This window comes from Pistacia vera, unplaced genomic scaffold (genome assembly GCF_008641045.1).
Source record: "Pistacia vera cultivar Batoury unplaced genomic scaffold, PisVer_v2 Contig592, whole genome shotgun sequence".
NCBI lineage: Eukaryota > Viridiplantae > Streptophyta > Magnoliopsida > Sapindales > Anacardiaceae > Pistacia > Pistacia vera.
In genome coordinates, this window is record NW_022196437.1 from 615947 (window position 1) to 687763 (window position 71817).

At 34.6% G+C, this 71817-nt stretch overlaps 6 protein-coding genes and 1 pseudogene across 7 annotated transcripts; 5 read left to right on the plus strand and 2 right to left on the minus strand.

Moving 5' to 3' along the window:
- The first annotated feature begins 4755 nt into the window (after positions 1-4755).
- LOC116110020 lies at positions 4756-7369 on the plus strand (annotated as a pseudogene).
- Positions 7370-9086: 1717 nt separating this feature from the next.
- On the minus strand, positions 9087-12907 carry LOC116110022 (cyclic nucleotide-gated ion channel 1-like). The gene is made up of 8 exons (XM_031396264.1): positions 12847-12907; positions 12300-12687; positions 12008-12196; positions 10966-11231; positions 10136-10250; positions 9806-10048; positions 9463-9697; positions 9087-9361 (listed from the first exon to the last, which is right to left on the minus strand). Coding segments are annotated over exons 1-8 (1599 nt in total). The 5' UTR covers positions 12849-12907; the 3' UTR covers positions 9087-9200.
- Positions 12908-18725: 5818 nt separating this feature from the next.
- LOC116109989 lies at positions 18726-19862 on the plus strand. Its single transcript, XM_031396235.1, has 2 exons — positions 18726-19530; positions 19652-19862. The coding sequence occupies exons 1-2, from the start codon at positions 18868-18870 to the stop codon at positions 19745-19747; spliced, it is 759 nt and encodes a 252-aa protein (XP_031252095.1). The 5' UTR covers positions 18726-18867; the 3' UTR covers positions 19748-19862.
- A 4323-nt stretch (positions 19863-24185) lies between these two features.
- LOC116110034 (NEDD8-specific protease 1-like) lies at positions 24186-25658 on the minus strand. 2 transcript variants are annotated; one of them, XM_031396279.1, is made up of 2 exons: positions 25635-25658; positions 24186-24901 (listed from the first exon to the last, which is right to left on the minus strand). In XM_031396279.1, the coding sequence occupies exon 2, from the start codon at positions 24864-24866 to the stop codon at positions 24186-24188; it is 681 nt and encodes a 226-aa protein (XP_031252139.1). In that variant the 5' UTR covers positions 24867-24901; positions 25635-25658. The 2 variants fall into 2 exon arrangements, with proteins under 2 accessions (XP_031252139.1, XP_031252138.1); XM_031396278.1 differs by having other exon boundaries at positions 24186-24924.
- An 8270-nt stretch (positions 25659-33928) lies between these two features.
- On the plus strand, positions 33929-43508 carry LOC116110035 (V-type proton ATPase subunit a1-like). The gene is made up of 18 exons (XM_031396280.1): positions 33929-34137; positions 34644-34688; positions 35343-35465; positions 35654-35761; positions 36612-36725; positions 36813-36986; positions 37156-37293; positions 37671-37778; positions 37929-38036; positions 38156-38304; positions 38879-39032; positions 39554-39714; positions 40058-40264; positions 40377-40560; positions 40661-40744; positions 41558-41751; positions 41834-41893; positions 42715-43508. Exons 1-18 carry the CDS (start codon positions 33994-33996, stop codon positions 42917-42919), a joined length of 2460 nt encoding a protein of 819 aa, XP_031252140.1. The 5' UTR covers positions 33929-33993; the 3' UTR covers positions 42920-43508.
- A 2215-nt stretch (positions 43509-45723) lies between these two features.
- On the plus strand, positions 45724-48624 carry LOC116109986 (DDB1- and CUL4-associated factor 8-like). The gene is made up of 5 exons (XM_031396230.1): positions 45724-45971; positions 46470-46721; positions 47180-47323; positions 47410-48099; positions 48192-48624. The coding sequence occupies exons 1-5, from the start codon at positions 45864-45866 to the stop codon at positions 48432-48434; spliced, it is 1437 nt and encodes a 478-aa protein (XP_031252090.1). The 5' UTR covers positions 45724-45863; the 3' UTR covers positions 48435-48624.
- A 7500-nt stretch (positions 48625-56124) lies between these two features.
- Positions 56125-57719, plus strand: LOC116109987. Its single transcript, XM_031396231.1, has 4 exons — positions 56125-56706; positions 56821-56929; positions 57387-57467; positions 57557-57719. Exons 1-4 carry the CDS (start codon positions 56153-56155, stop codon positions 57635-57637), a joined length of 825 nt encoding a protein of 274 aa, XP_031252091.1. The 5' UTR covers positions 56125-56152; the 3' UTR covers positions 57638-57719.
- The last annotated feature ends 14098 nt before the right edge of the window (positions 57720-71817 follow it).

Below are 71817 nucleotides of genomic sequence, written 5' to 3' on the forward strand. Positions count from 1 at the left end.
ACCCTTCAATCTATGAACACGGTTCACAGCTATCATGGTATTATATTATGTAGGATTGTAAAAAAATTATATAGATTACTGTATCAAGTACTTTGGTAAGAAAAAGATATCATGAAAAATTCTAGTTGATATTTACAATTAATGCATTTATACTATTTCCAAACTGGGATTGAATATATTTCGGGTCAATCAAAGTTTACAAGTAAAAAAAATTAGATAAAAAAGTGATGGACAATGGATTGATTGACAATGAGTTAATTCTCATCCAATGCTTCATACTTCTCTGTATTAATACTTCCTTATATCATATAATGATTATTTAACTAGCTAATATGAAACACACCTCGATCCACAACTAGATATTGTTTGCTTTAAACACACAGTCTCACATTTTGCCTTCGGCCTTTGTAACCCAGAATGCATAAGAAACAATTTAGGAGCTGACAGGGTATATAACTAGCATTCACTTCTCCTTCTCAAACTATTTAGAATCTCACATATATTCAGTGCAATAAGGAGAGATTGCTCATGTTTGGCGCGGCCCATAAAAAAAAAAAAAAAATCGATGGTATTCTTAGTGGTAGTGAAATAATCATATATATTAATATGTATGCAAGTCTCGGTCATGTTCAAGTGTATTGATTTAATGTATATTGAGCCCTCACCTACTAGATTAAGCTTTTAGGTGGGATAACAATTTAACATGATATCAGAGTCAAAGATCTCAAGTTCGAATCCCCACATACAAATTGGATAAAGAAAAAACAATCAAGTTTGATGTGAGGGGCCCTATTGGTCTAATATTTGTTGAACCCTCACCTACTAACTTAACCTTTTAAGTGAGCTGATAACTTAATATAGTGCAAAGTGTAGCTTGGTAATGCTTTTCTTATTAAAATTCATTTAAATTAAATTGATCCTATGGTTTCTTTGAAAGTGTTTTATATATGCTTTATAATGGTTTAATCTACGGAAGAATTTTTTAAGTTTGAGCTTATGCTTAGAATAGATTTCAGAAAGAAGATTACGCCAGGTCAAAATTCCTTTAACATAAGACTCAAGTTCTGATACAATAAAAGAAACAGATAAGATAGAATAGAAATTTTGAATCCAAAACCTTGAATCTTAGAGGTTCTGATAAGTTCTTTATATATATATAAGCATAATCAAGTGCATGACTGAAGGGATTGTAATCACATAATTCACATCTATAAACAAACACCTTTATAGAATGAGAAAGTAAAAAATATACAACTAAGAACCAACACTCAAAAATCTGTTAGAAATAAATACAGCTTCAATCAAGGGATATTTTGTCAAGTCTTGATCTCATATGGAGAAGATTTGGTTTGGTAGCTGAAATGACATATCTGCAAGCTGTTCGTTTCATCTATTACATTTTTCAGATAATTTGAATTTCAATTAATTAAACATGGCATTATTAACAATGCTTTGACTCATTATTGAGTTTTAGTTGTGGGACCTTTATCTAGTAGTTAAAACGTGGATTGAACAGTTTTATTTTTTTTATAGGTTTCTTATTTTTCATTTTAGCAGTAGGCAAAACTGAACCTTGAAATCGAGCCCCATTTCTCACATGATAGATTTCTGTTTGAATAATAGTACTGTTCCTTGCTTATATATGTATATTTGATGTTCTGTAGTTTTATTTTGGAGTAGACAGGACAGTGTAGAGAAATGGTGTTACAACATACAGAGAGTTTCAAGTGTTCATAATATCCAACTTTAATGGAAAATGGATTCAAAACTTCTCTTTCATTTGCAGTTTACTGGTCTTATATCGAACTCTCTTAAATTGCATATAAGGGTGTGTTATTTGTTTTCTACAATTCATGTGGATGATGGCCCATTTATGGATCCTGAAGAGAGACTTGAATGGAGAGAAAGATCAGAGAAGTGATTGATCGGTGTCCTGATGTTAAGGAGGAGATAGAACCTCTTGAAAGGAAGAAGAAGATGAAGAAACCGCGGAAGATTACCCACTTGTTGTGGAGGAGGATGATCCTGGTTGGCCCGAAGATGCTTGCTGATGGATGGGGTTTCAGTCTGGATCAATTTTCCCACGAGATTACTATCAAGAATGTGAAGAATGATCCAGTCAACGATCCAGTCAATTATCTCACGGCTGCCGTTTCAACAACCGAGAAACGGTCGTTCCTCTCAAAAGCTACCTGGGTTCCAATTGCAAAGCCTAAAACTCAGTGAAACAAGTCGGTGAAAAAAAGCCTTGACCCAGAAAGCCACAAGGAGAAAAAAAAAATGAAGAGAAGTGAAACCTGGGAGAGAAGCAGAGTGTGGGAAGGAGATTGAAGAGGGTTTTGAAGAAAACCCATGAAGGTATTGAGGAGATGAAGCCAAAGAGGGAGAGTGGTGGATTGAAGTCTTGAGATTTAAAGCCATTTTTGTTGAAGTTTGGGAGGGAGAGGCTGATGAGTTTGATAAAGTTTTGATTTTTTAGTAGAATTGAACTGATAATGCCTGGGTGAAATACGAAAGGAAATTAGTAGGGCTTAAATGTAGGCCTAGATTAGGGAAATTTGAAATGAAGAAACTTTGAGGGGGTTAACTGATCTTTTCAATTTCTTAAATTATATGGAGCCCTTCGCAGTTCTTATTATATTTGTGAAACTTTTGTGATCTTTCTTAATAATGGATCCTTCTGCTCATGGAGCAATTTAGGCATGTGTTTTATGTTTGCTGCAAAGAGAAAATCACTTTGCTCCCAACAGTTTTGTTAAATTTTGTGAGAAACTGTCCAAGTTTCTGTCACAATGCCCCCTATAGTTTTGGAAACGTATTGAAAAGCCCAAAAATCGTGATGCATTTCCAATTTGCCATCTGGGCTCAGTAATTGTTCATGCAGAAATGGAGCAAAAAAAAAAGTTACCTTTTCTTGTTATTATTTGAAGGAGCTTAAAGTACACCTGTGTAACTTTAAAATTTAACACTTTGTCACCCATAACTCGCCGAAATGTCAAATACATCCCTCCCTTTGACTTTTTTGACCAAGAAATTACTAGTATATCCATGCTTATCTTTTAAATTTAACGATTTTACCCTGATGAGTTTCTCTTAATTTTTTTAATTCTTTGTTTTTGAAAAATAAAAAAAAGTAATGCAAAATTTAGGTAAAATCCTTAAACAAAATATTGTTAATTTATAAGAAGTATCTGTACGAAAAAGTATATATTGAAAAATATATTTGTTTAACTTTTAATTTCAAAAAGTTAAAATAATTGAAAATAATGCCAAAAATTGAAAACAATTTCGAAAATATTTATTTATCAATTAAAAAATTAAAAAATAAACTATGTATATTCTGAATAATTACAAATATATATACTTTATAAAATATTATACTGAAAATTATCAAAAAAATATAAAATAAAAAATAATTAAAAAATAAAGACCTCAACTCGCAAAATTGGATCGCGGGCCAAGATCTCAAACGAAAGATTGAATCGTGAACCCAACGAATAGTGATCTCAAATTGTTGACTGCAGTTCTTTTTTTTTTTTTAATTTGTTTTAAATTTAAAATCCTCATATATATTGAATGACTAATTTAACCTTTAATAAGTCAATTTTATCAAAAAAAAAATCTAATGATGGCATGGTCTTAGGCCTCTTTTGACGCATTTCTAAAAACTATGGGGGACATTTTAACAAAAACTTAAATATTTTCCCACAAATTAGATTTAACACAACTATGAAGGGTAAAGTGATTTTCTTTTGTTTGCTATATCAGAAATACTATGCTTACTCACGAGTTTTACTAACCGTCTTATTACCTTTGTTAAAATTACACATAGTACTCGTACTATGCGTTATATTTACAAAGGATAGTAAGATGGTGAGTAAGCATAACATTACTCTTGCTATATTATATATTCATGTGTCAAATCATATTAACCTAACATATTTGGTACATCTTAACAAAATCACTACCAAACTTTATCAAACATTTAAACTTGATATGGTATAAAAACAAGAGTATGAATTTATTTATGTTAACCAATTCAAGAAATTGGAAAGCTAGAATATATATGAGGGTGTTATGGTCATTACACTATTTATTATTGGTTCAATATAGAATATTAAAAAAAAAAAAAAGAGTAAACAACTTTTTCCCACCCAAGGTTTGCCTTAATGACACTTTCCCACCCAAAAAGTTTTAAAATATCACTTTTCCATCCAAAGTTTGTATTCCGCTAATACTTAAAATATACTTCACTTTCTCGACAGATTTTCGGCGAGTTACTAGGAGCTAAAATAAGAGGGATTTTGTATAATGGAGGCCAGTGGATCGAACGTGATGACTGATTGAATATTTGCTATTGAAATCAATCAAAAATCATGTAAGAATAAGAAAACCTAACCTTACAGTGGCCAATAATCGGCAAGAAATCAGGTACTGAAGTGAGAAGAGTTTTGTAGAGAAGAAATTAAAGGTTCAAATGGTGGTGGTGAAGAGACTGTTTGCCACCGGAATCGGCCAGAATCGGCTTTGGGTGTTAACAAAATATAAATTTTGGGTGAGAAAGTAATATTTTGAAACTTTTTGGGTGGAAAAGTCATGGCAAACCTTGGGTAGGAAAAAGTTGTTAACTCTTATATGTAACTAAACGGAGATAGTAAATATCTCATCAATAACCACTCACGACCCGCCAACTACTGGTAATTATATGCAACTAAACGAAGACAGTGCCTGCGAAGCATCAAAACGAAGAAGAAAATGGAGAAAAGAGAAGACTTGAAGTTGGTTTTACCCTACCTGCCATTATTGGTTCGTTCATCAACTTTGTTTTGGCCATCGAAAGTAGTGGAAGCTCTTAGATCAACGGCGAAAGGTCCCGAACACAGCCGGGTCAACTTAAGAGAAGTGTTTTCTATGGCCATTTGTGACATCAGAAGGTCGCTCTCTCTCTTTGAACCTCTCGCGCCTTTTGCCCTCAATGGTTACGTGCTTTTCTTCGATAATGTAATTCTTTCTCTCCTGAAAAAAGGTCAGTATTTTTCATTTGGGTTTGTAGTTTAAATTTGAGTGAGTTTTATGAATTTTGTGTTGATGGGTATGTTTTTACTTGATTATTTGGGGTTATAGTTTGAATTTGAGTTGACTTTTATGAACTTTTTGTTGATGGATTATTTATTTATTTTTTTGGCTGGATGAAAGTTGTGTTGTTGAAGTATCAATGTGAAGCGAATTTGTGTCAATGGGTATGTTTTTTCGCTTGAGTTTTGTTGGTTTATTGCGATTGTTGTGATGTGAAATTTATGAGTTTTGTGTTGAAGGTTATGTTTAATATTTTGAATTTGAATTGAAATTTATGAGTTTTGGGTTGATGGGTCTCGTTATGCCATACAATCATGAAGAAATTGTTGGCTTGGATGTCAAAAGCTCTCTTTTGAAGATAATTTGGATAAGCATAAGATATTAGTGAATTGATTAACGAATAGCTAATTACATAAAGACATTATTATAACTGAAGCTGAATAAGGAGGATTTGTGCAGCTTATATCGCGGGCGGAATCAACAAAGTGGTTTGGAGAGGTTGTTCTGGCACTAGCAAATTTTCTCTTGCAGTTGCCCTGTCTATTAGAAAGTCACTATCAAAATGCAGATGATTTTCTTGGAAAATATGGCATCAAAACAGGTCTCCGCATATTGGGTCCACAAGAAGCAGGCATAGTGTTCCTCAGCCAGGTATCTTTATATTTGGGCTATCAATTGTTAGGCACACAATTTAGTGCTCTGGCCACGGCTTAAATATATGGGGTTTTTAGGTCTACTGAAAGATGTATATAAGTTGCAGAAGTTCTGCAAAATTGATATTGCTTGTGTCATATAATCTATTAGATAAGACAACACCCTTATCATCTTAAAAATTGTTTCTTGGCCTTTTCTAGTAGTTTCATTGTTTATTCTTCTTCGCTTTCGGTTGTTTTTCTAATATATGGCGTAATCATTGATAGTTTAAATGTTGCTTTTCAAGAATTGATTGGTACTCTTCTTGCATGCCCTTTCTTTTGTTTGTTCCCAGTCACCGAATAGAGGTGCAAACCATCTTCCGGCCATCAACTTTGATGAATTGTTTGCTTATGTAACCTTAAGCTATTTTTATTTATTTATTTATTTTTATAGTGGACCATTTGAACTATACCATAAACCTGTATTAGAGATATCATAGTGAAATATGGATATTCTAACATGTGTGATACTTAGGCTTGTGGATATTTGCATAGTGTGATGGATAAAGTGTTTTGCACCAATGGCTAAAATTTGAAAGTAATTACGATTTGGGTAAAGATTATTATCATTTGTTGTAGAAAACAAACATTAGGAATTTCCATGTTCACCTGATAGTTTTAATGTCTCACTATGAGCAGGTGTTATTATTTTTAACATAAAGTTTTACTTCATGAGTTAGCTATTTAGCTTTATGGTTGATTTGATTTTCACGCGTTCGGGTGTATCCCATGAAATCAATTGATTTTTTCTTTAGTTTTTATTTTTTTGATTCTCAAAGCTAGTAACTGAATAGTGTAAAACTTTCATCTTTTTCAAGAGTCTATATGAAAGTGCGAGTGAAAATAAGGAAAATAAAATAAAGCACTATTGATTTTTTTATTCTTAAATGATCGTACATTATTTTGAAAGGATATCCTCATGTATGCCCATTGGCTGTGTCTCATTTGAGCAGAAGGTTCCTCCTTTAGACCATCGTCCTTTATTCATCTCTTATCCTGATGCTGATGCATGGAGTAAATCCGTCATACCCCTCTGCCCTTTTGAGGTAATTCAAAATACTTATATAATCTATTGTGTTCAATTTTATTTGTTTAGTTTCACACTTTTTAGCCGTTGATGAGGCAATTTTATACTTTGTAGACTTACAGTTTAGGCTTAATAGAAGATCACTCCACCGATACTCTTCAAGTGGATTTTGCAAACAAGTATTTTGGAGGTGGTGCACTTCATAGGGGCTGTGTGCAGGTAAAGTTTTCTTGTTAAATATTAAGATTGTAGAGTTCTTTATGGTTCGTGCCTATTTAGGTATTTTTCGTCACCTATATCTTAATTTATTTTCCAAGAATTTGTTCCTTTGGCATGCATGCCTTCTCTTTTAAGTTGCTCTCCTGCAATGTTTGCCTTCTCATGTATCACACGAGCCATTATCTTCTTGCATTCAACTCAATTGTAAAATCAATGATTTCTTAATATTGGTTATTATCATCACGATCTTACGTAGGAAGAGATCCGTTTCATGATCAATCCAGAATTAATTGCTGGGATGCTTTTCTTGCCTTCCATGGCTGACAATGAGGCTATAGAAATTAGACTATAATGGGTAAGTCCAAGATTTGATTCAATGGAGATACAGACACATAATAGGATGCTTAATTGTCCTTCAATAAGAGCTTAAAATTAGATTGTTGTCGAGTGAACTACTTTGCTGTATAACTTCAATTTTGTGATGATTTACAGAATTTATCCAATAATATAAAAGATTAGTGGCAAGACCATCTACACACTTGAAGGATTACGTTCCTAAATACCGGGTATCTCATTGTAATTTCATTGAATGATAATTTTAACCAAAGTTTATTTTTCCAATCGTCCAACTCTTATCTTCTCAGAGGCCTTTCTCTTCCTCGAATTAGAGAGCCAACACATAACCCCACCACTGTTGACCAAGGTTGACTTTTCATTTTAAGAATAAAATTGTAAAAAAGGAGGAAACGACGTCGTTTCTCTCTTTACTATTCTTCTCTCTCTTTCACTCACTTTTTCATATAAAAGTGAGCTGAATCTTTTTGTACTTTATCAATTGAGCAATAACAAAGAATTCTCTCTCAAATTTCTTCCGAAATTCCAGTCTTCTAAGTTTCACAACCACCTTCATTGACCAAATTTTTGGATTTGGTATTTTGTGCTTTTAAGTCTCATCTGTTCTTGATTCTTTCCTTGCAATTTCATTATAAATTTTGGCAATGTAAATTTAGCACAAAAACATATCTAATGCAAGCCTCTTAAATAATAACAATAATAAAAATTATAGTTAATTTTGTTTATTGTTACCAAGATTCAACAAGTTGCTGGTACAATCTACCTTAGCCTAAATTAAAATCCATATCCCTCATGAACATATGTAATGCAAGTTTAATAATCATTTTCAGAAAATAATATTCTGAAAATAAAAATAATGTACTCTTCTGAGTTAAGAATCATAAAAACGAGAAGAATAACTTTGATTAACAGTTAAAAAATATCTTATTAATATATAGTCTCGATAATTTTTTTTATCAAATACTTAACTAAAAAGTGCTTAATGATTTATTGTTTTTAACTGAAGCTCTAGATAAATATATCTAGAGATAAATTTTATTCCATGTAAAGAAAAAGTACAAAAGGATAGTAAATCAGAAACTCACAGCAAGTGAAGAGTTAACAAAGCGGTAAATTCCGCCATATGAGGCTACTTTGTTGAAGCCCAATGTTAGCAAAGCCATCTGCTGCCGGGTTCCCATCACCAAAAACATGAGAAAGTTGATATATTTTGTTTTAGAAATGCAATTCGCCCACCGGATTCGAAAATTCGAAAATTGGCCGAGGAGGAAGAAAGAACAGCTGAAAAAGAAAAGCCAAACTGCTTTATGATTTTGATAATTATGTTTTTTTCTTGTTTTCTCTCCTCTTTACGAAGGGATGAAAACAAATTAAATTATTTAATTCCTCTAAATGAAAAATGAAAGTACATGGGGAACAAGTTTTACTGGCTTTCCAAGAATAACAAAAACAGAAAAATGAAAACGTAATATAACACGGCCAGTTCTCAATTTCTCAGCTCCCTGGAAATTAAAGTTGCCTGCAGATTGTTCTTCTCGTAGCAGCAACAGGTTGATTTCTCTTCGAAGTTAAGGCAAATCAAACTTGGGACATGGAATCCAGATAGTCTGAATATAGTTTCTACATTAAATTTAAATGCAAAAGTTTCTAGAAAATGCAGATTGTTTTCTATAATTTGTTTATAGAACACAATAAACATAATTCCATAGGTCTCAGATATATCTCTGGCCTATAGCACGAACCACGATTATATTATAAACCAAACAACGAAACTATCTGACCAATCCATTGTGTTGCTTGTGTTCACTCCCTGAGCAGCCATTCATTGCTCACGATCGACGATTAATCAATATATTTTTCAAGTCATAGGCCATAAGAGCAAAGGCATCAACGTTTGTCAGCGCTTGAATAGTTCGTTTTGAGACGGGGAGCTTTGATGTGGACGGGTTAGTCCGAAGCCGATTCAGAAGTTCTTCTCCACAGAAGACCACTACAAAAATATTTTTAATATATATAAGAGGTAATGGATTTATGTAATTTAAGCTATTTTAAAAGCATCATCAGTAGTTTTTTTCTGGTAGTGGAAGTAACCTTCCTTAAGAGGATCATTTCTTTGTCTGTCAAGCACTGTGTTCGAAGAGTCATTTGTTGAATCCTCATTGGAATCGGAGGTGTAGATCCACAGCTTGCCTTGAACCACAAAGATCATCTTATGAATTGGGTCGTTCTCCCGGATAATGCAAGTCTGCTCACTAAAGAAAACTGGCTTCAGATAAGCACAAAGGTCATCCAATGAAGCATCATTCCAATTCTGGAACTCTTCCACCTTGACATACATACAAGAATGAGAATGAGTCATTTGTAATTTGTAATCTAAATGTCTAGAAGTTTGTAAGAAATAGTAAAAGATATAAGAACTCTTGAAGAAACTCACTTGTTTTAGCAGTTCTACGCAGAATTCTTTAGTCATGTCATTTCTAAGATCCTCGGAAAGATCATCGAACAAATTTTCTATATTAGCACCTTCAGTGTCCCCTGTTTCACTTTCCTTGCGCTTTTCACTTATCACTTCAGTTTGGAGATCCTTAGACAGCTTTTTGAAGTGCGTCGATTGCTTTGTCTCTCGCAACTTCTCTTCTCCCTTCTTTAATTTTTTCGTGTTCGACTGCAGATATACCTGTTTCACAGATGAGGAGATGGTGTATATTTTAGCATTTACAATTAAATTCCGAAATAAGAAGTTAACAGAGTAAAATATACGAACCTGCATTTGTCCGAGAAGAAAGTAAAACAAAATCACTGCCGTGTAAATTATGATAAGTACAAAGAAGTTTCCAAGTACATCAGTACCCACAGCTTCAATGTTCGAACCAAAACCACTGCAAAAATTGAAATCAAATGTATAAATATCATGTCCAAAAATTGAAATGGAAAATTTGTCATAGAAATTTGAGATACCAAACATGCATTACTGTTAGATTTCACATCTACCTGAAGCGAGGAAATATGATAATTCTGTCATGAATTATTAATATTAGAAAATAATTCATCCGATTGTCATTTTAGTGAGAAGCTAATTGTGACAATGAAATTCAGTTATAAAAAATAAGTGCAGAAGCTATATTGGAGGTTGCAGAGTTAAATTCATTTTTGTGTTTTCTTTAGAATGTGCGTTTGTTTGTGTTGAGGTGGCAGATCAGAAGGATTGCCAACCTGGAATAGAAATTGTATAAAAAGATCTTCTTGTATAATGTTTTAGTTAATGAAAAATCAGTTCAGTCATAAATTGCTTCTTCTCTCAAATTCTCCAGATCTCTCTCTTTTCTCTTAAGTTCCTGTTATTTTCTCACTAATAGTGGAAATGGAGAGGAAAGAATATCATACTACAAATTTATGGATGGATCCAGCAAGAAATAATAGTGTGTGTTTATTTTTACCACTTTTAATTTATAGATCGACTAGCAAGGGTCTTCCTTTTTTAAATGTAAATGATTTACTATTACCCAAAGAAGTATATCAATTTCAGAACAGTTATTCCTTAGTAAAACCACTTCACAAGAAGAAGAAAGTATATGATATTAATAGTGCACAAACCTGATATTTTGCATGGCCCATTGAAAACAATATAAAATCTTGATCGCAAAACCTCTCATCTCCAGAATTCCAGACTGATGGGCATCACGGAATACTCCAAAATCATACTCGGTTGTATTTCTTGAACAAAAATCATTCATAATTTTGTACGCTTCTAAACTTTCATTACAACGTAAGAAGCGGTCATAATTGTGAGTCCCGCACGCTTTCGCCCAACATCTGGTCTCTGTGTCTATGGCTAGGAGATACCACAAGGCTCCAATCCCCTAAAACATCAGCAACTCCTAAGTGGATAAAAAATCTTGGAAAAAAGGGTCAAATATTTATACAAAGTACATCAGTCTCTCTCTCTCTCTTTTTTTTTTTTTTAAAATAAACAAATTACGACTTATTTTAAGATAAAATTACTAGATAGAGAAAGTTAAATTCTGTATAACTTATTTCTAAACACTGAAAATCTTAAAAATAAATAAATAAATAAGATTACCTAATATACCATTATTCATAATAGATATAAACTATCATATAAGTTCTAAATCTTATTTATTTTTAAAAAAATTAAATATGTTGACGATTATTGATTAATACAGTAGTCGGAATGGGCAGCCTGCTATCAAACTTTCTCTATCAGATCCCGAAAACAATAAACCTTTTTGTCTCTAAAATTTATATATATAAATATATATAGAACCTTTGAATATGATCATTTTCAAACTAATATTAATTCTTGAGCACATTGAAAATTTTTCCAGTCACCAAATTCCAGCGGCTGGTGTCCGGTTCACTACTTTCAAGTTTTTAAGATATTTAAATTATTTGATTATAAAATAGTGAGATATAATTTAATAATGTAATTAATATAAGGATAAATTTGTAAAATATAAATATAATAACTTTTATTTAGAATCTCTAATTTAAAAAAAAAAAGAGGCACGTCACATGTTTTAATAAAGTATAAGGTGACACTGAATGTTAAAGTAAAAAGGTAAAACAAAAAAACTAACTTTTGCATCCAATAAACCCTTTGTGTTACTGAACTTACTTGACCCGAACACACGTATAAATAAAAGAACTTAAGCAGCCATAGGCCTAAGGTTGCTGATGGAGGAATCGCTTCTGCAGACAATATAAACAATCGAACTACTCTTGGAAGAGTTTGCAATAGAAAAGTCATTATTACTCCGTGCAAAACTACGCGGGTTTTTGTTATAGGAATGAGAATAAGCATCACCTGAACAGGTAGAAGTCCACAAGGGAAAATGTTTAGTTTGATTCAGCCCTAGTCATATCTAAAAGAAAGAAGATTAAATTAGCTGTAAGAGTGTCTACCATACCACTGAGAACGGAAACATGCATACTATAGACCAACATGTGTGATGTATCCCTGCACCTTTTGCTTTTTGTAAATCATCACGCAGCTCTAATTTCATGTAAAGTATTACATTAATGATATCAACTACTGTGTGAACAACAAAAATTGTCATCCCAAATTTTTTGTCCACTAGAACCCACTTTCTATCATCACCCACAAAAAAAGTATAGAGCACTAATGGATCCAATAAAATTCCAATTGCCCAAAATGTAAGCCTCCAAATGCCCTTAGCTCCATGATTTTCATATTTTGAATGCTGTGGACTTCTTTGGGAATTTCCGGTGCCTGAATTTGTTTGGTTTCCCTGGCCTATATTCAAACGCACAGAAGGATAAGGAGCCTGATCCGCCCTGATAAAAGAAAATCTAATCAGTATAAATATGCTCTATACAAAATATGCCAATGAAACTGTTAAGAAACTGGGGAAAAAGCTCAAGTTAATTCGGCTGCTCAACTAAATGCTTACTAGAAGTTTTGAGCTCATCAATTAGCACAAAAAAATCACTTACATGGTCGACAACTAATAGTTACCAAGCAGAAGAAGAAAAGACTTTTTGAGTGAAGAATCTTCTTTATTGTGCTCGATCCTTCATAAAGCAGCACTTTTATAGGAGGGAAATTTTGTCTTTTTCAGATGGGGAACGTGTGACACATTTAGGGACAAAAATGTTATTTTTCCTAACAAAATTACGTGTCTTCTGGTTGGCACTTGGCATGACACTTCATATCACATCTTATGTTCTTATAGTACAAAGCTAATATGAGATGGCAGTCCGTGTGACAACTATTTCCCTTGACGCAGAGCGAAGAAGAAAGGAAAAAATTATACATGTTTTGTTTTTGGTTTTGCTCAACATAAAAAGTAAGTTTTACTTAATCTTTTGTAATTATCTTAAAAATATTAATAAATATATCTTTAAATAAGTGTTTTTTTTTTTTTTGTTCCCCTCTTTTGAAGTTATAGTTATGGCTTAGTTAATGAAGATAGATTTTTCAACTAATTTTGTGATACTGGGATTTTTCTAACCTTATTATGATTAACATCTATAATGAGGTTTTCAATCCCGTCAAGATTGAGTTTCTTTCAACAACTTGACATCAGCCTGATATCAGAGCCTTAGTTTCTTTTCCTGGTATTTTTCCTCCTTTCTCACTTTTACTTGCAGGTAGCTATTATTTTAGCTTTCCCTTGCCTAGCCATTACTTTCAACATTTTAGCTGTACCGTAAAATCATGTGATCCTGCAATAATGGAGTCTTTTTTCGATCCTGTGGACTCCATCAGTCCTTAGTGATGATCAATTGATGTTACTATAAAATCACCTGAAACGATTTTAAATAAATTTAATTAGCGGGAGAAAATACTTTAGATAGTGATAATCAATTGATGTTACTATAAAATCACCTGAAACGATTTTAAAATAAATTTAATTACCGGGAGAAATACTTTAGATAGTTACAGCTGCAAATCAAGTTTTAATAGATCAGAGAAGACAAAGAGATGACATTATGGGGGCGTTTGATTTAGGGAATGTTAAATTACTGAAAATATTGGATTACTAGAAAGATAGACTACCTTAAAGATTACTGAGAAAAATATATTATCTTAAAGATTATTGAGAATCTTTAGGAAAATGTGTTTGGTTAGTTTGTGGGTATGTTATATTAATATGTTTGATTATCGGGAATAAATTGGTGGGTATCTTATTTAAATTACTAAATTGTCCCATTTTTAAATATTAATATAATATTATTTTTATTATTAATTTTTGAATAATTTCATTTAGCCTCCAATATTTCAGATTTAGCTAAAACACCCAGGCTTATATAAAACTTTAATTTATGACGAAATCAACCCCACCTCCTGCCGCCACCACCAACCACCACAGGCAGTCTCCGAAAGTCCCCCTAAACCCTAAACCGTGACCAAGAGGCTCCGATATGGCTGTTTCTGGCCATATTGATGGTCGAAAGAGGCCATAGCAGGCCGGTTCTAGCCGCTAACGGCCAGATCCCTGGCTGTTAATGGCTAGGGATTTGGTCTTTAACTACCAGCTCCATCGATCTGGCCTGATATGGCCGTTTTCAACCAAATCTGGCCTGATATGGTCGTTCTCGACAATCAATATGGCCAGAAACGGCCATATCGAAGCCTCCCAGAGCCTCCCACTGTGTCTCGTTCTTTTTTAGGGACTCCGGCTATTTTTCGACCGCGATCTGTGGTGGTTGACAGGCTGTCGACGGTGGTGGCTGGGTGGTAGTGGTGGTAGTGGCTGAGTGACAGTGGTGGTCTATAAAATGTTTTAAATATAAGGGTATTATTGTCCAAAATTTTAATTAAATAAGGGTAAAATTGAAATAGAATATTAATGTAAGTTTATTTTAAGATAGGAGTATTATTGTCCAAAACTTTTATTAATAAGAGATAAAATTGTAAGAAAAAAAAGATAACTCTGATAATCTTAGAATATCAAAAAAATAGAGATAATTAAATTACCTCTAATATTACTAATAATAATCACTATTAATATTTGAAGATTACCGATATATTATATTACTTGACAACCAAATATAGTAATCAACTAACATAAGGTTACTAAACCCCCAATAATTTTATATAACTCCAACCAAACGCTTCGATTGTATATCGAAAGTAACGTAATTTAAAATAATAAAAATATTAATTAGAAGGGCCCGTCATTCATTATGCAAGTATTTATGGAGGAACAGAAAGAATTAGACAAGTGAATCCCAGCTGGGAATCAATTCCTTTAGAATTGAATGGACATGACGTAGGTCCTCTTAAATTATTTTGGAAGTAATAAATAAATATTGGAAATATCGAAGAAGCATGCAACATTGACTAACCTCCAAATTCAAAAAGAAAAAATTTGGTGCAACGATATATATGCATAATTCATCCAGGCAGCTTCAAATATCAGCAAGGATTCAAGGAATTGGGACAGGGTAAAAAGGAAAACGTGGACCCCTGCCCCTATCTGTCGCCTGTCGGTCATCGCCTCGAATTGCTCGCCTACCCTAAAGGTGACACGCCTCCTTTACTTTGGTTCCTTTTTCATTCATTACAAAATTTAACGTTTTCCTTTTTATGATTTACATACTACAATCTTTCTAATGCTGCGGTCCCCAATGAGTGTTCATGTCAAGGCTACAGACAACTGACACTAATCCATCAACCATCATACTCAAAATCTAATAAAGGAGATTTTCAACTTTTTATATAGAATTTGAATCCCATGTACGAGGTGTTAACATCAGAAGGATCTGGTAAATCTAACGGTGGATATTAGAGTTCAAAATTTGATTACGTACATACATATTTGATAACATAATACATACATACACAATTAGCTATGAGATGATCTTAATTAAGGCTTAATTACTTTGATTGACAAGGAGTTAATTCTCATCGATTGTTTCATACTGTCTCACTCTCATCCAGAACTATTTCAAAAAGCATAATGAAAAGTGTTATCAAATTGTGAAAACATAAAATTTAATTATTGATTTAACGTTTACAAAATAATGATTCAAATTATTAGAATTTAATTATTGAAAGTGAATTTGATAAATAACAATACAAAACACATGAGGCTGTTACTTATAAGCTGCAAGGAAATATCAACGTTTGAAGCATGTTACACATATATTAGTCACTAACAAGTCACGAATCATATCTATGCACATGACATATAATTGCTTTCAGATTGATGCATACATCAAAGATTATCCGATCAATAAGGAGATATTTGTTTAGTGTGATCAACCACTAGGTACCTCATATATGTCAACACCAAAGAAATAAAATAATTTTTTGTTTTCCTTATTATTATTTTTTTTATAATCGGAAGATGAGTTTAATCAAAATAAAAATTATTGCATGTAGTACTATTATTTCCAACAAAGATATTGATTATCAAGTGTGCTTTCTATAACATCTTACTATTCTAGATTGTATGTAGTATGGTCTACAACATTATTATTAGCTTGAAATGATACATATGCTTTACTACTCATATAATATCATATCAATACATATTAGGTAAAGATGATGAGCGGTGACATAACCTTAATTAATTAGTTAAGCAATGTTACTTTAATCAGTGGATCAAAGATTTGTGAAATTAATTAAGTGTGAGTGAGGGCGTCCTCGTTGGAAGTGGACCCTAATTTGCAAGTCTTGGTCAAGTTAATCATAACTTGAAGTTTGTCCAATTTGATTAGTGAATGAATGTGATCAAATATAATTAAGTTTTAATCACGGTAAGTAAAATTATAATTTGTTCCACAAGTAATTTGATTTAAGCCTCAAAACATTACTAATTAACTAGTTAGTTAGAAACAATGGCATAAGAATCTATCATGTAATCTGTTTATATTTTGTCTTTAACCAAATTAATGTAGCAAGAAAAGGATGAGACACCTGCCTTCCCTTTAGTTTAGTTTTGTTTTGTTTTTCCTTTGACACTTGCTCATTTGTGTCATTCTGAGAACCATTTCAAAAAGACATAATAAAAAGTGTCACTCAATTGTTAAATCATAGAATTTAATTGTTGATTTAATATTTTATAAAATAATAATTCAAATTAATAGAATTTAATTGTTGAAAGTGAATTTATCACATAACAATATAAAACACACAAGGCTGTTACATATGTATTAGTCACTAGTAAATCACAAGTCATAACAACGCAAATGACATATAATTATTTCTTGATTGATGTATGCACTAAAGATTATTCGATTAATTAGGAGATATTTGTTAATTGGATCACCACTAGGTACCATCATATAATCCTGAAAAGTAGAATTCAACATACAAGAAGTATGGGATTAATAATTCTAAACTTATTGACAAAGGGAAAAAGAAGTGGATGATACATTAAAAGCAAATAAAGCTAGAAATTAAAAGCAAGTAAAGTTGGAAATTAAAGCAGAAATAAGAATCTTAAGAAAAGGATGAGACACAATGATTTTGCGGTGAGAAGAAAGTGAAATTTCTCAGAATAATTCATTCAATTGAAGAAAATACTTTTGGTTTTATGTTTTTAATAAAAGAACCACGTGGACTCTACAATACATATATGCCAGCCATTAACGGGTACTTCAAAGCGAACTATTAACTGTTCTTGAAACTGTAAATAACATGATCGATTTTGGAATAAAATGACCTATTATATTTGTTAACAAAATTTAGTAGCAAATAAGCTTTAACGCAAAAGGAAAATAAAAATAAACTTGTGATGAATAAAATTATGCATTATTTGTAACTAATGGAGATATTTTAAAATAATTATGATTATATTAATTAATGAAATATACTAATATAGAATTAATGAGTTTTGAAAACGTTGTTTTCATGTCTTTTATTTATTAATTCATGACTATTTAAATTCTAAGTTTTTTGAAAAACGAGAAAAAGAAATGGAGGGTTAGATAAAAAAAGTGATGGACAATGGATTGATAGTAAATAAAGCAAGAAATTAAAGCTATGTTGAGAGGTCGAAAATCCTTTACATTTGGAATAGATCTATGAGTTAGATAAAGAAGATGAGTAGTTACATAACCTTAATTAATAAATTAAAGTAATACAATATCAAGAATGTTTGTTACTTTAAGTATTTTAAGATATATGGTTTCTTTAGTCCACCAGTGGGGTGTCAATAGCTCCACTTATTTTATAATTATAGCATGGGCTAATTTTTTTGAATATCCATAAGTTTCTTTATACTATGTCAACAATAATAAATAAAGGATGACTGAGAACAATAATAAAACACTACATTATCTTCACTTAAAAATACAAAAATTACTTTGGATAAATAAAGACCTTGCTTGAGCAGACAATATTTACTTTTATTCTTCAGCATTTTGAGATAAAGAACGGACAATATTTCAAGATCATCAATTTTTAGTTGTAGGATTGTGAAGTCTAAAGTACTGGTTAATCATTAATATGTAGTTTTATTTTTTCTCTTTTTCCTTACCCATTTTGCTTTCTTCATCCTTATGACTCCTTTGCTATTAAAATTTAGTATTTCCTAGATGATAGAAACAGCTTTGAGACTTAGTAAGTTTACTTTATTTCTTCAACTTAGTAATAGAGTGTAGATGAATACTTATCTCAAAGATTGAAGGCAAAGAACCCAACTTTACTTTATTTTATTGGGTGCTTGAATCATATTCTTTTTCGGGAATGCTTTGATTTTCTTTATTCTTTAAGAGCTATTTACATCTCATTCCTTTAAAAAAAGATAAAGATTATTGTCCTTGACTGGTATATTAATTGCTTATGAGGTTTTCACATTTCTATGATCAATTATTTATTGAACTGGATAGCACAGTTGATGGACCAAATTGTAAGATTTCTGTTCCAAAAGGTGGAGGGATTATTCTACAACTTTGAAACCAGGCATAATAAGATCTTCATTACAAATTAACTGCTCACGATTACTGTTCCTGTTTAGTGAATCCTGATCAACTTTACTTCCCTATAAATTTAGCTTTACAATGTGTGTAAACCATTACCTTGTTTTAAACACTCCAGAATTAACCATGGCAGATACCAAAGTAAAGTTGAAGCTTCTTGTTGACAAAGAAGCTAAAATAGTCCTATTTGCTGAAGCAGGCAAAGAGTTTGCAGATTTTCTCTTCTACCTACTTTCTTTGCCTGCTGGAACTATTGTCAGGCTCTTAGAAAAGAAAAACATGGTGGGTTGTTTAGGTAATCTTTATGAGAGTATTGAACATCTCAACGAAACATATATTCAGCCAAACCAAAACAAGAGCTCTCTTCTCAATCCCAAATCTCCAGTCTATTCTACTGATATGCCCCTTTTGTTGTCTGATCATGAATTGAAAGCTCGAAATGTTTACAGGTGTCCATACCACGATTCGTATGTGGCTGAAACTCCAAACGTGGTTTGTCCGCAGTGCGAGAGGAAAATGGCCACTGAGGTTCCTTATGTAAACACTAGTAGTAATCCAGCGGGCAAAAGCACCACCGTCGCGGCTGAAAGAGGGTTCGTTAAAGCGGTGGTGACATATATGGTAATGGACAACTTGGAATTGAAGCCAATGTCTACTATTTCTAGCATCACCATGCTAAACAGGTTTCATGTTAAGGATGTGCGTTCACTTGAAGAGAAGGTTGTTGATTTTGGCGTTGAAGAGGTATGTCAAACACAACTAATTTTTCTGCAATTGATTATTGAATGTATATATGGTATTTATAAATAATATTACTCTTGAGCAAAGTTGAGCTGAGATGGGATTTATTCTATATTTTTGTTAGGGTCTGAAGCTGCTGAAGGCATCTTTGGAATGCAAGAATGTATTAACAAGTATTTTCCTTGGAAATAATGGGCCACAAAAAGGAAGCTGTACCTGAATTTCTGTATCAGCTGCTGGGACTTGAAACTTATCTTCTGGACATGTTAAATCGCTTTGTGTTTTCAAGCGTTTCAGATATTAATTAAGCAATAAGATTGGTGTGTTTAATTTAATTAGCATGAAATTTTTTCCATAATAATTAAATTTGGATATTAATTTATATCACAATATGGCAAATGGCAGGATAATTTGAAATGGAATGAATCCTGGTCAATAAAATACCAAGATGAATGTTCAACGTAGCTCGGAACATTGAAATTGCATAAAATTGTTATGAAATTCTGGATCTAGTCTAACTACGGATGCTAATTTTTATACATTTGATAATTCTCGTTTAAACTTTTGTAAGGCCTCAAATTCATCATTTTTTTATGAAATTGATCAGAAATATAAGAAAAATAACAAGTCCTTTCAAAATATTTTGGTAGTTTGGTATTTGCTCCCTCCAATCTAAAACTGATTTCTCCGAAAATTGATTGAGCTAGATCATGGACGAGTTCATACAGTATATATATATTTAAAGTTATTATTCCTTGAATGTTTAAATAGTGACCTTGAATATAAATCATGAAAGTGCTAACCTGCAACTTCCAGTTGCTCAATTGATTGTTGAATAATACCGTCTGCCATCCACAAACGGCCAAGTTCCTTCTCATTGAATATATAAGCAAAATTGCACAATAGGCCACCTTTTTAGATCTCTATCTCCAAATGCAATGCTCTTAAACAATTCCAAACAATTGACATGAGGTAATTGCTTTAATTCATAAATTTCGTGTAGTCACAATTATTTTACTTCCCATTGCATGATCACGGAATGGAGATTTCAAGGTTTCCCACAAGTTACAGTTCTCGTTCCAAACATCATCTAACACCACTAATACCCTTTTCCTTTGATTGCATTTTTTAATCGAACCAGCACGTTATCACCTTCAACCTTTTTTTTTTTTTTTTTTTTTGTTTTGGTTGACCCGGCATTTCAGATGATTCATTAATTAACTGAGAATTGTATTTGATATTCTCAGAACATCAAAATCGTCAGAGACACAAACCCAAATCTTTGTCATGAATTTGCTGTTCAACGCTTTGTCATTATACACCTCACGAGCAGTTATTTGCTTCATCACTTAACACCATTTCAAATATTCTCCTTTTGTCTTCATCTCTCCCACAAACAGTTCTGTGGGGACGCTTGAACTAGCTATTCTTTGCTGCGAAGAAGCGCTTGATGTCCCTCCAGAAGTCTCATGCATTAATCAAAAGAAGAAAACAATAGATGAGTATGAAAGCAAAGCAAAGCAAAAGCAAACAAGAAAGCTGTTTAGTTTTTGTGGAAGAATTAATGCTGAAGTTTGGAGTCGAGATACAATATTTTACTATTTTTGATTAAATAAAGGAACACGAAAGGAGTTCATCAAAATTTCTTTCTCACTAATAAATTGCGATTTATTAATAATATAGTGCGAGCAAAAATCTTGATTTTATATTAATAAAAAAAATCAATAATGATAATAAAATAATAACATTTATGGATCACCTTAATTTATGTGAAGAGGTTTTATTTCTAATATGGATCACATTATGATGATTAATAACATAAGAAAATACATTTTTTATCAAATAAGAGTTTGGAGGGTAAGTAGAAACATTTTTATCTGAGAATAATACGTTTTGATGCTCTGATAATTTCAAATAAGAGTTTCATTAATTTCTTACTAAGAGGATAGATGGTGTGGCCGGGACCCCACCAGCCTACAGATAATGCTCCAAAGGACACACTGTCGGCCAGAAGACTGAGATTTTTATATATTGTCTTGATTTTTCTGAAATCCTGACCTGGATTCCTCATGTAAATATGCAGTGATGTTTGAGTTGCAGTCTGAAATTAACCACATGATCCTGCAATAATGGACTCTTTTTTTCCACCTTGTGGACTCCACCTTGATGTTACAATACATCTGACTAAATTTTTACCTTTACGGATCACTTGCCCCATATATATATGAAATTTTTTCGACTAAACAACATATTCCCACCCAAGGTTGAGCGAAATCCCAAGCTAATACGCTTGGTTTAATTTATTCCTAACACCCACCCTTAAATTAACACCATTTCCTTTATTTTAACAGTAAAGGGGCAGATTGGTCTTTCTCTTTTTTTTTTTTTTTTTTTTTTTCCTCATCCCTTCCCATTTCTTTCCCCAGTACGCCTCCTCCTCCCATCTTCTTCTTTTTCCCTCTACACCTCCTCCTCCCTGGCGCCTCACCATCCCAACCCACTACCCCCCCGACCACCTTGACTCCCCTTTTCGCCGTCACCCTTCACCTCAACTGTCGCACTCCGCCAACCACTTTCCGGCAGCCTCATCACCAAAAATCTTAATCGAGCCCACCATTTAACTCATCAAAGAGCCCTCTCCAATAACCCCATGTTTTCCGTCCCCGATTTCTCACCTTTCAACACCGATTTAAGCCCCCTCTCCCTAGGGTTTCTATTTTCTTTTTTTTGTTTTTTTTTTTTTTTTTTTTTTTTTTGCTTTTGCTTTTGTTTTTTGTTTTATGCTTTTTTGTTTTTCTTATTGAAATGGTGATTTTTGGTGGTTGCTATTGGGTTTGGAATGGGGTGATTTGGCTGACTGTGGTGGTGGTTTGGACGCTATGGTGGTTTTGGGATGGGGTGGTTTGGAATGGGATGTGGTGGTGGTGGTTTGGCCGGCTGTGGGATTTGGAATGGGTATAGTTTGGATGGCTATGGTAGTGGTTTGGGATGGGTTGGTTTGGAATGGGTTGTGGTGGTGGTTTGGCTAGCTCGGGTGGTGCTGTGGTGGTTTGAAATGGGGTAAAGGGCAGTTTGGTAATAGCATCCATCCAAACCCAACCGTTACTAACTGTGTTAATTTAAGGGTAGATATTTGGAATAAATGAAACCAGTAGTATTAACTTACGATTTAGCTAAACCTTGGGTGGGAATATGTCGTTTACTCAATTTTTTCATTTGTCTGACCCCTTTATTCATTGAACAATATTTTGGCCCCCAGAAAACATTTTCTGGCTCCTCCGTGACTGGCGCCACCACATGCAATTTACTTTGTTTGCTATGACCTATCCTTTATTGTTATCTCCGTGATTCAACCACCACTAACTATAGCTATAGCACCCTCATTCTCTCTCTCTCTCTTGGATTTATAAAAATAAAGTAAAAAATATTTTTAATTTAAAATTTTTAAAGACGAAAAATAATATGTCACATCTTACATCATTAGCGAATAGAGCTGGGCATTTGGGACCGGGCCCAAAAGCTCAGCTCTAAAACCCGGTCCTAGGATCGGTCCTTGAGAGGACCGGACCTAGGAGGCCTGGTCCCAAAACGGGACCAGGCCTAAGGAGGAGGGCCCGGGCCCTCCTCCGGTCCCAGGCCCGGGCCCAAAAAAATTTGTATTTTTTCAATGTAGTCCCCTGCCAAATTACATAAAACCCCTTGTTAATTTTGAATAGATATAAATTACGAGGGCTAAAATAAAATTTTACAAAATTTATTAAAAAAAAAATCTTACAGGTCTAAAAAATTTATAAATTTTACCCCTAAAAAATACTAAAAACCCCCTATAAAATTTCGTTTTGCCCCCAAAATATAAAAAAATTGAGGGGGGAAAATGAAATTGTCTAAGGCCCATGGGACCGGTCCTAGGACCGGTCCTGGGCCCATGGGACCAGTCCTGACCAGGCCTAAGGCCTGGTCCGGGTCCTGGTTTTTCTCATGGGCCTGGGACCGGTCCTAGGCCCATGAGTGACTGGTCCCATTTGGGACCAGTCCCAAACGGGCCCAGGCTTGGGCCCGCAAGGGACCGGTCCCTTGCCCAGCTCTATTAGTGAACGAGATTAAGATTAATTTATAAGTTTAGTTTCATATTGTCGCATATCCCCTTTAACTGCCACGTAAACATCTTTGGCCTTTGATTTTTTCAAAACATGAACCCGCTTTTTTGCAAGGATTGCTTGATGGTGGAGCTTCTGTCCCAAAAGAAAGACGCAAGTGTAGTTGTTAGACCGATCGTCACAGTCTAAAAATTAAACCTAAATACCGTTGTTAGCGGTAAGCAGGATCGAATCCACAGGGAGCAAGACTAACAACCTAATGTATTTTAAGTAGCGGAAATGAAATTGGCAATGGATTAATGAAACTAAATAGACTAAATGCAAATAATGAAATAGTGCAATTAAAACTAATAAAAACTTTATAATAAAAAATGTTGCCGTTACGNTACCATGGGCCTCAACAAAAATATTGACTTCACCAGGCTACTGAATTTGCGAAGGAAACAACCAATTGCTGATGAATGTTAACATCTGTATGATCCTTTCAAGTCCCAATTCAAGAGTTCGACGAGTATTGTGGGTGTTTATTATTAATTTGCCTTCATTTATAGCAGACAAGCCTTATTTCCTTGCCATAAGGTCTTTAATCAACTGTAGAATCTCTTTTCGAGTCTCAGCAACAGCAGATGGAGTGATCCGCTCCTTCACAGAAGAAAACCACATATCATCTTTATCTTTGTGTTCGCTACTGTCATACCAGCAACATAAAACTCTTGCAATGGCAGTAACATATACACCACAGTCAAAACCATTTGTTTGCTGCGGCGAATCACTGCATTCCAGATACTTGGCAGTAGATACTGAAGTGGAATCGCCAATGAATCCAACAACAGCCTTAAAAAGTTGCTTCCCTCGCATTTTATTCATCCCATGATTGCTATCATGATGCACAAACACATTAGCATTTCTCTCGTATGCTAGTAAGCTCCAGTGACTTCCACCTTCAGCAATGCTCACATCATCATTGTCGTTAACCGGAAAAATCACAAGTTTCTTCTCATGCAATTTAAGGGGCTCTATGAAATCCTTGAGACTTGTAGCATCTGGACAGTTCATCAACCAAAAAGCAATTGAAGGTGGAACCAGTAGAATGTCCTGTGAATGGCAAGAAGAAAGATAACTGAAATAAAACTCGATGATTCGATCATTCAGAAAGTGAGGACCACTTAGAATGCCCAGGTCTGATTGCCTAAGTACAACATCATTGTAGCTTAAAATCTTCTCATCATCTGACTTCCGCATGCTGCCAATCAATGTGTATTCCTAATCAAATGAACCTGAGAATAGAGAATCACTATTCCTTTTCAAAAGAAGCAGAAGAGAAAACACAAAATTGGATTTACAAAGATCATCAGTATCAAACACTTCCATTTACTAAGCATGAAAAAGAGGTTGTACATCAAACAAGGGGACTCTTTAACATTCAACTATATTTTCTTTTCACATTTAATTAACCTCTTAAACAAAATGCAATATAGAAGAAAAAGTGAACGGGCAATCACAGGGATTAGGCCAATGCAAAGTTCTAACCAGTCAAGCACAATCTAACAGAGGTTTTACACTAATTTTTGTAGCATGATAATAAATCATCAATGTATTCTATCAATACTATCTCTGCAGATTCTTGCTCTTTAACTTAAACTCCTAATCAACTCATTAAATTTCAGAATGATATAACCTACCAACTAATTAAAAAAAAAATCCAATTCTTTGTTTTATTTTGGAAACATAATCTACTTATTGAAAATTACAAGAAAAAATAGTATTTGCCAAGGCTCTGAAACAACCAAGAAATCTAACCAAGCACAAAAGCACGTTAAAAAAAAAAAAATTAATAATAATAAGTATAAACACAAATACGCAATTACTGTGAGGAAAACGAAAACCTAACTTGTTCTCCGTGGTTTTCTGTTTCGTTTACGAGTATATAAAATATCAAATGAACAGCTAAATCAGACGGAATTATCAAACACAAAAAAAGATAGATTTACGTGAGGAACAAAGACTTACCGAATGAGAAAGACTGCAAGAAATCAACTGATCTGAATCTTGCTTCTTTGATGTTGTACGGATACTGGTAGTTATTAGGGATGCAAGGTGATGGGCTTTTCTTTAATTCCTTTCAAGTTTCGACTGGAAACTTTAAAGTTATCACTGCGTTCAATTAGGGGTGATTTGGTAAACCTACAGACGTCTGTTCTGTTTGTTGTCATCTCAAGAAGTGATGTTGTACGGATACAGGGTGAATTTGGTTTCCAACTTTCCGTGGCTATACTTACTTATATTATAATATATAATGAATTTTATGCTGTAACTATAATCATTTATTTCATAGTATATAATTTAAAAATACATTGATAAAATAATTTAGAGTTAGTTTGATGGACTATTTGAAAAATGTTATTATGAAAAAGTGATTTAACTTAAATTAGATTAAATTTAGTAGGATAAGACTTTGAAAATGTGTTTGATATAATATGTGAAAATCATATCATAGTTAAATAAAATGTTGAATAGTTGTTTTGTATATTTTTTAAAATATTTTATCAAAATATTTAGATTTTTTTTAACCTCCTATATTTATTAATTTAGCTAAACATCCCCTCAATAAAAGTTTAAAAATTAACCAAAGCACCACAACCATCCAAGAGGACAGCTGACCATCAGCCACTACCACCGAACGACAGTCAACAGTAGCTAAAACGACGCACAATCAGCTAGATTTGGCTGGTTGTGCACCGTTATGGCCGTTTGCGGCTAGATCTACCACGGATCTAGATCTACGGCTAGAATTTGGTCATCATCAACAACTAGATCTATCTAGTTGTTAACAGCTGAATCTAGCCAAAATATGGTCGTCAACGGCTATAGTTTTGGCTGTTTTCATCCATATCTAGTAAAAAATAGTCAGATCAGTGCACAACCAGTTAGTTTCGGTCGGTTGTGCGTTATTTTGACCACGGCTGTCGATAAGGATCATGGCCAACAACCGACAGTGGTGGCCTTGGGTGGATTAATTTTCAGATTGAAAATAGTGAAAGGTAATTGTTTTTAGTTGAATAGAGTTGGAAAAATGTTTTGAGTGGAATAGAATAGGATAATACAAAACAAGTACCCCTCTTTTCAATTTCAAACAAAAAATTCTTATTTGATTCAGATTAATTTTCATAACAATGATCCCAATAAATAAACAAATACATATTTTATTTTTTTAATCTAAATCAATTATGAAATAATTGATTACTTTTCAAACATTTTTGCTCGTGCTAGTGCCCCTAGAAATTCTTGGATTTCTTGCAATATGAGATTGAATGCCATAACTCTTATTTGTATTTTACTTCTTATTGGTGCTGTTGGGAAATCTGCACAGATAGGATCGCATACTTGGTCACCCGATGCTATGGAGGGTCCCACTCCAGTATCCGCTTCGATTCATGCAGCTACTATGGTAACAGCTGGCGTTTTCATGATAGCAAGTTGCTCCCCTTTATTTGAATACCCACCTACGACTTTGATTGTTATTACTTCTGCAGGAGCTACGACGTCATTCCTTGCGGCAACCACTGGAATATTACAGAACGATCTAAAGAGGGTCATAGCTTATTCAACTTGCAGTCAATTAGGCTATATGATCTTTGCTTGCGGCATCTCTAACTATTCGGTTAGCGTCTTTCACTTAATGAATCACGCGTTTTTCAAAGCATTACTATTCCTGAGTGCAGGTTCGGTGATTCATGCCATGTCGGATGAGCAAGATATGCGGAAGATGGGGGGGCTTGCCTCCCCCTTCCCTTTTACCTATGCCATGATGCTCATGGGCAGCTTATCTCTAATTGGATTTCCTTTTCTAACTGGATTTTATTCCAAAGATGTGATCTTAGAGCTCGCTTACACTAAGTATACCATCAGTGGGAACTTTGCTTTCTGGTTGGGAAGTGTTTCTGTCCTTTTCACTTCTTATTACTCTTCAATTTAAGGGAATATGAAGAAAGGTATTGTGAACCACTTAAGTCATAAAGTCGGACCCAATCGTAGAGGAATGAGTCATCAATCAAATGCTCGAAGTCATACCGGTGAAAATAGAACAAAATGATCGTGGTTTCCTTTTCACATGGGTAGTATGGTAATCGAAGAGACCTCTGTATCATTTGATAAGCACCCTACCGCAACTGTCCCAACTGCAACGCCTGAATGCTCGGCTATAGGATTTAACACCCAGAATCTACGCCTTCATTTTTGGTGTTAAGCTCTACGAGATGCAGCTCTGTAAGCGTAGCTAGGAAAGCGTAGTGCCAGTGTCAGCTCTACGACTTCTTTCTTTTTATTGAGAACAAGTATATCGAACCTAGCTTCTATCAGACTTTATCAGAACGTGTTCTTTCTGTCTATTTGCAGCTAGGAAGTTAAGTCAGTGGTGTGGGGTCTAGACTAGATGGGAGCTCCCCTCTCTGACCTGTTTGCCCGCTTGGATAACCTATCGCCTATCGGAAAACAATTCGTTTAAAAGGCCCTTTCTGCTTGAGTAGATAAGCGGGAGAAGATGAACTCAGTCTTGGTGAGCCGATAGGCGAAGACGAACTTGGCCACCCTAAGGTCTCGATCTTCCCACCTTTGGCCAAAACTATCTTTGTGCAAGAGATTCTACGAACCCACTAGTAGATGGGATTGAACCCTTCGATGAGAAGAGATTGTCGCATTTGCATTTTCGGTACGCTGCTGTCATATTTTTGGTACATTCGAATTCACCCTCCCCGACGTAGGCTAGGCCTATAGTTGGTAGACCGATCCCCTGGCTTCACTTCAGGGACATTGGTTAGCGTAACGAGTGAATCAGGTGCTTTACTGTCAGCCAGTCGGTCAAGCCAGTCAAGTTTCCACACCATCAAACTAACCCGAGTAACCCTGACAACCAGTAAGCTAGCAGGTCAAAGATAAAAGGCAAATCCAGTCTGCTACAGCCGGTCTAATGAAAGTGGTAAGCCTCTCAAGTTCCATCAACAGCAAAGAGGTTTGAAGACAAGTTAGCTTAAAGCCTTTTCAAAACGTTTAAAAGAAGGTTATCGGTAAAGCTAGCGAGACAGCCAGTGTGGGTGCCTTATCCCCCATAGAGAGTTTATCTTGGGAGTTCCCTGCCAGCAATTGATCCAGCCGAGTCAGTTGCAGCTTTTCTGCCTTGGATCGAGTTTCTCTCTGTGTTCAATTAAGTATGCCTTATGCCCTTGATTCTTCCTTTCTGGAAGTGAAGTATGAGAGGTGATAAAAGACAGAGGTTAAGCTTGACCTACGGATAGGGTTAACCCTTGCAGTCTGTAGTTTCTAGGGCCACTCCTTATCCTTCTGTCACAGCGCCCGTAGCATGGTGTCTAGTAGTAGTCGTGGTAGGCGCTTTAGCGGTTAGCTAGCGAGGAGCAAATGAAAGGAGCTGTCGCAGTAGGTATCTGCGCGAGGATTGTTGAAAGACTTTGGTCCAGTCAAACTGCGCTGGTTCCTCAAGCCGCTAGTGCACTTGAAGCGATATGTTATTTCAAATAGTGCCTTACAAAATTATTATACAACAAATCAATTATGAAATAATCTGTTATATAAAATAATTTAAAAAATAGATGTTTGTAGCTTTTAGAATTCAAAAGCCGTTTCTGAAAGGCTTAGTTATCAAAAACACCCTGAAGTTAACTTAAGTTTAATTTCCAATTAACAATTTTTTAAATAAATAATAAAAAAAAAAAACTTTGAAAGTGGCAGCAAGGTGTTTGTTGAGCATTAGCTACCGATGATGTTCAGACCACCATAGCTTTCAGCCGCTCTAACCGCTCCATTACGTTAATCGGCTGGTAATCTGTCCAATGGAGTGGGTAGTGTTGATGGACGCGCCTCTGGCGTGAACGCTTTGCCGGCTAAATTTTAATTTTTTATATTCATATTTCAAAAAATTATTTATAATATATCTTAATAATAAAAAAAACTTATTAAGAAAAAGGAATTCTTAACATTTTAAATATATCACAAATCGTTTTCTAAAAGTAAAAATAATTTAAATTTAAAAAAAAAAAAAAAAAAAACTTAAAAACTTATAACAAAAAAGTTTATTATTCATTAAGTTGGATTAAAAGTAATTAAGGGAGAAGTTAAAGCAATCTTAAGCTAAGCGGAGGTTCTAATTACCTTTTTTACAAAATATAACAATTTTTTTTTTCATAATTTTAATTTACATGTAAAAGTAATATTCAGATTTGTATTTATTAGAATTTAAAGACTCTATAACAAATGATCATCAAAAGAGTAACCTAAGCAACATGAATATGCTACTTTAATTGGCTAAGTAGTGGTGTTTATGAGAGAAGTAAGAAGTTGGTCTTACAATTCTTTGATTTAACGGCATTTGGAGATTTGACGAAATGTAGAGAGTATATATGTTTCCTTTCCTTCCATTCTTTTTTTTTTTTTTGGGGTAATCGAGATGTCTGGACCAGTTTATACGCACCTCAACTAATCTCCGAAATCTATTAAACACCTTACAAGAATCAGGTAAATCACAATATGATAGGTGACCCCAAAGTTTGAACCTATAAACTCAATGAATGAAGCAAATCTTTTTTACTGTCGAACCAACCTCTTGAGATTAAACTTATCGTTGTAATACCAGTTCTACATTCAAGGCCAAATTATAAATATTCAACATTAGATTTATTTTATTTTTTTTATATGTAAGATTATGGTTTAATGCAGCTTGAAGAAATGGCACCATCACATGAAAACTTAGTTATTTTGACCAAATATGTTTAGGTTTGTGACAAAGGGAGTTGTGAAATATACACTATGTTGCTTATGAAAATAATTAGAATTTTGAGAATAGCAATATGAATTTAGGATATGTTTGCACTATCTTTATACTAGTTGTAACGTGCAAGATTCTCTTTATCACATCTCTTTTGATAAATGAGAAAAATAAATATCTTTCCACAAAGCTGAGAAGACTTTGGTGGTATAAATAAAATATCCCACATTCATGTTTTTTTTTATTTTTTATACGGACGTGCAATAATATTCTTTAGTTAATCATACTTAAAATTAATTATCATGCTTCAAAAATTAGCTTAAGTTTTCATTAATTGCTTTAATGACAATTAGCTCTAGTAGACCACGATTGGGTGGTCCAATGGTAAAAGAGTAAAGGGGTCCGATATGAGTTTCTAAGTCCAAGTCCCCACAAACCTTAATAGGGGTGGTACTGAGAGGATTTACTCGATCATCAATTTTAAGGCCTCAAAAGATTAGTTGAGTGCGCGTAATCTAACCCAGAAAAAAAAAAATTAGCTTTAGTTTTATTCTTTTATTTATTCATCTTTAGATGATTTGATTAATTATTAAACCACATTCCCATTATCTTAGAGGGGGTGTTTGGATTATATAATATTTTATTATAGAAGTATATTATATTAACGGAAAGAAAGATCACCTTGAAGATTATTGAGAATGTTTAGAAAATATGTTTGGTTGATTCGAATAAATTAGTGAATAATATGTTTAGTTGGGAGGATAAATTGGTGGGTATGTTATATAAATTACTAAATTGCCATCTTTTTTAAATATTAATATAATATTATTTTTTGAATGATTTCTTTTAACCCCCCATATTTGAAATTTTGCTAAAACACCCCAACTATACAAAACTTTAGTTTATAGCAAAATTACCTTCACCCACCCCAAGACATTACCCATAGCCAACTACCACCGTCGACCGCCACCGACAGTCGACGGAATGACACACGATTGGCTGTATATGGCTAACTGTGCGCCGGTAAAGTCGAAAACAACCAAATCTATGGCCATTTCACGGCCAATGATGTGGCCGTGAAACTGCCACAGATCATTTGACGACCAAAGCCGTTTCCAGAGATCCATGGTCTGAGAAGGCCTTATCGGCGCATAACCAGTCAGATCCCGCTGGTTGTGAACCATTACGGCGACTGAAGCGGTGGCTGGTGGTGGTGAGTCATGGCCGGTGGTGGTCTTGGGTGGCTGGGGGTATTTTGTTAACTTTTAAATTTTTTTTGTGGCTGGGCTGTTTTAGCTAATTTCTCAAATATAGAGGGGTTGAGTAACTGTTATTTGGTAGACATTTGAGGGCAATTGTGTCTGAAATGATTTTTAATTAAGGGCAAACTGGGTAGAAAAATCAGATTACCTCGATAATGTTTTAATAACACCCCCAAATAAGGTAATAAGATTACCTCTTACATTACCAACAGTAAACAATATTTGCAATAAAAGATTACTGTAATATTTTATTACTTGCAAGCCAAACACAGGAATTTTGCAAAATAAACTAAGATTACCCCTGTTATTTTATTTACCCCCTATCCAAACGGCCCCAATCATATAATATTTTATTATAGGGGTATATTATATTAACAGAAATAAAGATTATCTTAAAGATTACTAAGAATGTTAGAAAATGTGTTTGGTTGGTTCGAATAAATTTGTGAATAATATATTTGGTTGGGAGGATAAATGGATGGATATATTATATAGATTATTAAATTGCCCTTCTTTTTAAATATTAATATAATAGTATTTTTTATTATTATTTGTTAAATAATTTCTTTTAACCTTCTACATTTGAAATTTTACTAAAACACCCCAGCCATATAAAATTTTAATTTATAGCAAAATCACCCCCACCCACCCCAAGCCACTGACGGCAGCCAGCCACCATCGCTAGCCGCTGCCGGCAGTCGACAGAATGGTGCACAATTGGCTGTATATGGCCGACCGTGCGCTGGCAAAGCCGAAAATGGGCATGGATCACAAATCCATGGCCTTTTCATGGCCAGATCTATGGCCATTTCACAGCCAAAGATGTGGTTGTGAAACAGCCACAGATTTCGCAGTGAAAAAGCTAGATCTTTGGCCATGAAATGTCACAGCCAAAGATCTAGCCTTTTCATGGCCAAACCTATGGTTGTTTCACAGCCAAAGGTTTGGCCTTTTCATGGCCAGATTTGTGGTTGTGAACTTGGCCGTGAAGCGACCATAGAAACGCGAGATCTGGCCATTTTCGGCCATGATCCACGGTCGGAAAAGGCCTTATCGATGCATGACCGGCCAGATCCCGTCGGTCATGCACTATTATACTGACGGTCGACGGTGGTGAGTCACGACCAGCGGTGGTTTTGGGTGGCTGGGGGTATTTTGTTAACTTTTAAACTTTTTTATGGTTGGAATGTTTTAGCTAATTTCTCAAATGTAGAGGGGCTGGGTAATTGTTATTTAGTAGACATTTGAGGACAATTATATCCAAAATGGTTTTTAATTAAGGATAAAATGGAAAGAAAAATCATATTACCTAGTAATGTTTTAATAACAGCCTCTAGCAAGATAATAAAATTATCCTCTATATTATCAACAGTAACAACTTTTTATTACTTACAAATAAAATATAAAAATATTATAAAATAAACGAATATTACCCGCTACCTTATTTACCCTTTATCCAAACCGCCCTAAAAGGTTAAAAAAAGGTACACCACACGTAACGTAAACCAATTCCCTGTTTCAATAAAATTGTAGTACCAATGGCATTTGTCCAAATGTTGACTGAAGACACGGCAAACAAAATTGTACTTCAAACAATGTACTAATTTATTTTACTGAGTTGACTTGTACTAATAATATATTATATTTAAACCATGGATTTCATTCATCAAAATAAACAAATTTAGGAAGGAGAATGATAATGAATTGAACTAATAATTAAAAGGGTAAAATTCAAGAGAAGGCAAAATTAAAACTAGCCCAATGATAACAACTAATAGTTTCTATTATACAATTTGCAAAAGAAAAAAAATATTCAATTTTGTATTAACTTCAACTAATTATCCGAAATTAGAAAGAATTGATTAATTAATGAGTAATTAAGAAAAGTCATTTATTTCTGATCTATTTTGTAAGACCAAACAGCTAATGCTGGGTCTCTTTATACCATCTAAAGGACTTTGACCATTATTTACCCTCCAGAAGAATTAATAATCCCTCATTAATTTTAACGTGGAGTGGACTATGACCCTAGTTTACCGTTGGAATGGATCCTTAGATAAAAAATGAAAAGACAACAATGTCCTCCAGGTAACTCCACTTTTCTAACTCCCATTAAAAATGATGCCGAAATTGCCGATTCAAGTGACGGTTGCGAATGGCAAAACCAAAACCAAAAAAATACTAACACACCAAACGCACTCAGTCTCAAAGACCAATTGGTTTCTGATTCAGATCTGAAACTCCCTCACTTAGATCCATACAATAACAACTGTTTTATACTTTTACCGGTCAACCATTTCATTTCCTATTTTGGTCTTCGGAAATTGGAGCAATGGAGCGGTTCATAGAAAACTTGCCGCCAATGGATCTGATGCGGTCGGAGAAGATGACCTTTGTACAGCTCATCATTCCCGTCGAGTCCGCTCATCGAGCCGTCTCGTATCTCGGCGAACTCGGTCTCGTGCAGTTTCGTGACGTAAGTGTGTCGTCTCAGATCCGATTTACTCTTTTTTCTTTATTTAATTCTCCTTTTTTTTTTTTTTTTTTTCCGTGTTTGGTTGCTGAGAAATTAGAAAACAAAAGGAAAATTAGGATTTAAAGGTTTGTACAGTGATGGTTGGCTATATGAATTGTTATGCCAAACTTAGTGGAGCTCTTATTTTTTTGGTTGTTTATTGTTTAATTGTCTTTATCATGTTGTTCTTATCAGTTTTAGCTCAGATCGCACTAGTTTGTATTGAATTACTTGGAGGTAAAATTGTATTTTTTTACCCCTGTTTGTTTGCTGAGAAAATGGAGGTAAAGAAAGGATATGGATTTGAGGTTTGTTTTGGTTCATGATGACAGTTATGTTAAACTCAACTATGTACGTATTAAATACTTAATTTATGGAATTTTAAGTTAAAATGTTAAACTGAATACGTGCTTACTGTCGTAGTTAACAGCCATAATATCTAAAGGTGATTTTGTTTCCCTTGACAGTTAAATGCTGATAAAAGCCCTTTCCAGCGAACATTTGTTAATCAGGTATATAGCTTACATATATCAGAGCTATTACTGTGATATGAACACTTTAGATTTTCATTTTTTTTCTCCAGAGTAATGCTGTACATATGTTGTAATCTAAACAAACTAATGCAGCATAAATGCATGATTGCCTCATCATCTATCTTCATTGTTGAGGTGACTTTGGAAACTCTTTCATTAATTTTGTGCTACATGAGCTTGGATAACAAAGTTTGTGTTTGTAGCATCATTCTTTTCTCATTTTGCGATATAAAGTTTGACTTTAAATTTTATTTTAGTTATGCTACTCTGTCTTGTATTCTAGAAACTTAGATGCTACTTGCTATTTGTTTATGCATATCCATCTATCATTGCATTTGCAGCTTTTTATATTTCCAGTATTTTAATCTTATCATGTCTTCCTGTTTTTTTTTTTTTTTTTTTTTTTTCCTTTTATTGATGCTAAATTAATGATATATGGACTTTTAAAGCAGCATATAAAATTTTGATCTTTTATGCTCTCCTTTGTCAGTAATTACCAAAAGATATAGGATAGAATATGAAGTATAAAATTTTCATTTCTAATTTTATATTTTTAAGTTTACAACATGGGTAAATGCAATTTTGCATTACCATGTATTATTGTTATTTGAATGTTTTGGAGTCTTTTTACAGGTAAAGCGATGCGGAGAGATGTCAAGAAAACTGCGATTTGTCAAGGAACAAATCAATAAAGCTGGTCTTCTATCTTCTGTCCATCCTGTTTCAGGACCTGATGTTGAGTTGGAGGAATTAGAGGTCGATATTTAAATTACCCTTTTTGTTCAACTAATGAGTTTTTTTTTTATCCATTGGCTGGGTTTTTCTTGTCTTTATCCTAGATTTTCAATTTATTTAATGTTGGAACACAGTATATACTAAATGTAAAGACTACTTGCTTCTGAAATCTGACAATGTATTATTTGTTGTATTTTTCCTAATTTCAGCTGCAACTTGCTGAGCATGAACATGAGCTAATTGAAATGAACTCTAACAGTGAGAAACTTCGACAAACATATAATGAGCTCCTTGAGTTCAAAATGGTCTTGCAAAAGGTACTCATTTTGGCTTTCTTTTGGGGGTAACATTGGTGTAGTGTGAATAAATCTGTTGACTTTTACCTTGGTGGTTAAATTTGGTATTGTCTTTGTGTGTGTTTAGTTCCCTCTGAGCTTTGCTTGGCCCACGGTACTCCTAACCCCATGTTTATTGCTGCATATGCAATTAAGCATTTATAAGTGACACAATCTGTGATGGAGGATATTAGTTGCAGTACCAATAATCTACTTGCTGGTGGACTATCTGTTGCTTCTAGCATACTACTCTGCCAGAAAACAAAGTGATTAAGGGTTTCCTACCAAATATATATGTTCCCTTTCCCGTTCAAGTTTGACTGACAAGCAATTTTTGAATATTTTCTTTTATGTTGGATGGGTAAAGATGTTCCAGTGTTCCTTTAGCAAGTATTTTCAATGGTTAAGTCCAATTCATTCAATTATAAGAAATGTTCTTTGTTGGAGGGCATAATTTTTACTATTCTTGTCTTCACGAAACCAGTACGGCACAGGAAGGGTGGAAGTTTATAATTCGTTTTGTGTTCTAATGGATGCATATTGGACAATTGCTTAGTATCTATGGTTTTTGCATTTATTTGATATCGAGAAATTATTTACAAGTCATCAAATACCTAGGTGATCTAGAATTGGTGGTTTACTTGTTTGTGAGTGGGATTCATCTTCCTGGTCCTGATATATCCTTCTTTAAACCTGGAGTTGAAAATGCTTCTCACTGAATGGTAATTAATTGTGAAAGGAATTTAAATCTTGAAATTTCGCTCCAAACTACTAATAACTAATGCCTTTTTTCTATGCCCTTACCCTCCTATATTTTATTGGGCATTTCCAGGCTGGTGGCTTTCTTGTATCAAGTAATGGTCATGCAGTTACTGAGGAACTGGAGTTAAGTGAGAGTGTGTACTCAAACAATGGTTATGCTGACAAAGCTTCATTACTTGAACGGGTATATGTTTAGTGAACTTTGAATTGTTTTTCTTGAGAAAAAACATAACATCCCGTGGGTTTTTTATTTAGATTGTTCATTTTACAGGAGATAAATTCGGGGCCATCAAATCAGTCTGGTCTAAGATTTATCAGTGGGATTATTTGCAAGTCGAAAATTCTAAGATTTGAGAGAATGTTATTTCGTGCTACTAGGGGCAATATGCTTTTCAATCAGGCACCAGCTGATGAAGAGATTGTGGATCCTCTAACAGCTGAAATGGTTTTTTTCTTTCTCATTACTGTCTCTGTTAATGTTATCATCTAGAATATTCAATGTTTGCTTCTTTTAATTTGCTGGTATTGCCATTTTTGCTCAGAGGGTTTATTTGTTGCCTTTTTTAGAACTAGTATATGTTATCTGATATTGACTTCTATTGTTCACCTTGCAGGTTGAGAAGACCATATTCGTAGTATTTTTCTCTGGGGAGCAGGCAAGAACGAAGATTTTGAAAATTTGTGAAGCTTTTGGGGCAAATTGTTATCCTGTTCCTGAAGACATTACTAAACAGAGCCAAATAATTAGAGAAGTAAGTGTCTTGTTGTGGAGGTTTGTTATATTTCATCTTATGCATGGAAGAAAAATTCCATTCACATATTTATTTTGTGTCTTTGATGGTATTATGTATTCTTGTTTAATCTTCACAACTGTTATATGAGATGCTCTTAATGTCTCTGAATAACAAACAGAAAATTCTAAAATTCTTAAAAGTTCTATTTGGAAAGATATACAGACTATGATTTACCTTACTTTAGTGTTCCTCATTTGTCACCAAAAAATGTTTATATGCCTAATCATTGATTAGAGTTCCCAATACTCTGTAATTTTGTTGATTAGAAAATATAAAAAAGAGTCACAGTAAATGTTTATTCAAATTTTTGCTAAGTTAAGGCTTTTTTTGGGCAGGTTTTATCACGTCTTTCTGAGCTTGAAGCCACGCTGGAGGCAGGCATTCGCCACCGAAATAAAGCCCTTACTTCCATTGGATTCCATCTTACAAAATGGATGAATCTGGTAAGATTTAGCTGTTTCACTGTCTCCCCTTTTTTCTTTAGTGTCCTTGCTGTAGCTTTCAACATATCAGATTTAAACTATTTGAACTCCATGCCATGTTCACGATACTGTAACTTAATCTTCTTGCTTCTGTTGACCACCTTTTACTAGGTAAGAAGGGAGAAGGCTGTATATGATACATTGAATATGCTGAATTTTGATGTTACTAAAAAATGTCTTGTTGGAGAGGGCTGGTGTCCTATATTTGCGAAAGACCAGGTAAGTTTGTCAGGCCTCATCTACCGTTGTTGAATAGATTTAAACTTGTTAGTTACTATATTACTGTCTTGTACTTCTGCTGAAGAGCTATTGCCTATGGGGTTATTATGTTTTAACAGATTCAGGAGGTGCTCCAACGTGCAACGTTTGATAGCAGTTCTCAAGTGGGCATAATATTTCATGCTATGGATGCTTTTGAATCACCTCCGACATATTTTAGGACAAACCGTTTCACAAATGCATTTCAAGAAATTGTTGATGCCTATGGGTGAGCTCCCATGCTGCTATCATTGTGTGTCATCTTCTTTAAGCAAAATTGTCTCTTCCGTATTAAAGCAACATTCACCTTGTGAATCGTGATTTTGGTTATGAGATTTTTGAGGGATATTTTTCTATGACATCATCATTATCTTTGATACAATTTCATCTGATGCTTTCTTGTTAGATTAATTTCATGAGTATAAGAGGTTTACATCGTGAACAAGAGACTCAATAGAGGTTGATGCATTTTCTTTCTTTAGTACTGTCATCAATTTTCACCATATGGCGGCTATTTGTTCCAATCATGTATTTAATCTGTCGTACCTACTAGAATTGATTCAAGCTCTAGCATAGTTCAGTTTCTGTTTAAGATGAGGCCCAGCTGCTTGATGTTAAATTTGAATTATATACTTAATGTTCAATCTTGCATGTAATTTTGCATATTGGTTAATTGAATCATTGATAATAATTATACCAATTTTCAGAGTGAGCTAATTGGCAGGAGCTCTGTCATTTATTTTTATTAGTTTGTAAAATTTATAGAAATGATTACAGTACTAACGGAACAATCTGTTTGGCAGTGTTGCTAGATATCAAGAGGCAAATCCTGCAGTATACACTGTGGTTACATTTCCTTTTCTTTTTGCTGTTATGTTTGGGGATTGGGGTCATGGAATATGTTTATTGTTGGGAGCATTAGTCCTCTTAGCTCAGGAAAGGAGGCTCAAGTCTCAGGTATACTTGACGTCAAGCTCTTTTTTTTTTTTTTTTTAAACGATTTGTTGTATTAGAAGAAACTATACTTGTCTAGTATTATGAATTATAGTCCTCCTCGGTGAATATAAACTTATCAAAATGTTTGTGTTATTTTCCAGAATACAAGTCATTGAATGTATCAGTGGCTAAGTTTAATTATTCTCATCTGTTATTTCTTCACTGTTTTTATTTATATATTTTTTAATGCTTTGGAGTGTATCATTGTGCTTTTAGTTTTGATTATAGATGTTCCTTTTCTGTAACTATGTTGCAATGCTTATTTTGTTTCATTTTATATATCTCTGAGAGAGGATTATTTGAACGAACTGCAAGATGCTTGATTGGACCCTTAAGGACTTCAATCTGTCTTTGACTTAAGATTTTGCATTTTTAATATGGTTATACTGACTTGACATTGTGCTTATGTAATATGTTTAAATTCCCCTGCCATGAGATTTCATGTAGTTCCAATAAGTTGATTTTGAAAAGTTTATATGTAGAAACTTGGAAGCTTTATGGAGATGCTATTTGGTGGGCGCTATGTACTCCTTTTGATGTCGCTTTTCTCAATTTACTGTGGACTGATTTACAATGAATTCTTCTCTGTTCCTTTTCACATATTTGGTGGGTCTGCTTACAGATGCCGAGATAAAACTTGCAGGTAATTGTTATTTATATCTTTTAGATTAATTTTGAGCAGAATCCTTAGATGCTATAAGGAGCAGGCTTGGTTTTTACTTCATTTGATGCCCTTATTGATTGATAACTTGATAGAAGTTTTACATTTATGGATAGAGTGGTTCTAAATAGCCCCCACTATTTTTCCAACACCCATTTTTAACATTTTTACTATAATATCCTTAAGAACAAATCCTTAATGCACCCATGATTACCGCCCTTAAAAAAAAAATCAATTGGCAGAACGCAAAATGTTTCTTCTTTCATTTTTTAAACCTGAACACAGAATGAGTAAAATCCTGAGATGTTATGTTTGCTCTTATCAGTGATGCGCACTCAGCTGGTTTATTCAAATATCGAGATCCATATCCATTTGGCGTTGATCCCAGTTGGCGTGGAAGTCGTTCAGAACTGCCTTTTCTAAACTCTCTTAAAATGAAGATGTCTATCTTGTTGGGTGTGGCCCAGATGAACCTTGGAATTATATTGAGTTACTTTGATGCACGCTTCTTTCGAAGCTCACTGGACATAAGGTGTGTCCTCACTCTTTTCACCTCTGACTATATCCGCTTCTTCACCTACTTTAAATTGCCTTTTGCATTTAGAGTGAAGAGACTGAAGTTGTTTTTGCATCTTGGTGTCTAGGTATCAGTTTGTGCCACAGGTGATCTTTCTTAACAGCCTTTTTGGGTATCTTTCGCTTCTTATCGTTATCAAGTGGTGCACTGGTTCTCAGGCAGACCTTTATCATGTAATGATATACATGTTTTTGAGTCCCACTGATGACCTTGGTGAGAATCAATTGTTTTGGGGCCAGAGACCACTTCAGGCATGATCTTCCCTCTTTTATCTATTGTGGAGATGCTTAAAATGTTATATTATTTTGTCTGTAGTAAATATTGAAATAAATTGATGTTTGACTTTCGCAGATACTATTGTTGCTTTTGGCTTTAGTTGCAGTTCCATGGATGCTCTTTCCAAAACCTTTTATTTTAAGAAAGCAACATTTGGAGGTAATTTGGTGGTTGAGTTGTCTTGCATTTAATTTTTTCGTAGAAAGCGTCTCTTAATATTTTGACATCTCTGACTATATTTTCAGAAATAGTGCTTATGTTTGTGGGTGGTACTTTTAGGCTCTCTTAAATTTCTCTGACTTCTTTTAAAATGGACAGTTTTGCCATGTTTTGAATAAACTGAAACATAAGTTTGTCCGGCTGAGTGTGTGATATATATTTTTTCATCCTATCTGTATCTAATTTGATGGATCTTGTCCTTCTTGTTAAACCATATTTTTGATACTCTAAGTAGCATACTTGTCCCAGCCCTAGCTTATAAATTGTTACACATCTAACCATTTGTCGAAGGGAAGAGTACACATACACATCTAATTTCTCTTGTTCATCTAAGTAAATATTGAAGGTACCTCTTTCTAGTGTGAAATGTGCGTAATACCATGCATGTCTATATGCTGTGTGTATACAAGTCTCATGTTCAAATTTCATTCTGTAACATATTCTTAACCCCTTAATTTATCCCTGGTGATTTCAAGGAACCCTGTGGGTGCCATACTCTTCTTATGCATGCCCAATAATTTGTAGAGGCAATAATGATTGCTGTGCAAGCTCTGTAGAAAATCTGTATTAGGGGCACCATACAGAAGGAACTTTTATGATCAGTGCCTTCTCTCTCACAGCATGACCCATTCTTGGTCAATCCTCTCCATCTTTTCCAACCTTTTGGACTAGCCCCTTTTAGCTTTTTGACATTGATATTTATTTCCTAGAAAATTTTAGAACTTGATATTTTTTCCTTGGGATATTTTCTAGAGATTTCAAGGTCGTGCTTACGGGATACTTGGCACCTCTGAGATGGATCTTGAGGTGGAACCTGATTCTGCACGACAACATCATGAGGAATTCAATTTTAGTGAGATATTTGTGCACCAAATGATACACTCAATTGAGTTTGTTCTCGGTGCAGTCTCAAACACGGCATCATACCTTCGATTGTGGGCTTTGAGGTACTGCCATGAATTTTTGTTGAATTTAACAAATGTCTGTTGTATTATGTGTTTACCTGATAACTGTCAACTGATATTGCAGCTTGGCGCACTCTGAACTATCTACTGTTTTCTATGAGAAAGTCCTCCTTCTTGCCTGGGGGTGAGTTTTTTATATTTTATCTTGTGGCATCTGTTTCTCTGCCTTGTGAATTTTTGCTATTTCATCTTCTCTTTATTTCTTGCTGTTTATATATCTTCATATTCCTTCGTCATTGTTTGCATGCAGTATGAACCATGGCATTATATTCCTTCATTTCTTTGTGCCCACTACAAATGTAAAGTGATAGCTTGATTGGACGCCACTTACTACTCATGTTAACATATTCACATTGTATTGCATACAGTGCAAAGTGAGCAGGGGGTATTAATAGATCTATTTCTTTGATCGTAGAATTAGGCAATAATTATGCTTTCATTTCGGCAACTGAACATCCTTGCACTGCATGTGGAAATGTGTTAAGTTATCTATCTTTCGTGAAATTATCACATATTTATAGAACTCTGTTAAAGACTTGTATGGTGCAAGAAAACGCAGGCTAAAATATTAAACGGCTAAAATATTAAACTGGATCCTTGATAGATCAATTTTCAATACTGTTTGCCAAGTCTTCAACACCATGCTCTTTTCCGGCACACACAGTGATTATGTTTATAAATCTATGACATCTTTTTATGGAGTGCATTTATTAGTGTAATTGTGCAAAAGCTTGTGTAAGTGGGCCCTACTTACTGATGTGTGAGAAAGTTTGACTTGGGAAAAAGGGAAATAGATATGCAGTCAACTTAAACAAGCACTAAACTTAATAAATTAGATCCTTGTCGTGAATATTGGTAATGGAAGTGGGAATGTGCTAAACATGTATTACTCAGTAGTATGTTCTTTTATTATCAGTAATGATATGCAAGTGACAATTATTACAGGTACGACAACCTTGTTATCCGGTTAATAGGTCTGGTGGTTTTTGCCTTTGCCACTGCCTTCATATTGCTCATGATGGAGACTCTCAGTGCTTTTCTACATGCACTGCGTCTTCATTGGGTGGAATTTCAAAACAAGTTCTACCATGGGGATGGCTACAAGTTCAAACCCTTCTCTTTTGCCGCAATAAATGATGATGAGGATTAGTTTTATCATATATATCCTTCCGTTTTGGATTTATTTTTGGGAGAAAGAAGAGTATGAATGGGGGCGGGAGTATTTTCAACTATAGAAGCTGCATAAAATGGACATCTATATAATACCTTTTTGGCTGGCAAGAGGATTTCTGCTTATTTTACTCTAACATTATGCTGCACGACATTGACGTAGAATAGAAACATGAAATCATGGCTCATATTCTCTGGAGTCTGGAGGTTTAAGTATACATGGGTTTCTGCTTACGGTCAGTCGTGTTTAACTTCCTTCGGAGAAGTTTGTATTTTAATTTTCATTATTATTCTTTTACACAAAGGAGAAAAAGTAAAGAGGGCAAGGCAGGGTTGGGAACTTACTGTAAAGAGGAGTTGGGGAATCTTTATACTGTACCATGTAGCTTTTGCATTTTTTTTTTTTTTTTTTAACAGAATCACACTAGTTAGTGTGGACATTTCGGGGAATTGGGCCTATTTTTAAAATTTTGTGTTATCCTAATGTAATGATTAGTTACCCAATTATACGGTTATCCTATAGAGAGTTTCAAGTTGAATAATTTCAATTGCCCCTCGTTTAAGTCGTATGATTGGTAAATAAGGAAGCTTCGGTGTAGGACCAAGTGATTGTTCTTTCGTTTTAAGAGGGAAGTTTCTTCTCGTTATGAAATTGTTCTGTCTTCGATGACAAAGTTTGGTCCAAAATCCAAATTATGTGTATAAAACTGTGATTTCAACTAATATGGTTGTTTATCTGTCGTTTATATGTCAACATAATATCGATTATATGAAAGTAACATACTCATCCCATGGCTGCATTCATTAGAGAGATAATAGGTGTTTGGTTTGGGGTTATGTGAGATTACTGGGTTTAAGTTATCTTATATTATTTGATTACCATGTTTGATTGTTAAGTAATATAAGATACCGGTAATCTTTAAATACCAATAGTGGTTACTATTGATAATATTGTAGGTAATCTGATTACCTCTATTTTCTTAGGTATTCTAAGATTATTGGGGTTATCTTTTTTTATTATAATTTTATCCTTTATTAATAAAATTTTAGGACAATAATGACCTTATTTTTAAATTTATTTACATGAATATGACTTTTACTATTTCACCTAAATTAATTAACTTTTTGGACAAAATTACCCTTGAATTCAAAACAAATTGCAGTCCACCCAAGTCACCACCCCCACCCACCTGCCGTCGGCAACTATCGTTGCAGCTGTCGGAACAACGCACGGAAGGCTCAAAATGGTCGTTGTGCACCGATATGGCCATTTTTGGCTAGATCCGTCGATCTGGTCGTCAATGGCCAGATCTAATTTGATTGTCAATAAATTTGTGGCCGTTAACTGCCATCGATCTGGCCGTTGACGGCCATATTAGATATGGCTGTCGATGACCAGATTAGATATGGCTGTCGATGACTAGATCTGTCACGTTTGGCCATTTTCGGCCAGAGATCTGGCTGGAAAACAGAGGTCATATCCTTCCTTCCGTGCGTCATTAGGTTGCCGATTGCCAACGGCCTGCGGTGGTTTCCGGCGGCCGACAGTGGTTGGGTTGGTGGGGGTGCTTTGTTGATTTTTCAAACTTTTATTATGAGGTTGTTTTTGCTAAGTTTTTAAATGCAGGGAGATTATAATAATCCAAATAATAATTAATATTAAAAAATAATATAATAATAATATTTAATTTGAGGACAATTCAGTAATTTAAATAACATATCCATCAATTTATTCCTCCCAACCAAACATATTAATGTAACATACCTACCAATTAACCGAACACATTTTCTTAAAGATTCTTAGTAATCTTCAAGGTAATCTAATTTTCTAGTAATCCAACGTTTCTTAAACCAAACACACTCTTAAAGTTTACCTTTGTTAACTTGAATTCAATTTTGGCAGTAGTTTTGTTCGGTATAGGAGAGTGTAAAAAGATCTGAATTCAAGTAGAACGGGAAATACTCTTATGCTTTGGTAAGCTGTAAATTGTTAGGTAAACAGTTGAGCATTATTGGTATAATGATTTTCAGGTAAAAGACGGAAAATTCAATTAAATGTGTTGGATGTTTAAAGCCCAAACAGACTGCCTTGCCCCATGGCCATGGGATTCAAACAACATGCTTTTTACATGCCTTGCGTGGAGGGAGCCACATTGACATTGGAAGTCTTAAAGAATGAAGACACGAGTAGAATGGAGACACCAAGCCACCAATAAAATCGTATCAAAATTCAAAATCACTTTTCCTTTATAATATTCAATTCAACACTCTCCAATTACGCATTGTATGATGTAAAAATTGGTCCCAGCAAACATAAAGCTTTTGTTTCATACTCCGTAGATATAAATTCCATGGTTATCTTGTCCACATGGATGATTCTTTTTTGGACAGTATTACATTTATAATCTAATCTCATAAATATTCTTTCATAATTTTGATGTGATAATTTATAATTAATCAGTTAATAATAAATTCTATCTGCCTAATAATGAATACTATCTATCTAATTGTGAACTGATCAATTACGAATTATCACATCGAGATTATGAGAAAAAATTTATAAAATTAGGTTGTGTGTTAATTTTTATTGATTTTTTTTAACCAATTACATGTTACCTACTCATCTCTCTTTCCTACGTTAAAAGATAAATAAGAACCCAAATACGTATAATCAAATTTTTTAGAAGTATTAATTAATACTTTGCGGTAACGGTATACAGCAGAATCACCAATTAAAATTCCGACAATGAATTAATGATCTTTTTTTGGGTTCATTTATATATGATCATTCGGCGTGGTTCAAAGTAACTGGACATTCTTTAATTGTACTCTCAAAAGTGAACCAACGCCCACGGTCTTCTCCTCCGTGAAACCTCAGAAACTAAAGAAATAAAAAGAGCTTCCTGTGAGTTAAATTCTGCTAAATGAAGACGAGTTTTAAGGAAACTAGAGATGGATTTACAGAGATTTACAGGAGAGAGATGGGCTTGTCTCGGCCCAGAGACGTAACTCGCCGGCTTTCTTCTTCAGAGGTTCTAAAATTCTTCCTCTTTCTTTATTAATTAATTTTGATCACTCAAGCCATGATAGACAGTACTAAAATAATCAGTCTCTATCAATTTTTTTTTTTTTTTTTTTTTTTCTGGTTTGGATTGCAAGAAGTGAATGTTCAAGTGTGTTATGTTGGATCAGTTTATACGGATTATTGGTTTGATTTGGATTAAAAAATGGATTATTAATTGAACACTGGAATAAAAGTAGAATCAATTCGTAACAGTGTAAATTGCTTTTTTGTCACTACAAACGAGATTTTGGACTTTGTGTTGTAAGCTTAATTGAATAATTTTCAGTTACTTCTTACAAAGTTTTAGTGGAAGATTCATGTGATATTATGATAGGCTTTGTAATATTCAGTTTGGGCATGTTTTGAGATTTTACACGCATCAAACAGGACCATAAACCATCAAGATTGAGATCTGGTGTTAGAGATCGTTGGGTTGAGACTGATTTTAGTTTGGTTTTTGTTTTAGGGGCTGGTGAAGCAAATTGATCTTCATGGGAAGTTAAATGGTCATGAGGGTTGTGTGAATGCAGTAGAATTCAACTCTACTGGGGACCTTCTTGTGTCAGGTTCTGATGACAAACATGTTATATTTTGGACTTGGAAAACTGGAAGCAAATTGTTCTCATATCCTTCTGGACACTTCGATAACATATTTCAGACACGAATTATGCCTTTCACTGATGATTGTAAAATAGTAACTTCTTCTGCTGATGGCCAGGTGAATACATACATATATACTTTCATCACCTTTTGCTATGATCTTGCTTTCTTGTGGATGTATATTATATATATGCATAGGTGAGTATCTGCTGATTCTCTGATCTCATCTTGGCATTTGGTTTATTCTTACTTCTACTGTTTTCTTTAAACTTTTTTGGTTTATTTATGTAAATTGTTCTACAGCTTGTGTTGGATGTGCTTTAACAGCTTCTGACTCTCTGTTTATAAACTCTCACTCTTCAGTAGCGAATATTTCTTGAAATGTGAAACCCACGGTAAAATCAAGCATCTAACATATAGTTCTTCATACGGAACCTTGAAATTGAGCTTTCTGTAATAATTTAAATTTTCAGAATTATTAATCTTAGCAATGATTTTTTAGATTCTGTCTTGCGATGCATACTCATAGAATTGATGCATGCTTTTAATGATATGAACTTTATGCTTTTCTTGTAGGTGAGGCTTGGACAAGTTTCAGAGGACGGCCAAGTTGATACAAAAAGGTTGGGGAAGCACCAAGGGCGTGTATACAAGCTTGCTGTGGAGCCAGGAAGTCCCTACATATTATATAGCTGTGGTGAAGATGGTTTCATCCAACATGTTGGTCAATTTTGTTTTCTGAGCCTTGTAAAGCCTCTCTTTCTTTTATATAGTTTCAGAGTTACACTTTTCTTTTCATTTTGCAGTTTGATCTGCGAAGTAATAGTGGTACAAGGCTTTTCTATTGCTCCTCATTCACAGAAAACAGCAAGCAGCCTCCAAATAGCATAAGGTTGAATGCTATGGTAATTGACCCGAGAAATCCTGTTTACTTTGCTGTAGGAGGTTCTGATGAATATGCTCGTGTTTATGACATAAGAAAATGTAAATGGGATGCATCATGTAGTTCAGATATACCTGTGAACACATTTTGCCCCTCTCGTCTGATTGGGAGTAATAATATTCATATCACTGGATTGGCTTACTCAAGCACAAGTGAACTGCTTGTCTCCTACAATGATGAGCTCATTTATAAGTTTGAGAAGAATATGGGATTGGGTTCCTCACCATTGTCCATACCTCGTGAAGACTTACAGAAGGTTGAAGATCCACCTGTTTACACAGGCCATAGAAATTCACAGACTGTTAAAGGAGTGAGTTTTTTTGGCCCCAATGATGAATATGTCTTAAGTGGGTCTGACTGTGGCCATATATTTGTTTGGAAGAAGAAGGGAGGTAAATTGGTACGGTTAATGTTAGGTGACCGGAATATAGTAAATCAACTTGAGCCCCATCCTCATTTGCCAATGTTTGCAACTTGTGGAATAGAAAGAAGTGTAAAGCTCTGGGCTCCCATGGCGAGTAATGTTCCTCCATTGCCTGACAATGTAGAAAAGGTACTATCTATAAAGATATTAGACACAAACATGCTACTGAATCTTATTTTCATTTATTTTATGTTTTCTAAATTTTATATGTTGGTGAGCAGATTATGGAGTCTAATAGGCAGGGAAGAGAGGACCATTCACGGATAAATCTTACTCCTGATGTTATCATGCATGTTTTGAGGCTGCAGAGGCGGCAAACTTTGGCATACATTGAAAGGAGATACAACAGAGCTGATGTTGAGAGTGATGATGAAGATGAAGGGGAGGCTTATGTTTTGGGATTTTCAGATAGTGATGCCTCTTCTGAAGGGGGTGGTAACTCAAGAGAGTGCAACATTAGCTAGTGTTCATAGTTTATTAAGTGAACCCAATTTTGGTTTTGTGTTTACTTGTATTAAATTTCCATGTACTAAAATAAAGACGGTTTACATTCTGCCTGGGGTCGCATCATGTTATGGTTTGATTGCTTGTATTTATTTTTCACATTTGAAAACTGGTTCTAAAAACATTTTTATCAAAAGTACACTTTACAAATTTTCATTTTTATTTATTCCCATTTGACATCTCATTAATAGTGGATGTATTTAATAAGCGAAAAACAAATAAGGAGATAAATGTTATATTAAATATGTTTGGTTAGATTATAATAAATTAGTAGATATAAATAATTGATATGTTTGGATGAGACCAATAAAATAATTATGGGAGAAGCCTTTTATTGAATTGTCTTTCTTTTTTAATATTATTATATTATATTATTAATAAAATTATTAATTAGTAGTAAAACTAAAACAAAATAATCTTACAATATACTGTGATTACTATTAATATTAAAGAATTACTGAAATATTTGATTACTTGACAGTTGATAGCCAAATATGATAATATGATATTATTGAAGTAATGGCGGATTACTCTCACCAAACACATCTTAAAAGATAACATTATTAGAGTAATGGGAGATTACTCTAACCAAACGCACCATAAAAGATGATATAGGATTACAGTAATATTATACACATAAACTTTTTTCATTAACTTTCTCTCACAAATTCGTGTCCTTCTTTTTTAATATTATTATATTATATTATTAATAACATTATTAATTATGGGTAAAATTAAAACAAAACAAGCTTAGAATATTTAAGAAATGGGTGGTGTTTAGATTATCCCTATATAATCTACCGTGATTACTATTAATATTAAAGAATTATTGAAATATTTTATTACTTGACAGTTGTCAGCCAAATATGATAATGTGATATTATTAAAGTAATGGGGGATTATTCTAACCAAACACATCTTAAAAGATGACATTTTTGTGGGAGATTCAGCACCCTAAGCAAACGCACCATAAAAGGTGATATAAGATTATAGTAATATTATACTCATAAACTTTTATTACTAACTTTCTCTCACAAACATGATATGTTAGCTCATAATTGGTTAGCTCGTAATGAGTTTAGCCTGACTAAATACGAACTGACTAATTGTGAACTGCTATATCAGCGTTTGAAAAAGAAAATTGTGAGAAATGTTTGTCAACTTATCTTTATTCAAAAGCAATCTCACATTGAGTAAATAAAATAAACCGAAATAACGGGAGGAAAGCGTGTGAGGGTTTAATTTAAAAAACTTTGATTGAATAAATTAATAAAGCGTTAAACGTGTGAGAGAGATGATGAATTTGCTTAATCGTATTAGATATATTTTATTAATTAATTAATAATTAATATGATTTATCTAAACGAAGACGGGTCCCGAATATGTGAGTTGACAACCGGGCCCATACCCAAACAAAAAGTTCAGGGTCAAAACTCAAAACATTCATTTCAATGGAAATTCAAATTTGTGCGGTAAATCTTCCGAAATACTATGGACGTTATTGTAAATTAAAAAAGTAGCCGTCACGTGATCACTGTCTTCCGTTCTCCAGTCTCTTTAACACATCCCGCTTGCCCAACGATTTGAAATTTGCTTTCACACATAAACTGAATAACCGATAAACATATCAGAGAAATGGAGCCGGATGACATGTCGTTTCTAGAGATCTCCGGCGAAGATGATTCGCTGTTGCCGCTGCAACAGAGCCCTGATGACGACGTAAAAAGTTTCAAAAAGACCTATTTCACTTGTTCGCCTATGCTGATCCCTAGATCTAACCGTTCCATTCATCCTCCTCCGCCTCTTGTCTCTCCAATTGGTTAGGGTTTCCACTTAGTATCTCGTTGTGTTTATTTCAATCTATTTCGCTTCTTGGATGCGGATTATTCGATTAATTTCGCTTAATTATGTTCACATTGTGCTGTGATTTATACAATTTTCCTTTTCTAGTTTTCTTTTTCTAAATTTTCTTTTATATTAGCGATTCTATTATTTTGCTCAAAAAATTTGTAATTTTTCTAAACAATCTTCCTGGATGATTTTGAATTCGTCATATTCTAGCGAATTAATTAGTTTTCAGCTTTATTACGAGCTATACGAAGGAATTTTGAGCTAATAATGGCGTGTTTCTCTACTGAATGCTAATTAGTTTAATTCATTAAATTTATATGAGAATGTCAACTAAATTACGTTATGATATTGCAGCGGGAGTGACGGGCAAGGAGAACGAAGAAGATCTAAATTTGTCAACACGCAGAGATAGTGTTAATGAAGAGAATACAAGTATGAACAAACCAGAAGTGCCAAAACTCAGTATGGAGCCGCAACGGATGAAGAGGAAGAAGAAGGGTGGAGGGTACAATTTGCGCAAAAGCTTAGCATGGAACCGAGCTTTCTTTACTGAAGAAGGTGGTCTAATAAGTGGTTTTGGATTTCATAATGTTTTATTTCCGCAATAGAAGTTGAAGATGGGAGGTAAAAAGTAAAAACACTTATTGGATTATACTTACTGGTTGTTTTTTTTTTTTTTTGTTGGTCAGGTGTTTTGGATCCTTCAGAGTTGTCTTTAATTAGTGGCAACATCGGTAAGTCTAGCGGGGAGATGTTGTCAGTTATCGATGAAGATAGGAGAGAATCGTTGGTGGGTGAATCAGAAGATTTGACAGCTCTTGAAGAAAATTTGTTTAAGAAGCCGCCAGCAAGTACTATAAAGGAGGATAGGAACAGTGCTGGTTCATCATTGCCAAAGAAGGTTGCATCGGCTGGAGTTAATCGTAATGTAGCATCTCCTTCAGCGGTTAGTGTTCTTATACTTGCTTGGGCTGCCGATGTTTTGCTTTTCTTTTTGACATTTTCTTGTCAGTTGAAAGTTGGGTCAAATGAAACTAATTCTAGTCGTGTTGAACATGTCCTCCTCAGGCCAAGCGAAAGGTGCTTTCAGCTCAAGATGTTAACAGAAGTGGATCTAAACGCAGTGGTTGTCCACGACCTGTTGCTTCATCTACATATCCTTTTGATAAAATTATACAATACAGTGGGAGAGTTTTGTGGTTACTAGAAGTTTACGTGGGCAGTTGGCCCTTGTTCTTTATCTATTAAATTGGAGAATATTGGCCTTAACTTCTTTGAACTGTGAAAAGACCTGCGAATGTGAGTACAACGAAAGCAGCAACTAAAGAATTAAGTGTGTCAAAGATACCAGTTCGAAAACCGGATCCCTCTGCGCATCCTGCAACTGTTATAAGCACTATTCCGGGTGTGAGCAACTTAAAAAGGAATCAGAATGTTCAACCAGGTAACTGAAGCATAAATCTTCTAATTTCGGGAGGGGTTTAAATTCTTATGCTAGCGGATATATTGGTTGAATTAAATTTCTCATTTGCACATCATAATGAACTTATGGCACCTGAAAAAGGAATAATTTCTTTAATATTATCATAATACTTATATAAATTTACAGTACAAATGTTATATACAATAGACACTAAGAAGAAACTTACTCACAGGAGCTCTTACATGAATACAACCTTGTATCAAAATTATTTACCACTTGGACACCTCACATCACTGTCTTATGCAAGCATTCAGCTTACTTTTAAATTTTATGACATTTCTTTCCCCTATGTTTCCCACTAACTTTTATTATTGCTTTTTCCTCGTACACAAACACTGGTTTGCTTGCATGATACAAGACCCGAGGCTTGTCTTATATAGGCTTTTAAGTCGGTTACAACCATTATTTTAATATTTTTATTCAAGACAACAATCAAATATGTATATCATGATTACTAGTTGTGTGAGATTTTTCTTTGTGCTTGTGGCTGAGATTGATTTGTGGGTGGCTTCTAGACTTCTTAAATGTCGACAGAGTAATCACATGACTGAGCTTTAATCATTGGATAGATCTATGACTCTGATGTTAGGGAACTTTTGATATATCAAGAGCTACCCATAGTATAGATTTCTTTTTCCTTGTTTAAAATTTCTTAATTGTGAGAGAGATATACCACAAGCCTTGGGTATTGTATTGACCAAACAAGAAAGTATAAGAACAAAGTGAGTAGTATAAGTTAGTGGAAGATATAGATGAGAGAAATGTCGTAGAAATTTCTTAGTGTGTTGAGTGTTTTGCACAAGTGAATGACGTGAGATATAAAGTGGTCAACAATTTTCATAAAGTGTTGATATATCAAGTGCTCTCTAGCATTACAGTCATAGATCTATCTTATGATTAAATTTTGGTCATGTGATTGCTCCACCGATATTTCTTGAAGTTACTCGCAAATCAATCTCAACCAGAAATATAAAGAAAATTTTCAAAGAACTTGTAATTATGAATTAGGTCTTGTATTGAGAGTAAAAAGTGAGAGAGTAAATAAAAGTTAATGAGAGATATAGGTAAGAGAAATATCATAAAAATTCAAAATGTATTTAGTGCTAACATAAGTGAGTGACGTGAGGTATAAAGTGGTCAAGAATATTCATTTAACTGTTATAGTACTCATATAAACACTCAAAGCGTGAGTGTGTTTCTTCTTCGTGTCTGTTGTATATTAAGGATTATAAATTTAACACCTTACTTCAAATTGTTTAACATTATGATTTGTCAATTGTCATATCTTTATCTGATGTTTTATGTGTTGTACAATACATTACTCTTTTCTGTAAAGTATAATTCAACGTTTACAACAGATGAAAATCATATATTCGCAATTGTTGCTTTGTTCTTTCTCAAACAGCAGTCAGTGTTCAAAGAAACATTGGACCAAAGAGTTCCTCAAAAAATTCTACAAGTGCTCGAAGCAATGCAAGATCTGGCTCGCAACCCAGCAGATCGGTAGTCGTGAAATCTTCTGTGCAACAAGTTAGAAGAAATGTGGTGAGAACTTGAAACATTTAGAAATGTTAAGCTTTTCTAAACCTATATTGTACGATGCTCTATGGCTGAACATGGTTATTATTATAAAATACTCCATTTAACCATGGAACGCTTGCATTATTTGTTTTGATTTATTTTCATTCCTACAGGCCAGCTCAGCATTGGAAATCCATTCGTCAACCAATTCACAACATTCTCTTATCACCAAAGCTAATGATGCCTCAAAGATCAACCCAGGTCCAGCTCTTCCAGCTTCTGGGCACTCATCAAACAACGATGATGGGAATTCCAACAAAATTGCAACTTCTTTTCCACCAAAGGCTCCCCGTAGTGGTGCAAACATGCAACATTTGCAACTGCAAACTGCAAAACCATCAGGTTTGCGGATGCCGTCGCCGTCATTGGGATTCTTTAATCAGGTAGACTCAAACAGATATTTTCAGCGATTTATAGAGCTGTGTGGCAAAGATTCTGATTGATATTTTTTGTTCTTTGATTCATGATAACTTGCAGTCAAAAACTTCCTCTGCACATAGTTTATTACAGAGAAGTAATAAAGCTTGCAATGTTCCCAAGTCCAACATTCCTAATTTGAGGAAATTTGATGCCTCTAATGTTATTCATGAGAGTCCTGTTCCTGTACCTGCGAAGATACCTGACATTGTTTCTGGCATGACAACAAGTGCAAATCTGAGAGTCTCAAGCTCAGTTACAGGATCCTCTTGTCCATCTAATCTTAATTCTGGTTCACTTGAAAAGACAAAATCCAACTTGCATGGAAATGCTACTCGAAAGGTGGAACTGAATGTCCCATCTAACTCTAACAGTTTCGACATTGTAAATAGCGAGCAAAGTTTACATATTTGCAATGATATTGATCAATCTCTGAAAACTGTGGATCGAAGAACAAATGAGAAGATTTCTCACGCAGTGGATAATGAACTACAGTGTAGTGATAATAGATTGCTCTTACTAAGTGCACCATCTGGCCAATTCATGAAAGATGAAGCTAAAGAGAGAGTTTCCAATATTTGCCCAATGAATATAGAATTGACTGGGTCTAAATTGGAGAATGATTATATTACGCCCCAACTTCAACTGGCAGTGCAAGTTCAAGGTGTTTTTGAGACAAAGGATATGATTGACAACAAATGTGAAGAGGGCAAAATGTGCAGTGCGTCAATTAAGGATCACAGTGCCTCTTCACAGTCACAATCTGGAGATGCCAATGGTACTGTTTTAGAGCCACAATCTGGAGAAGCCAATGTTTATAGTATTAAGGGCACTTCAAAACAGCATGATGATTTGTTAAGTTGTGCGCATGGTGTTAATGAAGAAATGATGAAGCAAGATGAGGAGACAATGCCTTCTACCCTGCAGGTTGATCAGATTAAAAGTGAGACACAAAGTCCATCAATAAATAATAACAGTTTTTCCAGGGAGAGTAGATCTTCAGAGTTTCAGAAGTGCACAAGGACAAAGGTTGCAAATTCCAGTCCAGAAGGAAAAGAATGCGTTGCTGGAGTTGATAATTTCTGTACCAAATCAGAAGCGCAGACAGCTGATGTCAGTCAATCAGTTGGAATGGGAAAAGCTGTTTTGGGCTCTTCAGCCTTGGATAATATGGTTGTTGATGTGAATGAAACTGTAATTGATGCTAATGGAAGTGAATTGAAAAGTTCTGGTGCTGTTTATTCAAAACAACTGACACAGCATGATAGTGGCTTTGATATGGCTGTAGAGCACCCACATGATGATACAAAGTCAGGTTTGATGGATCCAGATTTCAGGTGTGATATCAAACCCCATAATCAAACTACTTCTGGCATGTCACAAATGTTGGATAAATATCAAAAATCAGGTGTGGTAACCAATGGCAACACTAAAGTCCCCAGTGTTGAACATGAACTTGTAGAATACAAACAATGTAATTTATCAATAAAAAATTACCGTTCTGATTCTGAATTACAGCCTGGAGATGATATTTACTATTGCCAGCAAAATACATCAATAGTGCACAACAATCAGTTGAATTACACACATGTTGTCAACACTCTGTCCACTGAGGGGAACCAGATTCAAGAGGCTTATGATGAACTGTTGTTTGAGGAGTGCATGCCTTTTGAAAAGTCCAGAGAATCTAATTCTAGTGAAGTTGTAGATGTTTGTCTGGATGCTCCCAGCTGTTTTGGTAGAGAACCGGAAAGCCCTCATGCTCTATGTCAACATGAATATGTAAAGCAAACAAATGAAGAAGTTGCTGTAGTTGGTGATACATTTAAGCATTCACTTGTGGAAGATGCCCAGATGCTGGTTTTAGATGGGAGTTTATCAGTTGATAGCTGCAACTGTAACTTCACTTCTTCAAAAGTGAAGGATAAGTCCTCTGTGGATGTTGATGATGTACATTGTTCTGACCCTGTAGCTGCACAAGCTTCCTTAGATGCTCATGGATTGTGTTTGGGTGTCACGCTGATTGTAAATAACTGTTCTTCTGAAGAGCTGCCGGAGAGGAATGTCTGTGGAAGTGTCATGGATGTTGTTTTACACCAATTTGATGCTTGTGTAAATGAAGTAAGTTCTGTTGTATGTATTCAGGCAGCCACAGCAGTTAAGTATGATGGTGTTGATGAGGACCCGAAGGCAGAGTACCCATCTGAGGAGGGTAAAATGTCAGGATCTGTTGAGATTGAACCATCGGTCAAAAATCTTGAGTGTTATACTGATACGAAGTTCAGGCATGATGATGATGAACTTAGTTCTCCTACTTGGTCATTGACATGTGGTGTGTCTTTGAATATGAATGAAGGTCAAAATTCATTAACAGCAAATACTTGCGATTCTCATACATTTTGTTTGCAGAACAAAGAATCTATGTTTTCGGTTGAAGCAAATCAGTCAGTGTCAGGCATAGAAAATATAGAAGTTGACATATTGAAGAGTGATACTTTTGCAGAGGAAGCTAGTATTTCTCAAAACAATGAGAGTTCTACTGGTGAAATGCAGCTTGAGCTAGATGAGAAGTATGTCACAGATGATGTAACAATGTCATTAACTGGAAGCGTCTTTCAAGATGTAAATGCTGATTCAATGAAGATTGATATTTTGCCAGAAGAAGTTAGTATAGTTCAAAGTGATGGCAGAGCTATTGTTGAAATGCAGCATGAGTCAGAAGTTGCAACGATGTCATTAACTGGGAGTGTCTTACCGGAAGTAAATGTTAATTCAATGACGAGTGATGTTTCACCTAAGGAAGCTGAAACCATCATTTCTCAAAAGAACAGCAGTCCTAATAATGAAATCCACCATGAGTTGGATGATGTCATAAAAGATAAGGATACAACAAAACTTCTGTAAGTATTTAGTTCCAATTTATTTTTTCTGATTTTGCTTTCATGCTTTAAACTTATTCCTATTTTCATTTAGAGAAATGTTTAGTTGCTTCTGAACCTGGCTTTTGTATGCAGTAATAAATCTGGGAATGATAAGAAGCAAGACAATCTAGTGATAAAACCTCCTCCACATGCTATTCCATTTTCTGATGAGTGGTTAGCTGCATTTGAAGCTGCTGGAGAGGTACTATCAATTCTCTTTACCTGTCGAACTTAGATTCTGTCTTTGATCTAGAGTTGCAAGGCAGTACAATTACTGGTTGCTCTACTTAGAAATCGTATGCATAACCTCTAGGTCTGGGACACTCATGGCAACTGACTGGAACAAAATTAAAATATCTTAAAGTTTACATATCTTGTTTTGAAGATAAGATGTTTATCATCCTGCCTTGTTTGAATACGTAGTGAAGAGGAAACTGAAACCGCATTATTTTTGGGTTGAAAAATCCTCCAATTTGATAGCATAAGATTAGCTGGTGGGTTTGTGCATGTGACAGTTAAAGCCAGGAATTGCTCTTCCAATGGCATTTCATGATGTTCAGTAGCCTCAAAGCTACCCATTCAAATTCTAAGTTTGATAATCATAAATTTTACTTCTTTAAAGATCAAAATCTAGGCATTTTACACAAATATTTCTGCAGGAAATTCTAACCATGAAAAGAGGTGCTGTGCAACATTCACCCCCAGACAAGACTCAAAATGAACCTGGTCCGTGGTCGCCGGTACGTTGCTAGTTTTTCTAGATTTTCTCTTTTGTTGTGACATATAAATTTGTTTGTGGTAGTTTGATATGAAATGTAAATAATTTCAGGTGAAGCGAAAGAACAATCAAGGAATTGGCCCATATGACTGTACAAAATTTACCAACAACATCCCTCCATCCAGTTCCTAATTAATCAGACTTGGGTTTGCTAATGCCTAATCATTCTTTTGTCACTAACATCGTGAGTGATTTTGAACCACGCCATATTCTGAGCAAATATTATTGCCTGAATTATGGGTTGCTCTGATATTTGTACCAAAGCAAATTTGTTTCCTCTTTATCCACGCAACCATCTACAAAGTGTAAATTTTGTTCTATTGACTTGTATATTCTGAATTCTGTCAGCACATTTTAGACAAGTTTTAATTATTGAAAAATAATCAGAATTTAAAAAAAAAAAAAAAAATACTCAGTGTTTTAAAACCTAGATCGGCCGGTTGAATGGGAACCTAGGGCTTTCACTGAGTTGGATTATTTGTTTTACTATTCACCGAAAACCCTATAAATTGGGATGATGATTAGCGAAAAATTAAAGGTTGGGATGTTGGGGTTTTTGAAGAGAAAATGTTGGTGAGTGTAATGGTGGCGACAGAGTTGGTTTCTAGTGAGTGAATCGATCAAAAATCGAAAAAAAAAGTGGCGGCAATAGTTGGCTTTTGTCGGTCATTGGCGAGGCTAACGAAGGTGAGGTGAGGTAGGTTTTGGTCAAAAGATTGAGAGGAGTATTTTCGTGGTGATGAGGGGGGTTGTCGATGCTAGCGTCGATGAGATCTGGCCTAGAATGTCGATGTTGACGTCGATAAGATCTGGCCGAAATCGAATCGATTTCTACTAGATATTAGATAGATTTTCTGGGGAATGAGCTCAAGGGATGATTGGAATTGTATTTGGTATGTTGTCGTTGCCAATCAATCGACAGTCGATTTGTATTTGGAGTGTGTTTGCTAAATATTTCAAACCTATAGGAACTTAAAATTTTTAGGGGTATATTTACTAAATTTTAAAATTTTTGTCACCTAGTTTGACCGTCGGTCAAACCGAGACTTGACAACTTTGTCGGGTTTCACCTTGGGTTTTTATTAAAACATGGTTGGGAATTATAGAGTAGATCTAGTTTATTAGGAATTGGATGTCTGTTGGAAGTGTTTGATTGACAAGTATGAATATAACTCAAGTTAAATTAAAAAAAGAATTACATAACAAGAAACGTACGTACAAACTTGTATGTATTAATATAGGATTAAATAATTGCATGGTCACGCAGAGGAGACAAAAGTGTAGATTTATTCGCAATAAGAGTTGCATTAATTTGAATGTTAACGACAGTGTTTAAGATTCTGTATGAGATTTTACATATCAATGTTTAATTTTAATGTTACTTAAACTAATTGATCAATCTTTTTAGATTTTTCTAGATGATCAAACATTATTGTAATTATATATGTTTAATCCAATTGATGAATATGATCACCATTTTTTATTGCGAATAAATTGATGGAATAATAGTTAATCCAATAACTTAGCAAAAATTGAAAAAAAAAAAAAAAATCTTATTTTAAATGCCAACTACCAAAAAATCCGAAAAATATTTAGTATATGTTTGAGACACATCAAGGATTAAACCATATTTTTATTGAGTAATACTATCCTTACAATCTAATCTTGCAACCTTAACGTGACATCTCATAATTAGTCAGCTCATAGATGAGTCTCGCCTACTCATTTGCGAGTTGATCAACTGTGAACTACCATGTCAGGTTGTGAGAAAAAGTTTGTAAGATTGGGTTATGAACCAATCTTTATTCATTTTTATTTGGCTCATGATCATTCCATAAATATAGGATATAGGATATAGGATATGGAGGTGATTCATAAATATAGGATATAGGATATAAGATATGGAGGTGATTCAAGGGTGGAGATTGAGACTAACATTGCCAGTACTATGAATACTTGTGCTACTCAATATCTAACTCTTAAAAAAAAAAAAATCCTGCATATAATTAAGATGAAATGCAACAACCAGTGAGAGAGTAAATACGTTATATATATATATAAAAAAAAAAATTTCTCTCCTTTAAATTTAGGATTGTAATTTTAAAATTTATAAAATCAATAATAATAGATTACTCATAAATAAAGAAGTGTTTAATACAAATAGAAATCAGGAAAGATTTGATCTCTTTCACAATATTCCGGTCTCAATTGGGAAAACAATAAACACCGACAAGAAATTAAAATACATAGCTTTACTAGGACTTATTTAACCTAATTCTATAAATACCCACCACTTACTCTTCAAAATTAAAATACCATTGAAATCACTCTCTTGACCCTTCAAGTTTCAATTTTTGTTTTTTATAATTAAAAATTTCTAAAAAACCCCTAGGTTTGCTAATTTAATTAAACACCCCCATATATAAAATGTTTGTTAAATGACAAAAACAACCCACCACCCCCAATGCCAGATTCCGGCCACCATCGTCGGAATCTGGCCGGAAAATGTATTACGACACAGATCCGTCGGATCTGTGTCGTAACGTGCCGATCTTTCCTTTTCCGGTCAGATCCGCCACGGATCTTGCCAGAAAAGGCAAGATCTGGCCGTCGAAGCAGCAGCCAGATCTGGCCTTCGACGCCGCAGATGGAGTTTTGCGGCGTCGACGGCAGATCTAGCCTAGATCTGGCCTTTTCCGGCCAGATCAGCCAGGATCTGGCCGAAAAAGGCCAGATCGAGCGTTACGACACAGATCCGACGGGTCTGTGTCGTAACGCAACTTTCGGCCAGATTCCGGCGGTGGTGGCCGGAATCTGGCACTTGCCGGTGGGGGTGTTTTTGTTATTTTATAAAAACTTTTATATATGGGGTATTTAGTGAAATTTGTAAACTTAGGGGGTTTTTTGAAATTTTTAAATTTATAAAAAACTAAAATTCAAACTTTTAAGGGCATTTAGTCTTTCACTATTAATAAACGTAATAAACAGAAATCACTAACAGAACATGACGGAAAGTACCTATTGTCATTTCAAAACCTTTTGGGTACTAACTTGTCGTTCTCCCTTAATATGATTTTCTAAATGAAGACGGGGCCCGAAAATATGGAGTTGACAACCCGGCTCATACCCAAACTTAAAGTTCGGGGTCAAAAGCATTTATTTCAATGAAAATTCAATTTGTGCGGTAAATCTCCGAAATACTATGGACGTTATTGTAAATTAAAAAAGTAGCCGTCACGTGATCATTGTCTTCCGTTCGCTGTCTCTTTAAACACTCCCGCCTGCCCAACAATTTGAAATTTGCTTTCACCCCAAACTGAATAACCGATAAACAATCAGAGAAATGGAGCCGGATGACATTGTCGTTTCTAGAGATCTCCGGCGAAATGATTCGCTGTTGCCGCTGCAACAGAGCCCTGATGACGACGTAAAAAGTTTCAAAAAGACCTATTTCACTTGTTCGCCTATGCTGATCCCTAGATCTAACCGTTCCATTCGTCCTCCTCCGCCTCTTGTCTCTCCAATTGGTTAGGTTTCCACTTAGTATCTCGTTGTGTTTATTTCAATCTATTTCGCTTCTTGGATGCGGATTATTCGATTATTTCGCTTAATTATGTTCACATTGTGCTGTGATTTATCAATTTTCCTTTTCTAGTTTTTCTTTTCTAAATTTTCTTTTATATTAGCGATTCTATTATTTTGCTCAAAAAATTTGTAATTTTTTCTGAACAATCTTCCTGGATGGATTTGAATTCGTCATATTCTAGCGAATTAATTAGTTTTCAGCTTTATTACGAGCTATACGAAGGAATTTTGAGCTAATAATGGCGTGTTTCTCTACTGAATGCTAATTAGTTTAATTCATTAAATTTATATGAGAATGTCAACTAAATTACGTTTGATTTGCAGCGGGAGTGACGGGCAAGGAGAACGAAGAAGATCTAATTTGTCATCACGCAGAGATAGTGTTAATGAAGAGAATACAAGTATGAACAAACCAGAAGTGCCAAAACTCAGTATGGAGCCGCAACGGATGAAGAGGAGAGAAGGGTGGAGGGTACAATTTGCGCAAAAGCTTAGCATGGAACCGAGCTTTCTTTACTGAAGAAGTGGTCTAATTGTTTTGGATTTCATAATGTTTATTTCCGCATAGAAGTTGAAGATGGGAGTAAAAAGTAAAAACACTTATTGGATTATACTTACTGGTTGTTTTTTTTTTTTTTTTGTTGGTCAGGTGTTTTGGATCCTCAGAGTTGTCTTAATTAGTGGCAACATCGGTAAGTCTAGCGGGAGATGTTGTCAGTTATCGATGAAGATAGGAGAGAATCGTTGGTGGGTGAATCAGAAGATTTGACAGCTCTTGAGAAAATTTTTTTAAGAAGCCGCCAGCAAGTACTATAAAGGAGGATAGGAAAGTGCTGGTTCATCATTGCCAAAGAAGGTTGCATCGGCTGGAGTTAATCGTAATGTAGCATCTCTTCAGCGGTTAGTGTTCTTATACTTGCTTGGGCTGCCGATGTTTTGCTTTTCTTTTTGACATTTTCTTGTCAGTTGAAAGTTGGGTCAAATGAAACTAATTCTAGTCGTTGAACATGTCCTCCTCAGGCCAAGCGAAAGGTGCTTTCAGCTCAAGATGTTAACAGAAGTGGATCTAAACGTAGTGGTTGCCCACGACCTGTTGCTTCATCTACATATCCTTTTGATAAATTATACAATAAGTGGCAGAGTTTTGTGGTTACTAGAAGTTTACGTGGGCAGTTGGCCCTTCGCTCTTTATCTATTAAATTGGAGAATATTGGCCTTAACTTCTTTGAACTGTGAAAGACCTGCGAATGTGAGTACAACGAAAGCAGCAACTAAGAATTAAGTGTGTCAAAGATACCGTTCGAAAACCGGATCCCTCTGCGCATCCGCAACTGTTATAAGCACTATTCGGGTGTGAGCAACTTAAAAGGAATCAGAATGTTCAACCGGTAACTGAAGCATAAATCTCTAATTTCGGGAGGGGTTTATTCTTATGCTAGCGGATATATTGGTTGAATTAAATTTCTCATTTGCACATCATAATGAACTTATGGCACCTGAAAAGGAATAATTTCTTTATATATCATAATACTTATATAATTTACAATACAATGTTATATACATAGACACTAAGAAGAAACTTCCTCACAGGAGCTCTTACATAATACACCTTATATCAAATTATTTACCACTTGACACCTCACATCACTATCTTAGCAAGCATTCAGCTTACTTTTAAATTTTATGACATTTCTTTCCCTATGTTTCCACTAACTTTTATTATGCTTTTCCTCGTACACAAACACTGGTTTGCTTGCATGATCAAGACCCGAGGCTTGTCTTATATAGGCTTTTGTCGGTTACACATATTTTAATTTTTATTCAAGACAACAATCAAAATGTATACATGATTACTAGTTGAGTGAGATTTTTCTTTGTGCTTGTGGCTGAGATTGATTTGTGGTGGCTTCTAGACTTCTTAAATGTCGATAGAGTAATCACATGACTGAGCTTTAATCATTGGATAGATCTATGACTCTGATGTTAGAGAACTTTTAATATATCAGAGCTACCGATGTATAGATTTCTTTTCCTTGTTTAGATTTCTTAATTGTGAGAGAGATATACCACAAGCCTTGGGTATTGTATTGACCAAACAAGAAAGTATAGAACAAAGTTGAGTGTATAAGTTAGTGGAAGATATAGATGAGAGATGTCGTAGAAATTTCTGAAGTGTGTTGAGTGTTTTGCACAAGTGAATGACGTGAGATATAAAGTGGTCAACAATTTTCATAAAGTGTTGATATATCAAGTGCTCTCTAGCATTACAGTCATAGATCTATCTTATGATTAAATTTTGGTCGTGATTGCTCCACCGATATTTCTTGAAGTACTCGCAAATCAATCTCAACCAGAAATATAAAGAAAATTTCAAGAGCTTGTAATTATTAATTAGGTCTTGTATTGAGATAAAAGTGGAGAGTAAATAAAGTTAATGAGAGATATATGTAAGATTAATATCAAAAAATTCAAAATGTATTTAGTGCTAACATATGAGTGACGTGAGGTTATACAGTGGTCAAGAATATCATTTAACTGTTATAGTACCATATAAACACTCAAAGCGTGAGTGTGTTTCTTCTTCGGTGTCTGTTGTATATTAAGGATTTAAATTTAACACCTACTTCAAATTGTTTAACATTATGATTTGTCAATTGTATCTTTATCTGATTTTATGTGTTGTACAATACATACTCTGTCTGTAAAGTTAATTCAACGTTTACAACGATAAAATCATATATTCGCAATTGTTGCTTTGTTTCTTTCTCAAACAGCAGTCAGCGTTCAAAGAAACATTGGACCAAAGAGTTCCTCAAAAAATTCTACAATTGCCCGAAGCAATGCAAGATCTGGCTCGCAACCCAGCAGATCGGTAGCTGTGAAATCTTCTGTGCAACTTAGAGAAATGTGGTGAGAACTTGAAACATTTGAAATGTTAAGCTTTTCTAACCTATATTGTACGATGCTCTATGGCTGAACATGGTTATATTATAAAATACTCCATTTAACCATGGAACGCTTGCATTATTTGTTTTGATTATTTTCATTCCTACAGGCCAGCTCAGCATTGGAAATCCATTCGCAACCAATTCACAACATTCTCTTATCCCAAAGCTAATGATCCTCAAAGCAACCCAGGTCCAGCCTTCCAGCTTCTGGGCACTCATCAAACAACGATGATGGGAATTCCAACAAAATTGCAACTTCTTTTCCACCAAAGGCTCCCTGTAGTGGTGCAAACAAGCAACATTGCAACTGCAAACTGCAAAACCATCATGTTGCGGATGCCGTCGCCGTCATTGTTCTTAATCAGGTAGACTCAAACAGATTTTTCACATTTATAGACTGTGTGGCAAAGATTCTGATTGATATTTTTGTTCTTTGATTCTGATAATTGCAGTCAAAAACTTCCTCTGCACATAGTTATTACAGAGAAGTATAAAGCTTGCAATGTTCCCAAGTCCAACATTCCTAATTTGAGGAAATTTGATGCCTCTAATGTTATTCATGAGAGTCCTTTTCCTGTACCTGCGAAGATACCTGACATTGTTTCTGGCATGAACACAGTGCAAATCTGAAGTCTCAAGCTCAGTTACAGGATCCTCATGTCCATCTAATCTTAATTCTGGTTCACTTGAAAAGACAAAATCCAACTTGCATGGAAATGCTCGCAAAGGTGGAACTGAATGTCCCATCTAACTCTAACGTTTCGACATTGTAATAGCGAGCAAAGTTTACATATTTGCAATGATATTGATAATCTCTGAAAACTGTGGATCGAAGAACAAATGAGAAGATTTCTCACGCAGTGGATAATGAACTACAGTGTAGTGAATAGATGCTCTTACAAGTGCACCATCTGGCCAATTCATGAAAGATGAAGCTAAAGAGAGAGTTTCCAATTTTGCCCAATGAATATAGAATTGACTGGGTCTAAATTGGAGAATGATTATATTACGCCCCAACTTCACTGGCAGTGCAAGTTCAGGGTGTCTTTGAGACAAAGGATATGATTAACAACAATTGTGAAGAGGGCAAATGGTAGTGCGTCAATTAGATCACAGTGCCTCTTCACAGTCACAATCTGAGATGCCAATGGTACTGTTTAGAGCCACAATCTGGAGAAGCCAATGTTTATAGTATTAAGGGCACTTCAAAACAGCATGATGATTTTTAAGTTGTGTGCGCATGGTGTTAATGAAGAAATGATGAAGCAAATGAGGAGACAATGCCTTCTACCCTTCAGGTTGATCGATTAAAAGTGAGAGTCAAAGTCCATCAATAATAATAACAGTTTTTCCAGGGAGAGTAGATCTTCAGAGTTTCAGAAGTGCACAAGGACAAAGGTTGCAAATTCCAGTCCAGAAGGAAAGAATGCGTTGCTGGAGTTGATAATTTCTGTACCAAATCAGAAGCGCAGACAGCTGATGTCAGTCAATCAGTTGGAATGGGAAAAGTTGTTGTGGCTCTTCAGCCTTGGATAATATGGTTGTTGATGTGAATGAAACTGTAATTGATGCTAATGGAAGTGAATTGAAAAGTTCTGTGCTGTTTATTCAAAACAACTGACACAGCATGTAGTGGCTTGATATGGCTGTAGAGCACCCATGATGATACAAAGTCAGGTTTGATGGATCCAGTTCAGTGTGATATCAAACCCCATAATCAACTACTTCTGGCATGTCACAAATGTTGGATAATTCAAAAATCAGGTGGTAACCAATGGCAACACTAAAGTCCCCAATGTTGAACATGAACTTGTAGAATAACAAAATGTAATTTACAATAAAAAATTACCGTTCTGATTCTGAATTACAGCTGGAGATGATATTACTATTGCCAGCAAAACACATCAATAGGGCACAACAATCAGCTGAATTACACACATGTTGTCAACACTCTGTCCACTGAGGGGAACCAATTCAGAGGCTTATATAACTGTTGTTTGAGGAGTGCATGCCTTTTGAAAAGTCCAGAGAATCTAATTCAGTGAAGTTGTAGATGTTTGTCTGGATGCTCCCAGCTGTTTTGGTAGAGAACCGGAAAGCCCTATGCTCTATGTCAACATGAATATGTAAGCAACAAATGAAGAAGTTGCTGTAGTTGGTGATACATTTAAGCATTCACTTGTGGAAGATGCCCAGATGCTGGTTTAGATGGGAGTTTATCAGTTGATAGCTGCAACTGTAACCACTTCTTCAAAAGTGAAGGATAAGTCCTCTGTGGATGTTGATGATGTACATGTTCTGACCCTGTAGCTGCACAGCTTCCTTAATGCTCATGGATTGTGTTTGGGTGACACGCTGATTGTAAATAACTGTTCTTCTGAAGAGCTGCGGAGAGGAATGTCTGTGGAAGTGTCATGGATGTGTGTTTACACCAATTTGATGCTTGGTAAATGAAGTAAGTTCTGTTGTATGTATTCAGGCAGCCACAGCAGTTAAGCATGATGGTGTTGATGAGGACCCGAAGGCAGAGTACCCTCTGAGAGGGAAAATGTCAGGATCTGTTGAGATTGAACCATCGGTAAAAAATCTTGACTGTTATACTGATACGAAGTTCAGGCATGATGAGATGACTTAGTTCTCCTACTTGGTCATTGACATGTGGTGTGTCTTTGAATATGAATGAAGGTCAAAATTCAGTAACAGCAAATGCTTGCGATCTCATACATTTTGTTCGCGGAACAAAGAATCATGTTTTCGGTTGAAGCAAATCAGTCTGTCAGGCATAGAAAATATAGAAGTTACATATGAGAGTGATACTTTTGCAGAGGAAGCTAGTATTTCTCAAAACAATGAGAGTTCTACTGGTGAAATGCAGCTTGAGCTAGATGATAAGTATGTCACAGATGATGCAACAATGTATTAACTGAAGTGTCTTTCAAGATGTAAATGCTGATTTATGAAGATTGATATTTGCCAGAAGAAGTTAGTAAGTTCAAAGTGATGTCAGAGCTATTGTTGAAATGCACCATGAGTCAGAAGATGCAACATGTCATTAACTGAAAGTGTCTTACGGGAAGTAAATGTTAATTCAATGACGAGTGATGTTTCACCTAAGGAAGCTGAAACTATCGTCTCTCAAAAGAATAGCATCCTAATAATGAAATCCACCATGAGTTGGATGATGTCATAGAAGATAAGGATACAACAAAACTTCTGTAAGTATTAGTTCTAATTTATTTTTTCTGATTTTACTTTCATGTTTAACTTATTCCTATTTTCATTTAGAACTGTTCTCATACATCTAAAAATGTTAGTTGCTTCTGAACCGGGCTTTTGTATGCAGTAATAAATCTGGGAATGATAAGAAGCAAGATAATCTGGTGATAAAACCTCCTCCACATGCTGTTCCATTTTTCTGATGAGTGGTTAGCTGCATTTGAAGCTGCTGGAAGGTACTATCATTCTCTTTACCTGAACTAGATTCTGTCTTTGATCTAGAGTTGCAAGCAGTACAATTACTGGTTCCCACTAGAAATCGTATGCATAACCTCTAGGTCTGGGACACTCATGGCAACTGACTGGAACAAAATTAAAATATCTAAATAGACATATCTTGTTTTGAAGATAATCATCCTGCCTTGTTTGAATACGTAGTGAAGAGGAAACTGAAACCGCATTATTTTGGGTTGAAAAATCCTCCAATTTGATACATAAGATTAGCTGGTGGGTTTGTCCATGTGACAGTTAAAGCCAGGAATTGCTCTTCCAATGGCATTTCATGATGTTCAGTAGCCTCAAAGCTACCATTCAAATTCTAATTGTATAATCCTAATTTTACTTGGCACAGATCCGACAAGTCTGTGCCGTAACGAAATTTTCCGGCCAGATTCCGGCGGTGGTGGCCGGAATCTGACACTGCAGATGGTGGGGGTGTTTTTGTCATTTTACATGTTAGGGTCTTTATTTAAATTAGTAAACCTAAGGGCTTTTTTATAAATTTTTAAAATTTACCTCGTAATACTCCCATATCCAATAACCTAATACTATCCCTAAAATCCTATCCAAAATACTAAACCAAACGCACCCAACTTATTATTCTAATAAGTATTTCGCTTTTTCTTAATTAACAGTTGGTTTAATATGTTTCTCATTTTATTCATGTGTTTGATTTATAATTTTAGGGTGGAAACTAAGTTGGCAGTAGGGGACTATTTTTTGGTTTGCATATGTTTGATTTGTAAATGTCTTTGTGTAATTTATAATTTAAAATCAGAGTCGTTTTTGTTTTTGCAATCTTTGATTTGTAATTTTAAATTATTAATATTTGATGTACATTAAAATTATATGAATTCAAATTATTTAATTACAATAAATATAACTTTAATTCAAGTTAAAAAAAACCTAAAAAAAATGGGTCAAAGTGGATGATCTGACCAAATTGGGTCGAAAAATACAGCCCATCATAAATCATAATTAACCGGTTTAAAATCAGTTAACCGAACCGAAAATTAGGTTTGGTTTATAACCGAAACCGAATCATAATTAACCGGTTTAAAACCAGTTAACCGAACCGAAAATTAGGTTTGGTTTATAACCGAAACCGGACCGGTTTCGGTTCATTTTTTTTTTAAACCAAAAATCGATTCGGTTTTTTCCACTCTTAATACTATACTCACAAACTTTTTTCACTCACTTTTGCTCACAAATGCGACATATTAACTCGTAATTGATTAATTCGTAATAGGTTCCGTCTGATCAAATGCGAATTGACCAATTGCAAATTACCACGTCAGTGTTTGAAAGAGAAAATTGTGATAAATGTTTATCAACTTATTTTTATTCATAAGCAATCTCACATGAATTAAATAAAATAAACCAAAAGAATGGGAGGAAACCGTGCGAGGGTTTAATTTAAAAAACTTTGATTGAATAAATTAATAAAGCGTTAAACGTGTGAGAGAGATGATGAATTTGTTTAATCGTATTAGATATATTTTATTAATTAATTAATTAATAATTAATATGATGGGCGAACGACTTGTACATACCCAAAATTTACTGTAATGACAAGTTGGTACCTAAAAGGTTTTGAAACGACAAATAGGTACCTTCCGTCATATTCTGTTAGTGATTTTTGTTTATTAATAGTAAAAAGACTAAAATGNATTTAATGCAGGAGATATGGAGGAGACTGTATTGAGAATATATATATGAGTGAATTGTTTGCTCGCGTGGTGGTAACTTCACCACAATATATTAAAAGGATTCTTGGAGAGACAGAGATAGTGCAGTCCAATATCCATGGAAAAGATGTAAGAATAAGACGTTTTATTCCTAGAGGCCCACCACCACCAGCAATCTAAGGGCAGGTTTTACTTCAAATTACAGAACACGTACGCAATTAGGCTACTACATATTTTTATTCGGTCATCAGTTTTTACTTTAGCCTGCAATTGTTAGCTATACCACACCGCTTGCAAGAGCTTTAGTTTACATATATATATAACAGAAATAATCATCAATTTTCAGTTTTATTTTTTATTTTTTATGGCTGGGGTGTCCAAGATAGTATGCAGTCTTTATTATCAATGAAATTGTCACACTTTCGCCAAACTGAAAAATAAATAAATTATATATATATAAGGAATCCTAATACGCCAACATCTCAATATTCTGATGATGTAAAAGTTCTTTGACCAGGTTTAGTCATAACGTAAAGTTGTTATACAATTTAATAATCATATTTTTTAAAACATATGAAAATTATATGTAAAATATTTCATATCGTAAACGACATAGTTAGTTATACGATCTGAATCGAGACTAAGAAGAATGGTTGCGATAAATCCATCTCTTTAACATATAAAAACTTTAGAATATTCTTTTTGTGCATATATATGGTATCACTTTTATCTAAAAGATCGAATCCTATTAAATAAAATTGTGATACTTATAATATGTGCAATTAAATAGATTGTAATTATAGTATTAATCGATAGACTCTGGACATATAGTGATAAGGAGGAGTTGCGCGAATTGTTGCCATGAAAATCCCCATTAGTGGAAGAATTCATCCAAATTTCTTCAAGTCAACATATGTATTAACTTTAAAAAGCTATTGAAATCAGAATGAACTGAGTCTCCTCTTCCGCACTTATGTGCATATTTTTATGGACAATGGGAGGTGTTCTGGAGTTATATAATGGTGGAGTGGTTAAAGTTTTGGCATTACCTAGCCTTTTACCAAGTGGAATAAAGTTAATCATATTGTTCAAAATGGAGAAAATCTGGATCGACAATTTTTCCAATGGAAACAGATATTTTTTATATCCTTTTTACTACCACACTTTCCTCAAAAATATATAGTTTAATTAGTCTCAAATACTAAAAATATGTTTCGCCAAAGTAAGTTAAGTTCCCCCAGAACCCATTGATGCCAGAGCTATACCTGCATACAGTACCGAGAATTGAGATCTTGAGGGGGTTTCGCGCACGCTTGATCCCATTTCACAGGTTAAGGACTGATGCAGTTAAAGCTAAAAAAACTATTCCCTGCAAAAGTAATTGGTGGATGAGAAACATATTTTCTTCTTTTGGGTGCTTGGAAGTTGGAAATGCAGTAAAATAATAGCCATGTGGATGTGCTCGTTAGTAGTTACCAGCAAAGAGATAGAAGAAGATAAAGAGATGACAAAGACAAATTTGAATTAGAGTGAAATAAAGGATATGGAAAATCGCCAATGATAAATTGAACATTAATTCTAGTTTCAACGTATCTAATTGTAAGTCCAACGACACTTCACAGATGAAACCTTAGAAAGAGCCAACCCAATCTTCTGTCCATCTTTATCTCTTGATACAAGATAACTGATGTTGAAAATCTTAAAGGAAGTTTCTTATGGCTATCCACTAAACAATGACCCACGAAGTCTATCCTTCTGTCCATCTTTTAATCCTATATAGACATTGCAAAGTTTTGGAATTTACATCACAGTTATTATCATGCATCGGTCGTATAATATTGAATCAACTTCAGTTCAGTAGTTGAGTGAGTACAAGGCCAGAAGAATGAAGGTCCTGAAGAATCAAAGCAATACCAAGGGGGTTTACGAATTTCAATTCCATATCAGCTTCCAACTTCAAAACTTTGGAAATAAAGTGGCAACCTGAGAACCTAAAAATCTCTTGTACTGGTTATAATACTATGTCATCAATGTGCACCAAGAATAAATAAAAATATACAAACAAGTAGGTTATATTATTCTAACTTTGAATTTTAAAAGACTTAACATAAAGACATTCAAACTGAAATCACTAAATCTGCTTGCTTAATGTTAAAAAACTAGCTCCAATTGCTTGAATTTCAAGTTACCTCTGTTAACAAGCGCATCTGATGCACATGATCTTTGCCTGAAAACGGAGGTTTTCTGTTCGTAAGCTCCATAAATATAACACCACAGACACACATCTATTGGGCAGTGTATCGAAGAGTTCACATAGCTCGGAGCTCGTACCATCTTGTGACACACTCAATTCTCCGAAGTGGCCGAGCAAGACCAAAATCACAAATTTTCAAATCACAATTTGCATCAGCAAAAGATTGCTGGGCTTCAAATCGCGATGGATAACATTAGCTGAGTGTATATACTTAAGTCCTCGAAGAATCTGACAAGAAGTCTGAAGTATAGATAAAAAGGAATGTCAATCTCATAATCAAACAATTGAGCAATTTGTAGGCTTCAAAAACTCAAAAGAAGAAAATAAAACCTGACAATGCTT

Coding starts and splice junctions, on each gene's coding strand:
- LOC116110022 (XM_031396264.1), bottom strand. Junction 12,197..12,299: donor GCATGTTTCCGTTCTCAGTG/GTATGGTAGACA, acceptor CTACCTGTTCAG/GTGATGCTTATTCTCATTCC. Junction 10,251..10,965: donor TGGGCCATGCAAAATATCAG/GTTTGTGCACTA, acceptor CAATTTTTGCAG/TGGTTTTGGTTCGAACATTG.
- LOC116109989 (XM_031396235.1), top strand. CDS start 18,868: ATGTGTGTAAACCATTACCTTGTTTTAAACACTCCAGAATTAACCATG. Junction 19,531..19,651: donor TTGATTTTGGCGTTGAAGAG/GTATGTCAAACA, acceptor TATTTTTGTTAG/GGTCTGAAGCTGCTGAAGGC.
- LOC116110034 (XM_031396279.1), bottom strand. CDS start 24,866: ATGCGGAAGTCAGATGATGAGAAGATTTTAAGCTACAATGATGTTGTA.
- LOC116110035 (XM_031396280.1), top strand. CDS start 33,994: ATGGAGCGGTTCATAGAAAACTTGCCGCCAATGGATCTGATGCGGTCG. Junction 35,762..36,611: donor TCAAAATGGTCTTGCAAAAG/GTACTCATTTTG, acceptor GGGCATTTCCAG/GCTGGTGGCTTTCTTGTATC. Junction 41,752..41,833: donor CTTCGATTGTGGGCTTTGAG/GTACTGCCATGA, acceptor CTGATATTGCAG/CTTGGCGCACTCTGAACTAT.
- LOC116109986 (XM_031396230.1), top strand. CDS start 45,864: ATGAAGACGAGTTTTAAGGAAACTAGAGATGGATTTACAGAGATTTAC. Junction 45,972..46,469: donor GCCGGCTTTCTTCTTCAGAG/GTTCTAAAATTC, acceptor TTTTTGTTTTAG/GGGCTGGTGAAGCAAATTGA. Junction 47,324..47,409: donor AAGATGGTTTCATCCAACAT/GTTGGTCAATTT, acceptor TTCATTTTGCAG/TTTGATCTGCGAAGTAATAG.
- LOC116109987 (XM_031396231.1), top strand. CDS start 56,153: ATGAATGAAGGTCAAAATTCATTAACAGCAAATACTTGCGATTCTCAT. Junction 56,930..57,386: donor CATTTGAAGCTGCTGGAGAG/GTACTATCAATT, acceptor ATATTTCTGCAG/GAAATTCTAACCATGAAAAG. Junction 57,468..57,556: donor AACCTGGTCCGTGGTCGCCG/GTACGTTGCTAG, acceptor AAATAATTTCAG/GTGAAGCGAAAGAACAATCA.